The following is a 72089-nucleotide window of genomic DNA, read 5'->3' on the forward strand; positions in this document are numbered from 1 at the left end:
ACTGACTCCTGCCTGCATCTACTACTATTACTCCACACATCGACCGCTATGCAGCATGCATCTAGAGTATTAAGTTCATAAGAACAGAGTAACGCATTAGGTAAGATGACATGATGTAGAGGGATAAACTCAAGCAATATGATATAAACGCCATCTTTTTATCCTCGATGGCAACAATACAATACGTGTCGTTTCCCTTTCTTTCACTGGGATCGAGCACCACAAGATTGAACCCAAAGCTAAGCACTTCTCCCATTGCAAGAAAGATCAATCTAGTAGGCTGAACCAAACTGATAATTCGAAGAGACTTGCAAAGATAACCAATCATGCATAAAAGATTTCAAAGAAGAATCAGATATTGTTCATAGATAGACTTGATCATAAACCCACAATTCATTGGATCTCGACAAACACACCACAAAAAGAGTTACATCAAATAGATCTCCAAGAAGATCGAGGAGAACTTTGTATTGAGATTCAAAGAGAGAGAAGAAGCCATCTAGATAATAACTATGGACCCGAAGGTCTGAAGTAAAATACTCACACATCATCGGAGGGGCCATGGAGTTGATGTAGAGGCCCTCCATGATCGATGCCCCCTCCGGCGGAGCTCCGAAAAAGGCCCCAAGATGGGATCTCTTGGGTACAGAAGGTTGCGGCGGTGGAAATAGGGTTTCGTGGTGCTCCTGGATGTTTTCGGGGTATGTGAACATATATAGGAGGAAGAAGTAGGTCGGTTGAGCCACGAGGGACCCATGAGGGGGGAGGGCGCGCCCAGGGGGGTAGGCATGCCCCCTGCCATGTGGACACCTCATTCGTTTCTTGACGTCCACACCAAGTCCTCTGGATCACGTTTGTTCCAAAAATCACGCTCGTGAAGGTTTCATTCCGTTTGGACTTGGTTTGATATTCCTTTTCTGTGGAACACTAAAATAGGAAAAAAACAGCAATTTACACTGGGCCTTGGGTTAATAGGTTAGTCCCAAAAATAATATAAAAGTGTAAAATAAAGCCCATTAACATCCAAAACAGATAATATAATAGCATGGAATAATAAAAAATTATAGATATGTTGGAGACATATCAAGCATCCCCAAGCTTAATTCCTACTCGTCCTCGAGTAGGTAAATGATAAAAACAGAATTTTTGATGTGGAATGCTTTCTAGCATGTTCTTCAATGTATTTTTTCTCTACTGTGGCATGAATGTTCAGATCCATAAGAATCAAGATAAAAGTTTATTGTTGACATAAAAATAGTAATACTCCAAGTATGCTAATTAAGCAATTATGTCTTATCAAAATAACATAGCCAAAGAAAACTTATCCCTACAAAACCATATAGTTCTGCCATGCTTCATTTTCGTCACACAAAATGCTCCCATCATGCACAACCCCGATGACAAGCCAAGCAATTATTTTTCATACTTAGCCTTTTCAAACTCTTTCAACTTTTACGCAATATATGAGCGCGAGCCATGGACATAGCACTATGGGTGGAATATAATATGATGATTGAGGTTGTGTGAGAAGACAAAAAGGGAGAAAGTCTCACATTGACGTGGCTAATCAATGGGCTATGGAGATGCCCACCGATTGATGTCAATGCAAGGAGTAGGGATTGCCATGCAACGGATGCACTAGAGCTATAAATATATGAAAGCTCATCAAAGAAACTAAGTGGGTGTGCATCCAACTTGCTTGCTCACGAAGACCTAGGGCATTTGAGGAAGCCCACCATTGGAATATACAAGCCAAGTTCTATAATGAAAAATTCCCACTAGTATATGAAGGTGACAAAATAAGAGACTCTCTATCATGAAGATCATGGTGCTACTTTGAAGCACAAGTGTGGAAAAATGATAGTAACATTCCCTTCTCTCTTTTTCTCTCTTTTTTGGCCTTCTTTTCTCTTTTTTTATGGCCTCTTTTTTCTCGTCCGGAGTCTCATCCCGACTTGTGGGGGAATCATAGTCTCCATCATCCTTTCCTCACATGGGACAATGCTCTAATGATGATCATCACACTTTTATTTACTTACAACTCAAGAATTACAACTCGATACTTAGAACAAATTATGACTCTATGTGAATGCCTCCGGCGGTGTACCGGGATTGCGATGAATCAAGAGTGACATGTATGAAAAATTAAGCATGGTGGCTTTGACACAAATACGATGCCAATTACATGATCATGCAAAGCAATATGACAATGATGATGCGTGTCATAATAAATGGAACGGTGGAAAGTTGCATGGCAATATATCTCGGAATGGCTATGGAAATGCCATAATAGGTAGGTTTGGTGGCTGTTTTGAGGAAGATATAAGGAGGCTTATGTGTGATAGAGCGTATCATATCACGGGGTTTGGATGCACTGGCGAAGTTTGCACCAACTCTCAAGGTGAGAAAGGGCAGTGCACGATACCGAAGAGGTTAGCAATGATGGAAGGGTGAGAGTGTGTATAATCCATGGACTCAACATTAGTCATAAAGAACTCACATACTTATTGCAAAAATCTACAAGTCATCAAAACCAAGCACTACGCGCATGCTCCTAGGGGGATAGATTGGTAGGAAAAGACCATCGCTTGTCCCCGACCGCCACTCATAAGGAAAGCAATCAAAGAACACCCCATGCTTCAAATTTGTCACACAACGTTTACCATACATGCATGCTACGGGACTTGCCAACTTCAACACAAGTATTCATCAATTTCACAATTACTCAACTAGCACACCTCTAATATTACCACCTTTATATCTCAAAACAACTATCAAGCATCCAACTTCTCTTAGCATTTAAAATTTATAACCAAAGTAAATTACCATGCTGTTCTAAAGGACTCTCAAAATGATATAAGTGAAGCATGATAGATCAATTATTTCTATAAAATAGAACCACTGTCGTGCTCTAAAAGATATAAGCGAAGTACTCGAGCAAAAATTATCCAACTCAAAAGATATAAGTGAAGCACATAGAGTATTCTAATAAATTCCAATTCATGTGTGTCTCTCCCAAAAGGTGTGTACAGCAAGGATTATTTTGGTAAACTAAAAATCAAAGACTCAAATCATACAAGACGCTCCAAGCAAAACACATATCATGTGGCGAATAAAAATATAGCTCCAAGTAAAGTTACCGATGGACGAAGACGAAAGAGGGGATTCCTTCCGGGGCATCCCCAAGCATAGGCTTTTGGTTGTCCTTGGATTTTACCTTGGGGTGCCTTGGGCATCCCCAAGCTTAGGATCTTGCCACTCCTTGTTCCTTAATCCATCAAATCTTTACCCAAAACTTGAAAACTTCACAACACAAAACTTAAAAGAAAATTATGTGAGCTCCGTTAGTAAAAGAAAGCAAACCACCACTTCAAGGTACTTTAATGAACTCATTCTTTATTTATATTGGTGTTAAACCTACTGTATTCCAACTTTTCTATGGTTCATAAACTCTATTACTAGCCATAGATTCATCAAAATAAGCAAACAACACATGAAAAACAGAATCTGTCAAAAACAGAACAGTCTGTAGTAATCTGTAGGTTTCGAATACTTATGGAACCCCAAAAACTCTAAAATAAATTTCTGGACGTGAGGCATTTATCTATTAATCATCTTCAAAACGAATTAACTAAATATCACTTTCCAGTATAAAATGGCAGCAAATCTCGTGAGCGCTAAAGTTTCTGTTTTTACAGCAAGATCGCAAAGACTTTCCCCAAGTCTTCCCAAAGGTTCTACTTGGCACAAAAACTAATTAAAAGTATAAAACCACATATAAAAAGAGGCCAGATGAATTATTTATTACTAAACAGAATCAAAAAGCAAGAAACAAAAATAAAATTGGGTTGCCTCCCAACAAGCGCTATCGTTTAACGCCCCTAGCTAGCCATAAAAGCAAGGATAGATCTACTATCATCTTTAGTATTTAATTATTCAATAGAACACTTATAACCCTTAGGAGTTTCCTTCTCTCTATTAATGATTAAGCTCCTAGGCAAGAAATCAATAAAATCATTTGTAGCAAAAGGTTCCTTAATGATAGTGAGAAAGTTGGGGTGAACACTAATGGATTTGAGATCCGCATTTTCCTTACTAGATGTTTCATCCTTATTTTTAGGAACATACATTATTTTGGCAACTTTGGTAGGAGGATTTGAAGTGTTCCTTACGGCAGAAAAAGCGGACCCCAAGTTGGTAATAATACCCTCAAGTTTATCAATTCTAGTAGAATCTTGGTCTATTCTTTCATTAACCATGGGTTCTTTTTCTTTAAAACTTTTCAGAGTAACTCCTGCCCTAGATCCATATTGGGTAATTTGGTTGTGGATCTTTTTATCCAAATTCTCAGTCAATTCAACAGTGGCAACTTTATTTTCAATAATATCGAGCCTTTGCATAACATGTCCCAAAGTTAACATAGTTCCATTAACCAAAAGAGGTGGTGTGCCAAACAAATCTATCATAGCATTGTAAGAATCAAAAGTGTGGCTACCCAAGAAATTTCCTCCGATAATGGTGTCAAGAATATATCTATTCCAAGGAATGATGCCTACATAAAAATTGCGAAGAAGAACGGAAGTAGATTGCTTCCTAGTAGATCTATTTTGCGCATTGCAAATTCTGAACCAAGCATCTTTTAGATTTTGTCCCTCCCTTTGTTTAAAATTAAGGACCTCATTCTCGAGAGATAAAGGAGTAGATAAAGGACTAGCCATAATGATGAAGCAACCGAAAGAAAAGGCGAACAGAAAAAGAGGGCGAATAAAACGGCAGGGGTGAAGTGGGGGAGAAGAAAATGAGAGGCAAATGGCAAATAACGTAATGCGAGGGATAAGAGTTTGTGATGGGTACTTGGTATGTATTGACTTGCGCGTAGACTCCCCGGCAATGGTGCCAGAAATCCTTCGTGCTACCTCTTAAGCACTGCGTTGGTTTTCCCTTGAAGAGGAAAGGGTGATGCGACAAAGTAGCGTAAGTATTTCCCTCAGTTTTTGAGAACCAAGGTATCAATCCAGTAGGAGGCCACACGCAAGTCTCTCGTACCTACACAAACAAATAAGAACCTCGCAACCAACACGATAAAGGGGTTGTCAATCCCTTCACGGTCACTTACGAGAGTGATATCTGATAGAGATAATAATGATAAGATAAATATTTTTGGTATTTTTATGGTATAGATTGAAAGTAAAGATTGCAAAGTAAAATAGATTGGAAACTTATATGATGGAAAATAGACCCGGGGGCCATAGGTTTCACTAGTGGCTTCTCTCAAGATAGCATTAGTATTACGGTGGGTGAACGAATTACTGTTGAGCAATTGATAGAAAAGCGAATAATTATGAGAATATCTAGGCATGATCATGTATATAGGCATCACGCCCGTGAAAAGTAGACCGACTCCTCCTGCATCTACTACTATTACTCCACACATCGACCGCTATGCAGCATGCATCTAGAGTATTAAGTTCATAAGAACAGAGTAACGCATTAGGTAAGACGACATGATGTAGAGGGATAAACTCAAGCAATATGATATAAACCCCGTCTTTTTATCCTCAATGGCAACAATACAATACGTGTCGTTTCCCTTTTTGTCACTGGGATCGAGCACCACAAGATTGAACCCAAAGCTAAGCACTTCTCCCATTGCAAGAAAGATCAATCTAGTAGGCCAAACCAAACTGATAATTCGAAGAGACTTGCAAAGATAACCAATCATGCATAAAAGATTTCAGAGAAGAATCAAATATTGTTCATAGATAGACTTGATCATAAACCCACAATTCATCGGATCTCGACAAACACATCGCAAAAAGAGTTACATCGAATGGATTTCCAAGAAGATTGAGGAGAACTTTGTATTGAGATTCAAAGAGAGAGAAGAAGCCATGTAGCTAATAAATATGGACCCGAAGGTTTGAAGTAAACTACTCACACATCATCGGAGGGGCCATGGAGTTGATGTAGAGGCCCTCCGTGATCAATGCCCCCTCCGGCGGAGCTCCAGAAAAGGCCCCAAGATGGGATCTCTTGGGTACAAAAGGTTGCGGCGGTGGAAATAGGGTTTCGTGGTGCTCCTGGATGTTTTCGGGGTATGTGAACATATATAGGAGGAAGAAGTAGGTCGGTTGAGCCACGAGGAGGGAGGGCACGCCCAGGGGGGTAGGCGCGCCCCCCTACCTCGTGGACACCTCGTTCGTTTCTTGATGTTCACTCCTAGTCCTCTGGATCACGTTTGTTCCAAAAATCACGCTCCCGAAGGTTTCATTCCGTTTGGACTCCGATTGATATTCCTTTTCTGCGAAACACTGAAATAGGCAAAAAAACAACAATTTGCACTAGGCCTTGGGTTAATAGGTTAGTCCCAAAAGTAATATAAAAGTGTAAAATAAAGCCGGTTAACATCCAAAACAGATAATATAATGGCATGGAACAATCAACAATTATAGGTACATTGGAGACGTGTCAAAGGGGTGTTCTCTACTCCGTAATTATGAACTGAATTATGAAAGTTGTTCCGATGTAACCTGTGTAAGGGCCTCCTAGGGGGGAGCTTTTCTCGAACCTCTTGGCCTTCTTGATTGTTTGTAGCTTCTATTGCTTGATGGGGATTCAGAACAGTGGAGATGCCCGCCAAAGTACCCCTCTCCGAAGCTGGAGGTTGTTCCTCAAGCGAATCTCCTTCATACTCCTCCATCATGGCTCCTGCGGCATCCTCCCTTCTAAGTTCCATCTGCATCAACCAAGCATCACCATCCGCGTTGTTGGAGGGGGAGGACGACATAATGCCTGGCCTTGGAAACTCTGGCAGAAAACAGAAGCAGAGGATTGTGTCATGGTACGGTAGTCAAAACCTTCAGGAGATTATATAATGAATTTTTACCGACCAAAAGAAGTATCGTGCAAGAAAACGGAGTCTGGAGGGCACACGAGGTGCCCACGAGGCAGGGAGCGCGCCCTCCACCCTCGTGGATGCCTCGTGTCCTTTCTGGACTACTTCTTATTTTCCTATTTTCTTATTTATTCCAAAACAGAGAAAAATTGCTATTAGAACTGTTTTGGAGTCGGTTTACTTACCGTACCACATACATATTCCTTTTCGGAGTCTGAAACATTCTGGAAAGTGTCCCTTATGTACTCCTTCAGGGTTACGATGTCAATAACATTGGTTTCAACATTTACGGGATTACCTGAGATATAATGTTTGATTCTTTGACCATTCACCACCCTCGGATTGGTGCCTTCGAAGTTGTTGATTTTTATGGCACCAGAACGATAGACCTCCTCGATAACGTAAGGACCTTCCCATTTAGAGAGGAGTTTTCCTGCAAAAAATCTTAAACGAGAGTTGTATAACAGAACATAATCACCTACATTAAACTCATGCTTTTGTATCCTTTTGCCATGCCATCTTTTAACCTTTTCTTTAAACAGTTTGGCATTCTCATAGGCCTGGGTTCTCCACTCATCAAGTGAGCTAATGTCAAATAGTCTCTTCTCACCAGAAAGTTTGAAATCATAATTGAGATCTTTAATGGCCCAATATGACTTATGTTCTAGTTCGAGAGGTAAGTGACATGCTTTTCCATAAATCATTTTACACAGAGACATACCCATAGGATTTTTATATGTAGTTCTATAGGCCTATAATGCATCATCAAGTTTCTTGGATCAATTCTTTCTAGATCTATTAGCAGTCTTTTGCAAAATTAATTTAAGCTCTCTATTACTCAGTTGTACTTGACCACTAGACTGTGGGTGGTATGGAGATGCAATTCTATGATTAACATCATACTTAGCAAGCATTTTACGAAAAGCGCCATGAATAAAATGTGAACCACCATCAGTCATTAAGTATCTAGGGACTCCAAACCTCGGAAAAATAACTTCTTTAAGAATCTTAATAGAGGTGTTATGATCAGCACTACTAGTTGGAATAGCTTCTACCCACTTAGTAATGTAATCAACAACGACTAAAATATGTGTATACCCATTAGAGGAAGGAAACGGTCCCATATAATCAAAGCCCCAAACATCAAATGGTTCAATAACAAGTGAATAGTTCATAGGCATTTCTTGACGTCTACTAATATTACCAATTATTTGACATTCATCACAAAAAAGACAAACTTACAGGCATCTTTGAAAAGAGTAGGCCAATAAAACCCGGATTGCAATACCTTATGTGCAGTTCTATCTCCAGCGTGGTGTCCTCCATAAGCCTTGGAGTGACACTTGTATAGGATATGTTCTTGTTCATGCTCAGGTACACAACGTCTAATAACATCATCTACTCCTTCTTTATAAAGGTGTGGGTCATCCCAGAAGTAATGTCTTAAATCATAGAAAAACCTTTTCTTTTGCCGGTATGTGAAACTAGGTGGTATAAATTTAGCAACAATGTAATAATTAGCATAATCAACATACCATGGAGCAGTACGAGAAGCATTTATGATAGCTAATTGTTCATCAGGAAAACTATCATCAATAGGAAGTGGGTCATCAAGAACATTCTCTAACCTAGACAAGTTGGCTGTAACGGGGTTCTCAGCTCCCTTTCTATCAATAATATGCAAATCAAATTCTTGTAGCAAGAGAACCAATCTAATGAGTTTAGGTTTAGCATCTTTCTTTTCCATAAGATATTTAATAGCAGCATGATCAATGTGAACAGTTACTATAGAATCAACAATATAAGGTTTGAACTTATCACAAGCAAATACAACTGCTAAAAATTCTTTTTCAATAGTAGCATAATTTCTCTGGGCACTGTCTAGAGTTTTACTAGCATATTGGACAACATTTAATTTCTTATCAACTCTTTGTCCTAGAACAGTACCTACAACATAATCACCAGCATCACACATATTTTCAAAGGGTAAATTCCAATCAGGTGGCTGAACAATAGGTGCAGAATCAAGGCTTTCTTAAGTATTTCATATGCTTCTACGCAATCATCATCAAAGACAAAAGGAACATCTTTTTGTAAGAGATTAGTCAGAGGCCTAGAAATTTTTGAGAAGTCTTTAATGAACCTCCTATAAAAACCGGCATGACCAAGGAAACTTCTTATACCTTTGATGTCCTTAGGACACGACATCTTTTCAATAGCATCAACTTTAGCTTTATCAACTTAAATACCTCTTTCAAAAAATTTATGCCCCAAGACAATACCTTCATTAACCATAAAGTGGCACTTCTCCCAATTCAAGACAAGATTAGTTTCTTCACATCTCTGCAAAACTCGCTCAAGGTTGCTTAAGCAACCATCAAAAGAAGTTCCATACACGGAGAAATCATCCATGAAAACCTCAACAATCTTTTCACAAAAGTCAGAGAATATAGCAGTCATACATCTTTGAAAGGTAGCAGGTGCATTATATAAACCAAAAGGCACACGTCTATAAGCAAAGGTATCGAAAGGGCAAGTAAAAGTGGTCTTTTCCTGATCCTCTTTCAACACAGGTATTTGAGAGAAACCAGAATAACCGTCTAGAAAGCAAAAATGTGTATGTTTGGATAATCTTTCTAGAATTTGATCAATAAAAGGTAAAGGGTAATGATCCTTTCTAGTAGCTTTATTTAATTTGCAGAAATCAATTACCATTCTATAACCTGTAACAATTCTTTATGGGATCAATTCATCTTTATCATTAGGAACAACAGTAATACCTCCCTTCTTAGGGACACAATGGACAGGACTTACCCACTGACTATCAGCAACAGGATAAATTATACCTGCCTCCAGAAGCTTTAGTATTTCATTTCTTACCACTTCTTTCATCTTAGGATTTAACTGTCGTTGGTGATCAACAACCGGTTTAACGTCTTTCTCCAATTTTATTTTGTGCTGGCATAGAGTGGGACTAATGCCCTTAAGATCATCAAGAGTATATCCAATAGCAGCACGGGGCTTCTTCATGGTTTTCAATAATCTCTCTTCTTCCTGCTCTGAAAGGTTAGCACTAATAATAACAGGATATATGTCTTTCTCATCAAGATAAGGATATTTAAGAGTATCAGGTAATGGTTTAAGCTCAAACACGGGATCACCCTTGGATGGAGAAGGATCCCCTAGAATTTCAACAGGCAAGTTGTGTTTCAAAATAGGTCCCTGTTTAAAGAATACTTCATCTATTTCCCTTCTTCCATTCATAAACATATCATTTTCATGGTCTAGCAAATATTGTTCTAAAGGATCATTAGGAGGCACGACAATAGAAGCAAGACCAATAATTTCATATTCACTAGGCAATTCTTTATCATGGGGTTGTCTATGAAATTTAGCAAAATTAAAATCATGAGACATACCCCCTAAACCAATGGTAACAATATCCTTTTTGCAGTCTATCTTAGCATTTAGAGTATTCAAGAAGGGTCTACCAAATATAATGGGACAAAAGTCATCTTGTAGGGAACCAAGAACAAGAAAATCAGTAGGATATTTAACTTTCCCGCACAAGACTTCAACATCTCTAACAATACCAACTAGTGAAATAGTATCTCTATTGGCAAGCTTAATAGTAACTTCAATATCTTCTATCTCAGCAAGTGCAATATCATGCATAATTTCTTTGTATAAGGAATGAGGTGTTGCACTCACACTAGCACCCATGTCACATAAGCCATGGTAGCAATGATCTCCTATTTTAACAAAAACAACAGGCATGCCTACCATAGGTCTATGTTTATCTTTAGTATCGGGTCCAGCAATTCTAGCAGCTTCATCACAGAAGTAAATAACATGCCCATCAATATTATCGACCAAGAGATCTTTAACCATGGAAATACTAGGTTCAACTTTAATTTGCTCAGTGGGTGTAAGTGTTCTAGCATTACTCTTACGAACCACAGTTGAAGCTTTAGCATGATCCTTTATTCTAACAGTGAAAGGTGGTTTCTCAATATAAGCGGTAGGAACAATAGGATCAACATTATAAGTGATAGTCTTTTCTTCAACTTTAATATGTTCAACTACTTTTACTTCAATGGGGGAATGATATTTAAACCACTTATCCTTAGGGAGATCAACGTGAGTAGCAAATGATTCACAAAAAGAAGCTACTATCTCAGAGTCAAGTCCATATTTAGTGCTAAATTCACGAAAAGCATCGGTGTCCATAAAAGATTTAACACAATCAAACTTAGGTATTATACCTGACTCTTTACCTTCGTCGAGTTCCCAATCTTCAGAGTTGCATTTAATTATTTCCAATAAATCCCATTTGAATTCAATAGTCTTCATCATAAAAGAACCAGTAAAAGAAGTATCGGGCATGGAGCGATTATTGAGAGAAAGCCGAACATAAATTTTTTGAATAATAATTTCTCTTGAGAGCTCATGATTGGGGCATGAATATATCATTGACTTAAGCCTCCCCCAAGCTTGAGCGATACTTTCTCCTTCGCAAGGACAAAAATTATATATATAATTACGATCACGATGAACCAGATGCATAGGATAAAACTTCTGATGAAATTCCAATTTCAATCAGTTGTAGTTCCATGATCCAATATCATCACATAGCCTAAACCATGTCAATGCCTTTCCCTTCAAAGATAAAGGGAAGACCTTCTTCTTGATAACATCCTCGGGCATACCCGCAAGCTTAAATAATCCACAAACTTGATCCACATAGATTAGGAGCATATCGGGATGTAATGTTCCATCTCCTGTAAAAGGATTAGCCAGCAGCTTCTCTATCCAAAGGAATTTCAAAGTAAACATTTTCAGTAGGTTCAGTAGGTTGAGGTGCAACTCTTTGCTCTACTGGTCGGGGTGAAGATACCCCGAACAAGCCCCTCAAAGGATTATTTTCCATAGTAACAAGTGACAGTAAATTTTAGCACACTATATAAAATTTTCCTTACCAAATTCCACCTACCAAAGGCTCTTCACTCCCCGGCAACGGCGCCAAAAAAGAGTCTTGATGACCCACAAGTATAGGGGATCTATCATAGTCCTTTCGATAAGTAAGAGTGTCGAACCCAACAAGGAGTAGAAGGAAATGACAAGCGGTTTTTAGTAAGGTATTCTCTGCAAGCACTGAAATTATCGGTAATAGATAGTTTTGTGATAAGGTAATTTGTAACGAGTAACAAGTAAAAAAAGTAAACAAGTAGCAGAAAGGTGGCCCAATCCTTTTTGTAGCAAAGGACAAGCCTGGACAAACTCTTATATAAAGGAAAGCGCTCCCGAGGACACATCACTACAAAAAAAAATACACTTCCGTGATGATACATGTTTGTCATAGTAGGTCACTTTTTTTGTCATGCATGTACATCCATGAAAAATTTATGACAGAATCAACATAGTCATACCTGTGCTGTCGTAGAAGTGTTCCATGACATTACCAAAACTATCATCACGGAAGTGTCCACTTCCATGACAATAAATCACGCGTCATAGAAGTGCTTTCCTCAAGGGTGACCGACACATGGCATCCACCGTAACGGAACGTCGTTAAGCTTCGGGTCGGGATTTGGATCCGATAACCCGTTAACAGCCCCGACCAATGGGAAATTTCCACGTGCAAAATTCTTATTGGCCAGACGAAACACGTGTCAGCTCGTCAGTGGGTCAGATAGACGCCTATGATATGTCGACACGTGGCACGGCTCAACAAGTTTAAATGGGCCGGCCCAACTGAAGGCCCACAAGATTTTGCGGACCATAATGGGCCGGCCTAGCTAAAGGCCCACGAGATTTTGTGGATCATAATGGGCTGGCCCAGCTAAAGGCCCACAAGATTTTGCGGGCCATAATGGGCCGGCACAGGTAAAGGCCCACAAGATTTTTGTGTGCCATAATGGGCCGGCCCAGGTAAAGCCCACAAGATTCTTGCGGGTCATAATGGGCCGGCCCAGCTAAAGGCCCACGAGATTTCGTCGACATTAATGGGCCGGCCCAGCTGTAGGCCCACAAGATTTTGAGGACCCTAGTAGGCCAGCTGACGGTGTCCTGGACTAGGGGGTACTCAACACGTCATCTCCCGATCTGATAGATTGGGCCGAGGACCCCTGTAGTCGTATACTCATGGGCCAGTTCGGACAACTACCGCATACAAGGAAGATTCCACAAGACTTGGCGATCAAGACAAGGACTTCTCCCCACCGACGTATTCGGCTAGGACTCTTGTTAACCTAGGCCTCTGGTGCATTATATAAACTAGGGGCAGGCTAGTCGATAGATCAGATATACACATCAACAATCATACCATAGGCTAGCTTCTAGGGTTTAGCCTCCCTGATCTCGTGGTAGATCAACTCTTGTACTACCCATATCATCAATATTAATCAAGCAGGACGTAGGGTTTTACCTCCATCAAGAGGGCCCGAACCTGGGTAAAACTTTGTGTCCCCTGCCTCCTGTTACCATCGATCCTAGACGCACAGTTCGGGACCCCCTACCCGAGATCCGCCAGTTTTGACACCGACATTGGTGCTTTCATTGAGAGTTCCGCCGTGTGATCGACAAAAGGATCGATGGCTCGCCTACAGATCAACTGCGACTTCGGCATCTTCGTCACCAGCTCGACTGGTCACCTTGGTTCGACCAAGAAATGCGCCTCGTGTTCGGATCACCATGTTCGGACGAGGGCCTTCATCAACACCAACTCCGATCTCTATCAAGATCATGGAGGAATCGTCCATGGAGCTCGGGGGCTCAACGTCAACATTGCCCTCGGGCGACCGTGCTGTTTTTCCGGACAGCGAACACGTATCCGCCGCCACCGCCTCCTCGAGCGTCGCTTTAACGATCGCTTCGGTGGAATTGTGCGGAATCGAGTCTACAACAACCCTGGAAAATTTCGTCGAGTTCCGATGGAGGAATCTCCGGCAATCTATGATATACCGGAGCCCTGTCAAATCTGGACGGGAATCTGGACGAGTTTAGGGCGTGGTGTCCAGCTTCTAGCTCGGACGTCCTTTGAAAGATCCAACCGTTGATCGGTTGCGGAATTCCTATATCTACCACCTCTCAAAATTTCAGCTCGATCCGACCGTCCAAACTCCGGGAACCTTCCGATTTGTGCATCACTTTTTGGATCTATTTTCTGCGCGAAAACGAATCCAACCCGAGTTCGTCTTTTTATGAACAGGATTTCGGACATCCCTTTTGAAGGAAGTTTTGTATGGGGTATTGTGTTTTGTTTCCGAACACATCCCACTAACTTTAAGATCATTTGAACATGATCTTCAACATCATGCTGGTGTCAAACTAGTCTGGCAATATTGCTCCACGGCTGCCGACCTGCGCTAGACACGTTGTCACTTTGTTGAGCCGAGCTCAACTTCTTCGGATCATCATCTCGGCAAGCCGAACAAGAGTCCGGCATCGCGAAGGATAAATCATCACCAACATCGCCGCCCCACAGATTACACGGAGCGGGCATACCGGCATCACCGCACGGTCGCTTCATCAAGCCGGCATCGACCACGCCATGACCTGCATCGGCAGGGCCGCACTATTGCTTCTTCAAGCTGGTGTCCATCATGCCGACCTACTTCGACTCATCGGCTGACATCGAGGTTTCGACATCTCGGCTGGACCGGGGGCTTCGCCATCTCTTCATCAACCTACTCTGGACACTTCGGCGTCACTAGCCGATCATCTCCGTCACGTTAGCTGGGCCGAGGGCTTTGCCTCGGCGAGCCAACCTTTGCCAGCATTGCCATGCCGTCGTTTTATCGCCCATCAGGCAATGGGTGTGCGGATCGAGTCCCAATTTTGGGAATCACCTTCCTTCAGATTGCTACAACAAATAAACCAGGTCTATCAAATGGTGGCCGCATTAACGACAGTCGCATGGTGGTTTGGTCAGTTTCCGTACATAGTCCAGCGAACGCCGCATCCGGAGCTCGGACCGACCTGCGAATTCAGGCTTAGCCACGCCTTTACCGCATCACGCCGATGCCCTGCATCGACATTGACTTCGGCGCCAGGCCATATTTCTTTTATTACTCACTTTACATAAATTATTTATTATGAAACGATTTTTTTAATTATCATTATTATTATTATCTCCGGTTTGCACTATTTTTTGTGCACAGGAAAATGATCCGGGGACTTCGGCGTCACTCTGCCGGTCTGCATTGACCGTGCTATGTCACCACTTCATCGTGTCGAGCTCTCCGCTCCGCCACTCGGAACCGGCTTGGGGGATGGAACCTTGCCCCGCATCAAGCTCGGACCGCGTCATCAATACCGAACACATTAGCCAGCTAAGTCGCTTTCATGCTCAAAGCTTTAATTTCTAACTTGTGTTCGGTTCGACCAAGCATTATACTTTTTTGGAAAAAAGTTGCTTGTAAAAAATTTTCCTTGTCCAAACTTTGTTTGTGACACACAAATTCAAGGACCCAATTCACTTGGGGGCTTCCTTTATGAAGCTTTTTCCTCTTGCATATGATTATACTTGTACGGCTTTGTTCCTTGTTCGTGTATTATGCCACAATATGCACCATATTGACTTAAGCGATTTGCAAGCTGGGTTACCTCGCTCCTGTGTTTACCCCTACGTTCCCGATTGTTCGGCTAGGGAGTAAAGGGAGCACCTCTGCGATTGTCATGATCGGGTCACCCGAGCCGGACCTCAGACTGGGTGAAGCCGAAAGCTAGCGCTCTTATAGTTTTCAATGATGGTCGGCACACAACAGAACTCATGAGTACAAAAAATCTATTGCACAAGTCTCATAATAACAATGAGCACCGAAGAAAGGTATCGGTGGGGGTACTATTTTCTTTGAAGATGCTTCTTACACTTCACGGTAATATAGCATAAGTTCCCTGAGAGCGCTTTGTCTGTTACAGCCTTATGGCCTGATTGCCTGGTTATTGGAAACACCGTCGATATTCTCGACCGATGGAGTACATAACACTTTTCGGTCCTTGACCGAAGAGGGAGAAGCTGACAGTCGGTTAAGACACGTTTAAAGTTCGGTTGAACATAGATATGATATAAGTACTTCGGTACATGCAATCATTCTTCTACCCAAGTCACTTGGGGGCTCTTAAGTTTATTTGAGCCATTTTATAATAAGTGTTCTTCTTCTTAGTCGTTGCAAAGTTTTATTATTATTTATCACTCCTTTTTTCGACACGAGTGTGCGGTCACTAGCCGGGGAGCCTAATTTCTCTCTCAAAGCCGCTAGAGTTTAGTTTGCTAAACTGGCCTGATGAGAAGTACTCCGCCCTCGGGATAGGAGGTTGAAGCTGTAGGCTGACCCGCTCGAAGTCTTGAGATAGGATGTATCATGTTAAAGCACGACAGAAGCACTTTTTTTTCTTCTAAAACCAATTTTTGGATTGGCACCGAACACTTGATCTTGTTCGGACGTCAAGTTTTTACTGACGTTTTTTGGCTTTTCGAGCCTATGGCACTTTTAAACTATTTGTGCTTTTCCAGCATTAGTCTCGCAGTGCAACGTCGGACACCTTTAGGGATTCGGCAAAAACATTCTCAGATATTGCTATATATGCATCGGTTTTGAATTGTGTCTTCGGTCAATAGTTGGGTTGCCCGGCTCCTGCACTTGCTTCCTACGTTTCGTTTTGTTCGGCTAGGCGTGCAAAGGGAGAACCACTGCGATTGTGCTTCCAGCTCACATGGTTAAGCACCTCAGTGGAGAAAGCTGAAAACTGACTGTCACAATAAGCGTAAACTGGTCAGCGATCCGATGACTATGTTAAAAGACGGGCCGTTCATAACATTGGCCGAAGTGTTTACGGCTTGACCCCGACTGTCGCCGAACACTACCAGGGGCTATTAACTGGCCTCCCAAACTAAATCCTCGATATTTTGCTCTTACATTAGAGCTGAGGTTTAATGATCATGCTTAGCATGACAACCCAAAGAAAGGAACCGATAGCGGGACTATTTTCTTTGGAAGACATTTCTTCTGTTAAACAGTAATATAACATATCTCTCTGCGTACCTTTGTTTATAAAACCGTATGGCCAGATTGCCTTGTTTGTTGTAAATCTTTGCCCTCATAAAGGCTTTATAAAGTAGGACAAACACTCCTCGGCTACTGGCCGAGGAGGTGGAAGCCGATGGTCGGTCAACAAAGTTTTGTACAATGCGGATCCAAGCATTAATGACGTAAAGTACTTGGATACATAGAGTCATTACACATAATTTGTGATTTTACTATGGATATTGATCCTTAATTCGGCCACCCGTGCCCGCATTAAGGCTCGGGGGCTACTGGGCTTCGGGCTTATTATTTACAAATATTAAAGGGGCACATCGATCCCCTGATCCAGTGTCTCGGGGGCTAATGCATTGCTTGTCCAATGCAGAGAATTTTATGTGCAATATAGTTTCCGAGGAGATTTTGATCCTCAGGTTGGTCGGCCGCACCCAACCTGAGTCTCGAGGACTGAGCACGCCGCTTTTAGTGTCCCAAAGTATTCTGCCGAGCTAGGACTTGATCCTCAGGCCGATTTTGCAAATCAACCTGAGTCTCAGCGGCTACTGGGATCAGCGGTCTTACGTCATCCTTCATGTGCATCTCGGGTTTTACACCGATACACACCTTGAGGGCTACTGGCTATATATCTCGGCAGAGAATAAATTGCACCAACAAAAAATATTCACAAAAATCGGCCCACATTCAGGGTGGTGCACCACCTCGGAAGCAGTCCGGCATTAAGCTCGGGCGCTAGTGGCTGGCTCCATAGAGGTCATTTCCGGCATTAAGCTCGGCTAAACTCCTTCAACTTTTTTGAACCAAGGTGATATGACACCTCGGATATAGTTCGGCGTTGGAGCTGGGACACTATCCGGCGTTGAAGCTTGGACATAGTCCGGTGTTGGAGCTCGGATACATTCCAGCGTTGGAGCTCGGAAGCGGTCCGGCATTGGTGCTCGGCCGCAAAAGGTACCTCGAATGAAGTCCGGCGTTAGAGCTCGGATGCAAGAGGACACTGCCTCCCGGGAACAACTTCAAACCCGAGGTGTGGCATAAAAATAATAAGGCATTGGTAAAGGCCAGAAACTTAAAGGGGCTCCTCGGATACCCGATAAATAAACTTGTCGAATTCATTTCGGCGATCCTCAAGATCGAAGATGAGAAGATTTGTTGAACCAGTTTTCAAGACCGACGACCGAAGATGAAGAACATTTTGGAAGAATCGAGGAGCGTCCCTAACTTGAAGACCGGTTCAGGGGGCTACTGACGGTGTCCTGGACTAGGGGGTACTCAACACGTCATCTCCCAATCTGATAGATTGGGCCGAGGACCCCTGTGGCCGTATACTCATGGGCCAGTTCGGACAACTGCCGCATACAAGGAAGATTCCACAAGACTTGGCGATCAAGACAAGGACTTCTCCCCACCGGCGTATTCGGCTAGGACTCTTGTTAACCTAGGCCTCTGATGCATTATATAAACCAGGGGCGGGCTAGTCAGTAGATCAGATATACACATCAACAATCATACCATAGGCTAGCTTCTAGGGTTTAGCCTCTCTGATCTCGTGGTAGATCAACTCTTGTACTACCCATATCATCAATATTAATCAAGCAGGACGTAGGGTTTTACCTCCATCAAGAGGGCCCGAACCTGGGTAAAACTTTGTGTCCCCTACCTCCTGTTACCATCGATCCTAGACGCACAGTTCAGGACCCCCTACCCGAGATCCGTCGGTTTTGACACCGACACCAGCCCATTAACTGGCTGCCATGTTTTGGGCCAAATGTCGGCCCATATTTGATCCGGTCCATTAATGGCCTGCCACGCTCCGGGCCTAATAGTGGCCCATATGAGATCCGGCCTATTAAAAGCCTACCATGTTCTGGGCCAAATTACGGCCCAGATCAGGTCCGGCCCTTTAAGAGGCTTTGGGCTCAATTATAGCCCATATCAAATTCAGCCCGTCAACTAGACACTATGCTTTTGGGTCCACTTGCTAAAGGCCCACTTAGTAATTCGGCCTGATATTAGTTTTGGCCTATTAAGGGCCCGTTTAACATTTCGGCCCTATATTAATTTCGGCCTGTTAAAAGCCAGTCATATAGTTGGGCCTAACTACGGCCCTGTTTGCATCCGGCCTGCTCGCAGCCGATATCTGATTGGGGAAAACAAGGACCGAGACAATTTTGGCCTGTTAAAAGCCCGTGATTTGATTTGCACAATCATGGGCCGGGGTTCATTTCATGCTGCTGCATAACTAGTATGAATTAAGAACAAAGCTACTCTATACAATAAAGAAATTATGGCATAGTAACTTAGAATAAACCTACACTATACAATAAAGGGTTTAAGGTATATTACATCCACTGGGTATCGAAGTTCGCCACTAGTGATCATAAAGCGCAACGTAGAAGCAGATTGCAAAAACTGGGCACCATTGCAGCGTAACAAAATAATACTGAACCGAGACCACTTCCAAGACAGTTCAAGAAAGGTTAGCCTTGCGGGGGAACTCCTGCGCAAGCTGCTGAGCAAGGCTGTGAGACCGGCCTAGCATGTCGGTCATAGCTTCCAGGTGTAGCTATTTAGCGATGAGGTTCTCATTGGTATTCTCCACAATCTTTCTTAGAGATAGGACTTCAAGTCGAAGTTGAGTTGCAAAATGCCTTTCTGCTAGAACTTGGGACTGAAGAAGTCGAACTGATTCAGACAACGAATTTTGTGAGCTTGTCTGAGTGTTAGTGTCAAGTAACTTGAACACTGCATCAAGACAAGACTTTGGGGTTGTCTCGCTATCTTCAAGATGTTTTGCCTTCTTTGCTGCAATATATGTTGGGTTTGTCTCACAGCCTTCAGCAGACTTGTGCATGCCATCAGGCATATCACCCTGAAACAAAGCAGAGAGATCACAGGTTTTCCATGTGTATAAACAAAGATGATAACTGTTATGTCAATTCTATCCAATTTCAAATTAGAAAATAAAGAGTATGTTCAAAATATCAATAGCATAATTTGGCATTGTTCATAATGCGGGGAGCTTCACCACACTACTGGATTACCATGTCAACATAACAAGCATAGATGAAGGGCAAAGAAAATCATTGTATCTATTTTGGATAATGTGCATGGCATGTTGTTCATATCACCAGCCACATCAATAAGATAAAACAGGAGATGACAAGATGCAAACATGGGTTGCTTCACCACACACTGGATTATAGATCCACAAAAACAAGCATACATATAGGGAGTATTAAGTAATGTGCATGGTATGAATAAGGAATTTGGTTTTACAAGTAAAACTTAGAACTTACGGTTCTTACGAACATGCATTTTGGTAGAAACAGCAAACTAAACAGCAGTAAACGATAGGGAGTATGAGCAAATTAAACAGCAGTTGAGGATAAAGGCTTTAGAAGGACTGACTTACATTAACAATTAACACCGGCTTTATAATGCCCTTCTCCATGTCAAGGGAAGGATAACTCAAGAATTTCAGCACAGAATCTTCTTCATAAGCATTGCCTGTACTCTACATTTTGTAGAGAGTAATTATAGATATGATAATACTGGAAGGGGTAGAGGATAATGAAGATAAGATGCAGATTGATGCTACATAATCAACTACCAATCCCTGGAAGTACAAGCGTTACAGGATAAAATGTACTGACAAGAGAAATGGGCTACACTTCTGCACTGGCATTGTCTGTGTATTCTACTTGTTGGTAAGATTAAATATAGATCTGATCTTTTTAGTAAATGGTGGGCGAGGGAGATAAGATGCAAAATGCTACAAAATGAACCAATCCCTCTTCCCATAATACAAGAGTGTTTTGAACACTGGTGTACTATACAAAACGTTCTTATATTATGGGATGGAGGGAGTAGCTGTTAATGTAAGTACAGTGATAGACCACGTTCAGTCCTTACAAGAGGACTGCAGAGCTAAACCTCTTCAAAAGCATTGGGTTGATTCTTAATTTATGTAAGAGTCCATACGGGTCTTATAATGTCCACCAAATGGACGATTACGAGGCTAACATGTGCAGTGATGCTACATAATCAAACAGCTATGAAAGTAAATATGGTCATACAGGGCAAGAGGTACTCACAAGAGCAATGCAGTGTGCAGTATAGTTGCGAGATTTGTGGTCCCTTCAGAACGAATGTTCTTCTGCTAACAGTTTTCGTACAAGTGAGACATTAAGGCAAATGCAGAAATGTAGTTCAAATTGTGATGTGATATCATAGACAGTACCTTACGCTGCAGCCGAGACCAATGTGTAACAAGATTATTCCAGTCATCGTCGGATAAATATAGCACCGGAGACTTTACAGAAATTTCGTTCAGAGGCTTGGCATCGAAGTGCGCTTGCCTCAGGTAGGAACGATACTTCATCAACGAGTGCTTGAAAAGCGCAACCAACCCTTGCTCGTCATCACAATCTAGTTTGCACCTTGCCTATTTAAAAGAATGAAATCTTGTGTCTTCTGTCAGCAGAAACATATGCAGTAATGACCATGAATAACATTAGTACATTACTTACGCGTAAGTTGAGGAGGAAGACTGGAAATTGTTCTGTGTATGCGGTATAATCTTTCCATGAAGAAAAGATGCGCACAAAGTTCCTGACAACAACATAAGCTTCGTCTTCTAAACTGGGAAGAAATGGAACAGGGGTCCTATTTGCTGCAATTGGGGATCTCTCTGGTTTGAAAAGGGATTTGGCAACTGGATTTGGTGTACTCTTTGCTGGAATGGGGGTTTTGCGTCGTACAGCTGGTTCTATGTCAACTGGCATAATCATACTGTTTGCTGCAGTTTGGGTCTGCTGAGTTGGGGCATCAGAAATGACCAGTGTAGTAGGGCTAGAGTCTGCTAGAGTTGGGGTATTTTGTGGGTCAGGTGATATTGCAACTACACCTAATGGGCTATTTGATTTATCAGGTGCCACTACCTTTTCCAAATACTTTGCTTGTGCTCCTCCACGATCAGCAATTGCCCTCTTCCTTTTGAACGTTTGATACACAAGAACAGCATTTGAATGGATAAATATGGTATGATGACAGATGGAATATGTACTGAAAATGGATAGGCGGGGCGTATTCACATACACGATGCGTAAACTAAGCTAATGGCAGTTCAACAAAGTAGAAGCAATGCAAAGCATCAGTTGCAAGATATGTGCGAGCAATGTAACCTTGGAAAGTTAGAGCAAGTACCTTGATGGGTGAATAAGATAGGGCATCTTCCTCTGACTCCTCCACTAGGGAGCTACATTGACTTAGGTCTCCCTCTAGCTCAGAAAGACTGTTAGGATCATATTCTGAGCATGAATCTGTAGGTGGAGAGTGTTTGCATTGCATTGCATCCAGACTTGATTTCAGTCCCTTAATGCCAAGTTTGACAGCCATGGCATTGTTCTGCTTTATTCTTTTCATGCGCGCAAGCTCATAATCATTATGATGCTGTTCAGAATCTGAGATTCATGAAAACATAAAAAGTAGTCAGATTATCTATGGAATGCATTGCGGTTTCAACTCGGAGAGTGTCTCCCTATAAACCCCTGCATATGCAAAGTTCACCTCCCCAACTGTGCTGACCAGACCACACATAGAGATACACACCCGAGCGGCGAACATGCATTTTCGAAACTAATTTAGGAACATTTAGCTGACCAATTAAACAACTTTGTTTTAATAATATCAGATTCGTATTTGAACAACTAAGCTTGTTTAGCTTGATGGGTGGAGCAGTGTTATTATGAAATGAAGCACGTATTCTGATCGTATAGTGATCATAAAAGGGGGAACTCTAAGCATATATTTTTTTAGCAAAAGAGGGTTTCCCCTCTGATTTCTATTAAAGAAACCACCACGGAACCAACATGATCAATTAAACCCTAAACATGATCAATTAAACCGTATTATGGTTGTGCCATGGCAGATTTGAAGCTGCAAACCGGAGAAATGATATTTAGCATCCATTGTTTTCTTCGAACTAAGAACTAAATTCTAAGAGCTGAAAAGAAAGTAGAGTAACCAATTTAAGATCTATTTTCTGGTTGAGATCAAAAAGTTGAGGAGATATGAAGTACCACCTCTCTTGCGGCGCCATGTAGGCATCGGGGGTGCGATGGCTGTCGGTGGCATTGAAGCAGATCTGCGATGGTAGATGGGTGCATCGGGGGATAAGTCCCGTTGCGGTGGAAGAGAAGGTCGTGTGAGCGGCCCCGGCAAAGAGGACGACGGCGCCGATGAAGCGAGAGGATGCGATGCAAGGCTATTGGTCCGTCGTCGTGGATGAGAAACGTCCATCTCTAGCAATGGACGACGCGGTCTTGGTAGGCGCTCTGGCATGGTGGAGGACGGTGGCGATGGATGTGGTGGAGGACGGCGGCGATGGATGCGGTGGCGGACGGAGGCTGGTGTGGGAATGGGGTGTTCTAGCGCGGACGGTGTATGAATGGGAAAATGGAGGGAGAGGTACGGGGAACCATGTTTTTGGGACGCGCCTGTCTAAAATATGGGAAAGTTACGAACTAATCCCCCGTTTCAAATTTGTACGTCTCATCGATTGGGGATAGGACGGTAATCTCGCATCTCCCAAATATTTGTCGGTAACTATTTCGGGCGAGGAGACGGTGTTTTACCGCCCACGGTTGGCGCCCATGGTGTATGAACGGGGCTGACAGGTAGGGCGGTTGTAAGTGCATCTAGTGCCACCCCTAGTTGGTTTTGGATTATTGACGACAAACCTAGTTGAGGGACTAATGTGTTTGTGAGAATTGCAGGATAACACAGGTAGAAGTCCCTCATTGATTCGGTTTTCCTACCAGAGATGACCCCTAAAAATGTAAGAAGACATTGAAGTCAAAGGTGGTATGTGAAGACATTCACATTGAAGACTATGATAAGAGAAGACATCGCATGAAGACTATGGAGCACGAAGACTTAGTTCTTTCGTCGTTCTTTTTCTTCTTTGTTGAGTCATAGGAACCACCGTACTGTTAAGTGGGGTCCAAGTGAACCAGTCAGAATGACTGAAGTGATGCTTAACCAAAATCCTATGTCTTCGAGTGAAGACTACGAGAGCAAATCTTGTCCAGAGTTGGATAAGTTAGCTTTGCTTGTAGCTCAAGTAAAGTTGTTGCGTGTGTTTGAAATCTGACCGTTGGAACATGTGTCAGTTCCTTAGTGACCAAGGGTCATTTTGGACAAATCAGGTCGGGTTGCCTAGTGGCTATAAATAGCCCACCCCCTACAACCATAAACGGTTGGCTGCTCAAAGTTAGTGCACGGCTTTTGTCGTTTGAGAGCAACCCACCTTGAAGCCTTTGAGAGAGATTTCCTTGCGGGGATAAAGCCCTAAACACCCAGAGCCAAAGAGTGTTAGGCATCACTTAAGTCTTCCTATCTGTGTGATCTGAAGACTTATTACACTTGAGGACTGTGAATCCTCCAGCCGGTTAGGTGTCGCGTTCTGAGCATCCAAGAGTCATTGTGGATCGTCGGTGAACGAAGTCTGTGAAGGTTTGGAAGTCTACCTTGAAGACTTACCAGAGTGATTGGGCGACGACTGGGTGTCCTTAGCTCAAGGGGAATAAGGTGAAGACAAGGTCTTCTGAGTTGAATCTCAGCCTCCCTAACCAAACGTGCAGTTGTCACAGCAACTAGAACTGGTCCAAAAAATCATTGTCTTCAACGGGTCACAGGTTTCGTCCTTCCCTTCCCTTTACTTACTGTTGGTCCTTGTGAAGTCTTTGTATGATTGCTTTATCTTTTGTCTTCACTGAGTGACTGCTTGTTCTGATTGGCTTCACAATATCTTCCTACCTGATCTTTACTGCCTAGCTGCTATTAGTCATTGTGCTTTCACTCCATTGAATACTTGACTATGGTTTGCCTAGTGTAGTCTACCTTCCGCTGCATGATAATAGGTTTATTTCTATCGTTTGTCTTTGAAACTTCCATGTTTTGAAGACTTTCATAAAAATCGCCTATTCACCCCCCCCCCCTCTAGTCGATCACTAGCATTTTCAATTGGTATCAGAGCGAGGTACTCCCTTGTTCTTTGTGATTCGGTTTAACCACTTGGAGTTTTAGCTATGTCGACTACATGGATAATCAAAGTCTCCGCTGCGTGCCCAGTCTTCGATGGAACTGAATATCCCTCCTGGAAGAATAAGATGTGCATGCATCTTGAAGCCATTGATGTCGACCTATGGTATGTCGTCAAGAATGGCGTTCCCAAGGCTGGTGAAGGTGTCACCGCTGCTGATGTCAAGAAGTTCGTTCAACTGGACTCCACTGCCAAGAACATCATCTGTGGTCATCTGACCAAAGGACAGTATGGCCGTGTGAGTGCTTTGGAAACATCTAAGCTAGTCTGGGACTGGCTCTCCAAGGTCAACGAAGGCGTCTCAACCCAGAGAGATCAGAGAATCAGTGTCCTTCGCAACCTCTTCAACCACTTCAAGAGAAATGACAATGAGAATGTTTAGCTCACGTTTGATCGACTCACTGACATCACAAATGAGCTTCAAGCCCTCGGCGCCACTGAGATCACCAAGCATGAAGTTGTCAAGACACTCCTGAGATCACTTGACAGCTCGTTTGACACCCTAACCCTGATGATTCAAGAACGTCCTGACTTCAAAATACTCGATCCGTCTGACATACTTGAGAGGCTCAACACACACGAGTTTCAGCTTTCTAAGAAAAGAGACATCTACGGTCCCAACTATGGGCGAACTCGTGCCTTGAAGGCAAAAGTTGTCTCCTCATCTGAAGAAGAGTCTGACAGCAGTTCTGATGATCTTGAAGACATTGGAAAGGAGCTTGCTATGCTTGTGAAGAATTTCCAAAAATTCACCAAGAAGAAAGGCTTCAGAAAGTCCTCACGATCAAGCTCAAGGAATGATGAAGCTTCTGCTCATGACTACAAGAAGAGAACATGCCACAAGTGCAAGAAACCTGGCCACTACATCTCTGAGTGTCCGCAGTGGGACAATGAGAACAAGAAGAAAAAGAAGAGCAAGGAGTATGATTCTGACGACAAGAAGAAGAAGAAATACTCAAAGTCTTCTTCCAAGTCCTCCTCAAAGTCTTCATCACACAAGAAGAGCTCATCTGGCCAGGCACATGCGTTTGTTGGCAAGGAAATGGATTCAGAGGAGGAGTCCGCTTCTGAGGAGGCGGAGGTGGAGTCTAAGGAGGAGTCCGATTCTGGCGTTGCGAGTCTGGCTACAGCATACGTTGCCAAGTCCATCTTCAACACTGAAGACAATGACTCCATCACCGACACCAATGCAAATGACAAGGACTACTCCGCTCCTACCTACTGCTTCATGGCATGCGGTGCCAAGGTAAATACACGCACTACTCACTATCAAACTTCCAGTGAAGATGACTCTGATTGTGGTTCCAAACCCAGCTACAAAACACTTGCTAAAATTGCAACTGAACAACAGAAAGCTATGGAACATATTCAAAAACTGTTAGACAAAAGCGATGACCTATTAGACGCTGAAATGACTCAATCTCAGTCCTTAATTGAGGACATAAAAAATCTTCACGTTAAGTATGAGTAACTTGAAGTCGTCATGAAACGCTCTCAACAACTCATGAAAAGCTTTACTATGATTATCTTCAAAGGAAGCAAGATCTTGAGAAATTGAGAGCGGCTCATGAAGATCTTCAAAAGGAAAACGAGTCACTTCGTGCCAAACAGATCAGTTCAGCTCAGGAAGGATTTGAACCTCCATGTATTAAATGTATTGAGCATGACAATGCTACTTCTGTTGCTAGTTGTTCTACTGCTGCTACTATTGCAATATCTTCAACTGCTGATGTGCCAACTAACCCCTCTGCTGAGGATGCCACTGCTATTGCTGATGAGAATGCTAGGTTGAAGACATTGCTTGAAACAGGGATGTTCGAAAGCCTCAAAGGGCATCAGACACTATGTGATGTCCTCAAAAGGCAGATCCTGAACCGAAACCCTAGGAAAGAGGGTGTTGGGTTCGAAAGGAAAATGAATGCTGATGGCTCTTACTGGAAACCTGAGCAGTACCCCAAAACCACATGGGTTGCTGCAAAGGGACCTTCAGTGGATCCATCCACCCTATCTGGCTTCACTTGTGCTAATCCCATTGTTATTGATGAATCCTTTGATGCAAACTATAAACTGTTTAAGAATCAGAAGGGTGAAGTGTTTGCCAGGTATATTGGTACTAACTGCAGGAATGGACCGCCTATGAAGAAGGCCTGTGAATATGAGCGCGTTTCATCAAACCGCCATGTTCATAAGACCAAGAACTATTCTGCTTATTCTTATGAGTACTATTGTCCACCTGCAAGACTTTTTGCTAGGGCTCCAAATCCAAAGTTCTCAGATGCTGCACTTAGATGCATTGCTTCGAAGCCAAGATGTGGGTGGCTAAGAAAGCTTAACTCTCTTTTGCAGGGAAAGGTCTCCAGCCGAAAACCAAAATCGTTTGAAGCTATTGTTGGGGACCTTAAACATCTTGTAGGGCGCAAGATCAAATGCCCAAATGGTCTTATTATGTACTTTGTTCCTGAGTCGCTTGCTACTTGCCCTATCTGTCCTAATCTCGATCTAAGCTTTCATAATCCACTGGCTCGTCAAATGTTTTTGCTTCACAATTCTCTTCGTGAAGCCTATCCCCCTGACTGCACTGTAGGGTACGACACCAGCTGCTTCAGAATGGATTATTGATAGTGGGTGTACCAATCACATGACTGGCAAGCGAAGCCTTCTTATGGACTCAACCTTACGTCCATCTGACAAAAGTCACATCACATTTGCTGACACTGGTAAAAGTAAGGTATTGGGTCTAGGTAGAGTTGCAATCTCAAAGGATCAACACATGGATAAAGTCATGCTTGTTGAATCCCTTGGTTTCAACTTAATGTTTGTCTCAATGCTTTGCGATTTAAACATGATTGTGATGTTTGGAAAATATCGTTGCCTTGTTCAAATGGAATCTGACAAGTCTCTAGTGTTTGAAGGGTATCGGAAAGATGATTTATACGTGGTAGATTTCTCAGCAGGACCACAGCTTGCCGTATGTCTTCTAGCAAAAGCTTCAGAATGCTGGCTCTGACATCGGAGGCTAGGGCATGCTGGCATGAGGAACTTGCACACTCTTGCAAGAAATAAGCATGTCATAGGCATCGAGCGCATCAAGTTCAAGAAGGATCACTTATGCGGTGCCTGTGAAGCAGGAAAGATGACGAGGGCCAAGCATCTCTCAAAGACAATCATGACAACGACTCAACCCTTCGAACTGCTCCACATGGATCTTTTAGGTCCCACTCATTACTCAACTCTTACTACTACTGCTTGTCTCTATGGCTTTGTCATTGTTGATGATTATTCAAGATATACTTGGGTGCATATAATCATCTACAAGACTAAAGTGCAGGATGTCTTCAGACGCTTCGCCAATCAAGCAATGAACAACTATGGTGTCAATATAAAGCACATCAGAAGTGATAATGGCACTGAATTCAAGAACACTGGCCTAGATACATATCTTGATACTTTGGGCATCACACATGAATTCTCATCTCTGTACACGCCACAGCAGAATGGCATCATCTAACGCAAGAACAGAACACTTATTGAGATGGCTCGGACGATGCTTGATGAATACAAGACTCCAAGAAAATTCTGGCCTGAAGCCATTGATACTGCATGCCATATCATCAACCGTGTTTATCTTCACAAGCTTCTGAACAAGACATCCTATGAGCTCCTTACTGGCAAGAAGCCAAATGTCAGTTACTTCAGAGTATTTGGTGCCAGGTGCTGGATCAAGGATCCACATCACACTTCAAAATTTGCACCAAAAGCACATGAAGGTTTTATGCTTGGATATGGAAAGGATTCGCACTCCTACAGAGTCTTCAACCTCTTTCACTATAAAGTGGTTGAAACTGTGGATGTGCAGTTCGACGAGACTAACGGCTCGCAAAGAGAGCACCTGCCAAATGTGCTAGATGAAGTTCCATCCAGTGAATCAATCAAACTTATGGGAACTGGAGAAATCATACCTTCTGAAGCTCAACCTAAAGAGGAACTTATCATCTCCGCATCTGATCAACCTGAAGACAATGATCAACCTGAAGACAATGCTCAGCCTGAAGGCAATCCTTCTAACGATGATAATGATCAGCAAGAGAAAAATCTTCGTCTTGTACATCCTCATGATGCAAATGAAGTACAGATTCGGAGAATAATTGATAGCATCAATGCACCAGGTCCACTCACTCGTTCAAGGGCAACACAGCTAGCAACTTTCTGTGGGCACTTCGCATTTGTCTCAATATCTAAACCAAAGAAAGTTGATGAAGCCTTCATGGAACCTGAATGGATTCAAGCTATGCAAGAAGAGCTTCAATAGTTTGAGCTGAATAATGTATGGGAACTGGTTAAGCGTCCTGATCCTCGCAAGCACAATATAATAGGCACCAAATGGATATATCGCAACAAGCAAGATGAGCATGGTCAAGTTGTCAGAAACAAAGCTCGTCTCGTTGCTAAAAAATATACTCAAGTTGAAGGGATTGACTTCGATGAGACATTTGCTCCTGTGGCTAGACTTGAAGCCATACGCATACTACTGGCCTATGCAAATCATCGTAACATCCTTCTACATCAAATGGATGTGAAGAGCACTTTTCTCAATGGCAAGATTGATGAAGAAGTGTATGTTGCACAACCGCCTGGCTTTGAAGATCCAAAACATCTTGATATGGTGTACAAGCTCAACAAGGCATTGTATGGCCTCAAACAAGCCCCTAGGGCTTGGTATGACACACTCAAAGACTTCATGAAAAGCAAAGGCTTCAAACCTAGTTCCCTCGACCCCACTCTCTTCACGAAGACATATGATGGTGAACTATTTGTGTGCCAAATATATGTGGATGACATTATCTTCAGTTGCACCAATCAAAAATACACTGACGAGTTTGGATATATGATGCAAGAGCAATATCAGATGTCTATGATGGGTGAGCTGAAGTTCTTCCTTGGTCTTCAAATACGTCGGCAACACAATGACATCTTTATATCTCAAGAGAAATACATCAAAGATTGCCTGAAGAAATTTGGAATGCAAGATTGCAAAGGCTACACGACGCCAATGCCAGCCAAACATCATCTGGGTCCCGTCGACAATGGTAAAGAGTTAGATCAAAAGGTATACCGCTCCATGATTGGTTCCTTACTTTATTTATGTGCATCTAGGCCAGATATCATGCTTAGTGTTTGCATGTGTGCCCGGTTCCAAGCGGCACCAAAGGAATCGCATCACTTAGTTGTGAAGAGAATTCTCAGATATTTGGCTCACACCCCAACACTAGGATTATGGTATCCAAAGGGCTCAGAGTTTGATCTAGTTGGATTCTTGGATGCTGATTATGCTGGTGACAAGGTGGATCGCAAGTCTACACCAGGCACATGTCATTTTCTGGGACGATCACTTGTATGTTGGTCTTCAAAGAAGTAGAACTATGTATCTCTCTCCACTGGTGAATCTGAATACATTGCTGCTGGATCTTGCTGCGCTCAGCTTCGATGGATGAAGCAAACACTCAAAGACTATGGCATTCACCTGAAGCAAGTACCACTCTACTGCGACAACGAAAGCGCCATCAAGATTGCCAACAACCCAGTTCAGCACTCGAAGACAAAGCACATTGAAATTCGTCATCACTTTCTCAGAGATCATGTTGTGAAGGAAGATATTGATATCATACACGTCAACACTGAAGAGCAATTGGCACATATCTTCACCAAGCCCTTGGATGAGAATAGGTTTTGCAAGTTACGGTGTGAGCTAAATATCTTGGAATCCTCAAATGTCCTGTGATCAGGCACACATCCTAACACTTATGCATGTTGATGACTTAGATGTGGAACACACGAAGTAAAGTATATCTTCAATCAATGAAGACTTACATTCTGAGTGTTAATACATTAACGTGGAATTTGACTTCGGAGTGCCATGATAATTGTGTGCCGTGTCTGGGTCTAATACTTCCTATACGGTAGGTAACGCCACCACCAAATTCTTCTGTTTGAAGTGTTTTACCCATTGCGTTACATGTGCTATGTCTTCACATTTTGTTTGTCTTCATTTTCAACTTGTCTTCATGATTATCTTCACTATGTTGACTTGATTCTCTTCTGATATATACATACTAGTGTTCTGTCCTCTACAGCATTCACTTATAGCTATGTCTTCCTTGTTGAATCTTTTGAACCAAGTGAATATGATCGGACCCTGATCTCTCTATGCTATCTATCTCAAACTCTATCTGTCCAAATCATATGCATTCTATTGAAACTGTCGAATGCCTTCTCTGCATCCTATTCAGCAGAAGATACAGAGACAAACATTAAGTCCATTTTCAATACTAATTCCTTCACCGGAAACCCGGAGAAGTGGGAACGAGCACTCGACAATCCAGGCGTGCGTGGGAACGTGGAACAACCTCCGATATGTTGCATGATGGCCACATGTCCTTCAGATGTGAATCGCCAGGGGCACCTCTGTAATAACACTGTGTCGTCCCTGTCCCTATAAATACACGCCTCACCACGGTCATTATCCTTTCTTCCACTCTCGCACAAACCCTAGCGCCACCGCTAGCCCTCGATGACGCCGGCGATGAAGCGCTTAGCTGCAGCGACCTCACCGATGTCGTCTTCACACCGGCCGCGGACATCGTCTTCTCCGCCGTCGCAGTAGGTGTCCTCCGTCGCCAAGTTAGGGCACGGACGATCGAACTGCTCGACCTCCTCTCCCACTCCGTCTAGCAGTTCTTCATGTGGTAAATAAAACCTCCTTTTTACGGCCCCTTTGATCCTATAGATTCATCACTTTCTACCACAAGCAGTTTCTGTTCACACAAGTTGGATCTATTTCATAATGTATCTCATAATATGCCTAGTATGTTCACTTATGCTTCACAAAGTAGTTATATTCCTCACTTGTACTTATTCGTGGATTCGTACAAATCTGGAACCAACTCTCTATCTATGAGTGAATGTCTTCGCACTATGAGGTCAATGTCTTCTAAACTGATATATCTTCAAAATCTTCTGAGAATGCATATGACCTCTTCCCCTTCCCTTGCACCTTAATGTTGTCACAGGTACATGTCCGTGGGAGAATCCCTTGGTTCTCATAGTCTGCATTCGTTTGCAGAATTCTTACAGCATCACATTAACTCTCCCGAAGCTAGTTCATGTTTGACCAGAAAGCGGAAGCCTTTGAAGCCTTTAAACGTGTTGAAGCCCTTTAGTTTAAGCTTCATGGCACCAGAGAAACCTACAAGAAAGGGTGGCAGACAACATTGTGGCAACACCTCAAGAGATTTGCCTCCTGACCTCTATGAGTTGTACAAGACAGATCCAGAGGAGGACTACAATCAGCGAAAAACTCGAATCCAATGGATTCGAAGATATTGGGCAGAACAGTGGTTCAAGTACAGGTTCGTGACCCAGGAGTATGCTGAGAAGAATGCCATCAAACGACCATGGGGAGACATTCTATACAGAAATCTTCAACCCAACTCCAGAGATGAAGCCATTGAACAAGGCTTCTATCCTTGCATGGTTCGTGGACCGCAGCCTGCGGATGCAGACCCATCTTCATTACTGTGGTGCCGTGACGATAATTTGTTCAAGCGTAACCTTCAGTTTGCCAGGAACTCGGCCAAAGAGAACAAGAAGTCACAAGGCTTAGACTTCAATCCAGGCCCCTCTGCTCCTCGTGCTGATGGCACACGCGAAGCTGAACCCAATCTTGTTGGGCCCTTCTACAACTTGGAAGGTCTCATCACTCATATCATGGTTCAAGGGACAGCCGTGGATGAGCCTGCAGATGACGTTGAATCTGATGAAGCGCCTGCACCGCCGAAGCCAAAGAAACTGAAGAAGCCTAAAGCTTCAAGGCCTGCTCCTGCACCAAAGGTCATACAGGCAAAGCCTCTGGCCACTGCACCTCCTGAACACAGTGTGCAGTCTGAAGATTTGTCACGCATCTCCAAGCCCTCGAGAGTAAAGATGCCCTTGCAACCCACCAGCCAAGAACTGACTGCTGCTGCTATTCTGTGCAACGACGCCATTGATCTGTCTAGCGATGAAGATCTTGCAGATGACGCTCTTGAGCAACTGATCAAGAGCAAAGAAGAAGCAAAAATCTTCAATGAGTTGCCTCTCTTTGACGTAGCAATCCTTCACAACTTCATTGATGAGTGGTTTGAAACCCCCAATCTCAGCTTTGATGATCTGCAACTTCCAATTGGCCTCAGTGTCGCTTTCACTGGCGCCATTGCTTCTGAGCTAGCTCTAGCTCAGCGCATCGTTGAACTGAAGCAAAAGATCGACTATGAGAAAGCTCGGTTCAAGCAGCACATGGCAAAGCTCAGCGTGCAAGATGTCAAGAACTTCAAGACTATGCTGCACGAGCTCAAGGAAGCCTTTCTCAAGAAACACGAAGAAGCTAAAGGTTCTCGTGAGCGCATGAAGAGTCTGGCTGACAAGTGCGTGCAAGCCTACAATGAAGCTGAAAAGCGCAAGGCTCTTGGGCGTCCTGGCATCGATCCCAGGATGGCTGCAAAGAAGAAGAAGAAGCCAGCTGTGGCCAAACCCAAAGCAACAAGGCAGGAAGCACATCCCATTGTCTTCCCAGCCAGTATGACAGGCTCAAAGCCTAAGGTCCCCATACTGGCTTCAGAATTAAAGAAGACAAGGGTTGCCAAGGCTGAAGCTAGAAAGAGGAAACATCCTAAAGCTTCTGATGTCGCTCCCTCCAAGAAGAAGCGCAAAACCAAGAAAGATCGGGCTGCTCCCACAGAGCCCCTTATTGTTGAGCCCATCTCGGTTGCTCGTCCTACCTCTTTGCATCAAGAACGAGGGATGGTAATTCATGAGCCTGCTTCCACAGAGGCTCCTGAAGCTGAAGACATTCCAGCAGTTGACCCCACCGCTGTTGAAGACATTGGTCACCATGACAATGTTGAAGATGATGAAGTCCTTCCTCAGATCGAGCACCAATTGGTATCATCGCCTGTGCTTACGCACAGCGAACTCATCAGCATTGATCGTCCTCTGACGCCAACTGCTCAGGATGCATCGTGGGCTGATCACCCACAGAGACAAGACACTCCAAGCTCTCCCCAACCGCAAGCTACCCCAAAAGTGCAAGATGATGATGACTTTGTGGCCCAGCACACTCCATCTCCACAAGCGTCGCCCGCATTATGCAGGCTTAGCAAAGGACCAAGGCCCCAAGTCACTCCCACAATGCACGTGTCAGAACCCGAAGCCAAAATGGCTGAAGACATTCCGGCCGCATCAGCCGATGAAGAAGAAGATGAAGAAGAAGCCCCAAGAGACACAAGAGTTGCTACACCCCGTCTCACCAAGATGTTGTTCTCGAGAAGAACGTGACCGACCCTCCAGCTTCTGAAGTGGAGGTTAACAACCCTGAAGTAACCACCAACATCACTGCTGACGCCAATGACGTTGTCATGGTTGACGCCAATATGGCGTCGGAAGCCAATGAGGCGCCAGAAGACAATGAGGCACCAAAAGTCAATGCTGCAGCACCTGAGGTCCAAGTACCTGAAGCACATGTGGCCCCTAAAGCCCATGAAGACAATGCCAATGCCCCTGTTCCCCCTCCAAGACCTCACACAATGGAGCTGGCATTTGATCGTGGTCAGCCAGTTATGGTTCGATGGCCCATTCTGACTCCTCCGCCTGCTGCCGGTCCACAATTTGAGTACCATGTCGAGCACAGGCCTCAAGTACAAAATCCCAAGCCAAGACTTCCACATTTCCCAGGCACTGCCACTTCACCTGGGGTCTTCAATGCGAATGGCTTCGTGGCACATAATACCTTCTTCAACAGCTCCAAGAACCCTTATACCAGACCGCGCATTTCCTCAGATCGGTTCTGGAGCTATCAGCAGCACAGCTACTATTCCTGTGTCCTATACAATCAAGGGCGCATATTTCCACATATGCGCCTCAACTCTGAAGCTATAGCTGGTCTGTACTACCTCGAAGAAGAATTGGACTGTTTCAGAGATGCTGGTCTGTTGCAGTTCATCACTGACAAGGAGCACTGGAATGAAGAATTGCTGCTTCAATTCTATGCCACTCTTCATATTCGAGGCCACAACAGGGATCCGAAGACTTGGGTCCTTGAGTGGATGCCAGGTAATGTCCATCATGAAGCTAAAGCTCTTGATATCATTGAGCTCACAGGCCTACACACTCCTGGTGAATACTATGAACCAGGTTGTCAACAACATCAAAATGCCTTGGAAAGCATCTTTCAGAAGCCAGAACCCAACATGAGTCAAATGCTGAGCATGATGAAGCCTCTGCCTCACGACCCTGAATACCCATCTGAGTTCTTTGTTGAAGACCTAGAGTACTTGCCTCGCACCATTTACCACATCATTAGGAAGACTCTATGGCCTATCAAAGGACACTTATCTGCAGCGAAGCTTGAAGGAGCAATGAAGACTTTGGTTTTCTATATCTTCAATGGCATCAGCTTCAATGCTGAAGACTTCTTCATCAGGCAGTTGGCTGCGTCTGGCTCCGACATCTTTGGGTTGAAATTCTATGCTCCATGGGTCATGCGTCTGATCAAGCATCACTCAGCCTTCAAAATCAGCCATCTGCGCGCAATCATCTTATATTCTTGCCTGAGGTTGATCTGTCAGTTGAAGCCATTTACCCAGAGCCTGCTAAGGATCCCATTTATCTTCACAATGCTGATCACCAAAGCTTCACCCAGCCCATTGAAGGAATTCTAGCAGTGTCTCGTCTTTATCCCCTTGCTGGAAACACACGTGCCCCTCGTGCTCAAACTGATGTCACTGGTAGCACCATTGCGCAAAGGCCTCAAAGATGATCTCGTGTCCTCAATGACCGAGAGCTTCTCGTCGCGCTGCATCAGAAACAGGACAAACATCATGACTGGCTTAAGCGTCAGATGCAAAGCCTCTTGGTGGATGTCAACCGCATTCGCAATCTTGCCACCAAGAATGCTTTTATCACTCATGAAACCTGTCGGAGGTTGTGGAAGAGTTTGACCCTACTGAGTGCTGAAGCTGATCTGCACGACGATGGCTTCACCGAATGCTTCAAGTTTGACTCAACTCCTCCCAAAAATGCTCACTTACGTCGGACTCCCTCACTTGAAGACTCTGAATACTCGTCCTCAGCTGCGACCGTAAATGCTAGAGTCATCGATGACCAAGATGATGCAACTTCACCTCCTCCAACTTCAGCGCGTGACGACACTGCTCCAAGTTCCTCTGCACCACCGGATCTCACCGACGACCCTGCTGCCTCGCCTGCACCTCATGGGAATGAGTAGGCGCTCTATGTCTTCAAACCTTTTTGGTCCTCACTGACAAAAGGGGGAGAAGCATATGAGTTGATAGTCTTCAAGCGGGTCCATATGGGTGGTTGCTTTACTTTTTTCTACTTTTTCCAAGTGCTTACAACTCTCGTTTTTGATACATTTGGTTCTTTGAGTTGTAACACTTAAACTCGATGGTCGTCTGCTACTTATTTGCTATTTTGTGATCGATGATAAATTATGCATGTGCGACGATAAATTCTGCACTTAGATCATTTTGTAGACGTCCATTTTTCATTATGCATGTCATTATCTTCACATACTTTTCTTGCATGATGAATTGTCATCATAAGTTGAAGAGGATCTCCACAAGTACAACCTGCCATGTGCATTTGCATACCAAAAGCAAATTACTTATATGCACATCTTTAGGGGGAGCCTTTGCTACTTATGATGACAATCCCCTATCCTTTACAATTTCACATATTTTATTCCCCGTTGAAAACTTCAACTAGTTTGTCATCAATCACCAAAAAGGCAGAGATTGTAAGTGCATCTAGTGCCACCCCTAGTTGGTTTTGGAGTATTGACGACAAACCTAGTTGAGGGACTAATGTGTTTGTGAGAATTGCAGGATAACACAGGTAGAAGTCCCTCATTGATTCGGTTTTCCTACCAGAGATGACCCCTAAAAATGTAAGAAGAAATTGAAGTCAAAGGTGGCATGTGAAGACATTCACATTGAAGACTATGACAAGAGAAGACATCGCATGAAGACTATGGAGCGCGAAGACTTAGTTCTTTCATCGTTCTTTTTCTTCTTTGTTGAGTCATAGGAACCACCGTACTGTTAAGTGGGGTCCAAGTGAACCAGTCAGAATGACTGAAGTGATGCTTAACCAAAATCCTATGTCTTCGAGTGAAGACTACGAGAGCAAATCTTGTCCAGAGTTGGATAAGTCAGCTTTGCTTGTAGCTCAAGTAAAGTTGCTGTGTGTGTTTGAAATCTGACCGTTGGAACATGTGTCAGTTCCTTAGTGACCAAGGGTCATTTTGGACAAATCAGGTCGGGTTGCCTAGTGGCTATAAATAGCCCACCCCCTACAACCATAAATGGTTGGCTGCTCAGAGTTAGTGCACGGTGTCGGTGTCAAAACCGGCGGATCTCGGGTAGGGGGTCCCGAACTGTGCGTCTAGGCCGGATGGTAACAGGAGGCAAGGGACACGAAGTTTTACCCAGGTTCGGGCCCTCTTCATGGAGGTAAAACCCTACGTCCTGCTTGATTAATATTGATGATATGGGTAGTACAAGAGTAGATCTACCACGAGATCGGAGAGGCTAAACCCTAGAAGCTAGCATATGGTATGATTGTTGTTCTGTCTGTTGTCCTACGGACTAAAACCCTCTGGTTTATATAGACACCGGAGAGGGTTAGGGTTACACAAAGTCGGTTACAATGGTAGGAGATCTACATATCCGTATCGCCAAGCTTGCCTTCCACGCCAAGGAAAGTCCCTTCCGGACACGGGACGAAGTCTTCAATCTTGTATCTTCATAGTCCAGGAGTCTGGCTGAAGGTATAGTCCGGCCATCCGGACACCCCCTAATCCAGGACTCCCTCAGTAGCCCCCGAACCAGGCTTGAATGATGATGAGTCCGGCGCGCAGATTGTCTTCGGCATTGCAAGGCGGGTTCTCCTCCAAATTCTGTGTACCTGTTGAATAAAGTCCGGTTTCTTGTAAATGTTGCGCTCCTCGGCTTCTATGCCCAATAATGGCCGTCTACCACGTGTCAAACGAATATGAAAAGTCTGAGTGTTTTTACATCCACACCCCTAGCCGCATAAATGAGCCGCCCATTTAAGGGGACGAGGATTTAGATCCAAACCACGCCTTGTCCCCTTCACGAGTGTTCATCAGAGCGCATCCGACAAAGGTCCATACCACCATGGCCAGCCGTCGCAACTCCTCCTCTCGCCCTTCCAGCCCTCAGCCTGGATATTGGGAGAGATGCTCCATCTTGCATAGCGAGCTAGTGATGCTCCAGACCAAGGGATTTCTCCCCCCGGCCTATATGGTCCCGGTTCGAGCCGGTCTTGCCATCTATAATGGCGGAGAGCAAGCGGAGAGTGCCCCTAATCCCTCCAAAGGAGAGCGGGTGTGCCTCGTCCCTTATTTAATAAGGGGGCTCAGATTTCCAACCCATCCATTTCTCCGGGGGCTCCTGGAGTTCTATGGCCTCTAGCTACACAATCTCACGCCTGCCTTCGTATTGCATATCGCGGGCTTCGTAGCCCTCTGCGAGCTGTTCTTGGGTGTTGATGCTCATTTTAGGCTGTGGAAAGAGCTATTCTGCCTTGTGCCCCGTTCTCAGAAGGGGTCGATATTTCAAGTGGGTGGAGCCGAAGTGTGGCGCATCGCCGGGACCGGATATCTATCCGGAACCCCAAAGAAGGCATCCGAGGACTGGCCTTCGGAATGGTTTTACATAGAGGATGTCCCACTACCGGATCCTGTCCGGATCGGCCTCCCTGAGTTCGACAGTGCTCCACTAAAGAAGCGCCTAAGTTGGCGTCCACGGAGCCCACAGAGGGAAAGTGACAAGGACGTTCGTTACCTGATGGGCCGGATAAGATTGTTAGCTCATTCCGGACTGATCATGATCGAGGTCATGGCCGCATGCATCATGCGAGGGGTGCAGCCGCTACAGTATAGAGGCCACCCCATGTGGGACTTCAACGGGGAGGACGACGCCACTTGATACGGCCGTAAGGGGTCGGATCCGGCTGCGGCTCTAACAAAGACCTTGTCCGCTTTGTATAAGGGAGAAGAGGAGGATTTTCTCCGCGTCGACCCAAAGGGTGGATTTTCTATGTACAATCCCCCAAGCTGGGTAAGTGGTCATATTCACCTGCCCATTCGTTTTATATTCCCATTGTCAAACATTCAGTCTAACGACTTCAACGCAGGAGCTGCGCGAGGCTGTTAAAGAAATGAACAACCCTTCTCCACAACCCGAGGACCCAGGACGGTCCCTCGGCCCGACCTCTCAAGAGGATCCGGACTTATCTGTGGAGCTAATTGATGGAGTGTTTCATCAATTGAGCAAGGACAACGCCTTGGTGGCCATTATGGCCGATTACCCAGGGCTAATCCCAGCCTCCTAGGTAACTAAGATCGAAGTCCCAGTACCCCGAATAGGGGTCCGCCCTCTCGTGTTTTTAGTTTCCTGATTACCACCGAACTTTGCAGGGGAGTTTTTTGAGACGGGAGGCCAAACCTGCGGCGACAAGCCAACGAGGGGCCACAGGGCCCCGTGGGCAGAAAAGAGGTGTAGTCCGGACTGAGGCGTCAGCGCAAAGGTATGGCGCACCCCCTTATCCAGGTGTTATACCTTCAAGGCATATTAACACTCATGCTCTCTTCAGGACAAAGAGACCTCGCCGGACTATATCCAGAGAGGCTGCCAATCGCGCCTCCACTAGCCAGGCTCCAAAGCCTGGTCCGGAGGCGGGGGCGAACACAAGGCGTGCACCGGATGCTCCTCCGATGGAGGATGTGGACAGGTTGTCTGCCACCCACTCTGAGGTGGAGAGTGCCATGAACCACTGGCGTTGCCGGACATTCTTCGCGACACTTGTTTCTCCCAAGAGGCATTAGATGCCTTTAATTCGGGAGATGCGTACCTCTGTGCCGCTCAAAATGGTCTAGCCAGAGCCACGGAGCAATATGTAAAAGACATACGGGTAAGAAAATTTTGGTAATTATATATATATGCCAGTAGCCCCCGAGACTTGAAATAGTTAGAATAACTGATTTAAGGATCATTTGTTATGCAGGTTCTTACAGAAAACAATTCCCTACTGTCCAAGGAGCTGGAAGAGTGCAAAGCCCAACTTGAGGCTGCACTAGCCGCGGCAGGGGAGCCCAAGGAGACCCCCTCTGGTAATATACACTTTGAAATATAAGTATTTTGCGAAGCACGGCATGGGTGCGAATATGACAAATGAAATTACTGATGGCGCCGGATTGAATCCGGAAAGGCAACACCTCCTACGCCAGCTGAAGGCTGGTGAGAAGGTGCTGACAAAGGTGAGGCGGGAGAAGAACGATCTCCAAGATGCCAACACCAAGCTGGGCGTCGACCTGAAAGATGTTTGTGCCCAGCTGTCAGACTCCGTTAAGGAGAATCAGCGGCTTCGGCACGGCATATTTAGTAAGTGCTTGAACGAACCTTTGAAAAAAAAATTGGCGGGGAAGTCGACTAACAGAGTAATGTCTGTAGGTGTGCTAACAGGTTGTCCTGCAGAGGAGATGCCCGGTTCTACGGGTGACCTTCTTCCCGAGCTCTCGCAACTGCTCAAGCGAGTTCGGAAGGCGATGCAAGGCGTCGCCCAGGCCCTGTGGCCATCCATCTCCATGCCCGAAGGTCTTGGAGAGCTTGCAGAGAAGCTAAAGGGAGCACGGCAGCGCTTCCGATTGTGGAAGATATCGGCCTACCGTCAAGGTGCTAGACAGGCCTGGGCCATGGTGAAGACGCGGTACACCAAGGCTGACCCCAACCACATGGCCGAGGTCGGTCCTGTGGGGCTCGATGGGAAGGAGATCCCTGTAAGCTTAGTATACGGCCAAGTAGAATTGGCCGCAAAGTATTCCCAGCGGGACTGTAAATTAGACAGTCTGTTAGATGGTATTGAAGAGGAATACAATCAGTCAGAATGATTATGTAATTTAATTGACATTTATAATGCCTTCTAGCCGGATTGTAGATCGTTTGTCATGGCCGACCTTTTCGCTTCAGCCTCGGGACCTGACGGTCCGGAGTGTGTCCGAATTCTCATGCGGTTATATAAGAACCGGGGAATGCATGGAGACCAGGCGTAGGGGTCATTAGTGTGTGAACGGACAAGTGCCCGACTAGTTATGTTATATTACATGGTTAGTAAGAAACATCTTCCAGGGAGAATAGTTCCGTTAGGGGTTCCTTTCCCTGGGAGGCATGCCCTAAAGTGCATGCCCATTCTATGAAAAAGACGCAGGAAAAAGCATCTGGGGGCGCATAAATAAATAAGTGAAAAGATCATCTTTTAGGTCACCGACCGAATATTCCCTTAAGAACGCTAGCTTTCGGCTTCACCCAGTCTGAGGTACACATCCGGCTGATCCGGCAGTAACAATCGCAGAGGTGCTCCCTTTACCGCCTAGCCGAATAATCGGGAACATAGGGGTAAGCACAGGAGCCAGGCAACCCAGCTTGGCCAAAACTTAAGCCATATCGATGCATATAATGGTGAAATAAAAGGTACATGCGGAAGTGTAACACATGTGTTGGGCATGAAGCCCGTATAAATAAGCTTCTGTTAAAAGAAGCCCCCGGGTTTAATGAGTGCGAATAGCACGTCATTTGATGAGCCTTTAAAGGCCATAAGAGAAAGGAAGGGGAGAAGGAGAGAAATGTAAGACAGATAGTATATAAAAAATGGACAGAGGAAGGAGATGAACACAGAGTCCGGCGCTAGGCATAGAATCTTCGGAGACGGGCTGTGTTCCATGGGTTCGGCTTGAGTCGGTTATCCGATGCATCTCGCAGGCGGTACGCTCCACTAGTCAGGACTTGGTCAATTATGAAGGGACCTTCCCACTTGGGCTTGAGTTTGTCCTTTTTCTTGTCTGGCAGGTGTAGAACTATTTCGCCAACATTGTAATTTTTGGCCCGTACTTCTCTGCTTTGGTATCTTCGAGCCTGCTGTTGATAGAATGCGAAACGGGCTTTTGCCATGTCACGCTCCTCCTCCAATGCGTCCAAATTGTCCTGCCGATCGAGTTCAGCTTCTCTTTCTTCATACATGTGCACTCGAGGTGAGTCATGAATTATGTCACAAGGCAGAACTGCCTCTGCGCCGTACACCATAAAGAATGGTGTGTATCCGGTGGTGCGATTCGGCGTGGTCCGCAGCCCCCAGAGTACGGAGTCGAGCTCCTCTACCCAGTGCGTGTTAGATTCCTTGAGGGAGCACACTAATCTGGGTTTGATGCCGCTCATGATAAGACCATTTGCACGTTCGACCTGACCGTTAGTTTGTGGGTGATAGACGAAAGCATAATCGAGCTTGATGCCCATGTTTTTGCACTAGAGTTTTACCTCGTCGGCCATAAAGTTTGTGCCGTCATCAGTGATGATGTTGTGGGGGATGTTGTAGGGGTGTACAACCCCGGATATAAAGTCTATCACTGGTCCGGATTTGGCCGTCTTAATAGGCTTGGCTTCTATCCATTTGGTGAACTTATCCACCATGACCAGTAAGTATTTTTGCTTGTGGGTTCCGCCTTTAAGGGGTCCCACCATGTCAAGCCCCCAGACCGCAAAGGGCCAAGTGATGGGGATAGTTTGGAGGGCGGTGGGTGGCATATGGCTTTGGTTTGCAAAGAGCTGGCAACCGGCGCATCGTTGGACTAAGTCCTGGGCATCTGCCCGGGCCGTCGGCCAATAAAAGCCTGTACGGAAGTCCTTGCCTACAAGGGACCGAGCTGCAGCGTGATGACCGCCGAGTCTGGCATGAATTTCAGCCAGGAGGTTCCGCCCTTCCTCTTCGGAGATGCACCTTTGAAGTACTCCGGTAGTGCTTTTCTTATAAAGCTCTCCCTCGTGGACTTTGTAGGCTTTGGATCGCCTCACTATGCAGCGTGCATCATTTTGGTCCTCGGGGAGTTCCTGCCTACTAAGGTAGGCGAGGAATGGTTCTGTCCACGGGGCGATGACGGTCATTATTACGTGGGCTGAAGGTGTTATTTCATTGGCAGAGCCTCCGATTGTGTCAGAATGTTCGGTGTCGGGCAGTGCGGTTGGGTCTGGGCTGTTATTGTTTGGCTCACCTTCCCATACTACGGATGGCTTGAACATCCTTTCCAAGAAGATGTTGGGGGGACTACATCGCGTTTTGCGCCGATGCGTGCCAGGACATCTGCCGCCTGATTATTTTCCCGGGCTATATGGTGAAATTCAAGCCCTTCGAACCGATCTGACATTTTTAGGACGGTGTTGTGATAAGCTGCCATTTTTGGATCCTTGGCATCAAAGTCTCCATTTATTTGGGATATTGCGAGGTTCGAGTCCCCGCGCACCTCTAGGCGTTGAATGCCCATGGATACTGCCATCCGGAGACCGTGTAAAAGGGCCTCATATTCGGCTGCATTGTTGGAGTCTGTGTACACAATCTGGAGTACGTATTGAACTGTGTCTCCTGTGGGGGACATCAAAACGACGCCAGCCCCTAGTCCGGCCAACATCTTGGAGCCATCGAAATGCATGATCCAATTTGAATATGTGTCGTACTCTTTAGGGAGTTCGGCCTCCGTCCATTCTGTGACGAAGTCGGCCAAAACTTGCGACTTGATGGCTCGCCGTGGCTTATAAGTTATGTCGAACGGGAGGAGCTCAATGGCCCATTTTGCAATCCGGCCCGTTGCGTCACGGTTGTTTGTAATATCGTTAAGTGGTACTTCCGATGCTATTGTTATTGAACACTCTTGAAAGTAGTGTCATAGCTTTAGGGATGCCATGAATACCGCGTAAGCAATCTTTTGATAATGCGGGTACCGTGATTTGCATGGAGTCAGGACAGTGGACACATAATAGACCGGCTTTTGAAGGGGGGATTTGTGTCCGTCCGTTTCTCGTTCGACGACTAGCACTGCGCTTACAACCTGATGTGTTGCTGCGATGTACAATAGCATTGGTTCGCCAATGTTTGGCGCGGCCATGACTGGATTTGTTGCCAATATGGCTTTTATTATGTCGAGTCCGGCCGTGGCTGCATCCGTCCATTCGAAGTGTTCGGTGCGCCGAAGGAGGCGGTAAAGGGGTAGGGCCTTTTCTCCCAAGCGGGAGATAAAGCGGCTTAGAGCCGCCACGCATCCGGTTAACTTCTATATGTTTTTGAGGTCTTTTGGGATATCCAATTGTGACAGAGCTCGGATCTTGGCTGGATTTGCTTCAATTCCTCTACTAAATACAATGAAGCCCAAGAGCTTTCCGGCTGGAACGCCGAAAACGCATTTTTCTGGGTTGAGCTTGATGTCGTATGTTTGGAGGTTATCAAATGTGAGCCTCAAGTCGTCTACTAGAGATTCGACATGTCTTGTTTTGACGACCACATCATCTACATATGCCTCCATTGTTTTGCCGATCTGGTTTGCCAGACATGTCTGAATCATGCGCTGATATGTTGCGCCAGCGTTTTTGAGCCCGAAGGGCATTGTGTTGCAGCAGAATGGGCCATATGGTGTGATAAATGCCGTTGCGGCTTGGTCTGATTCTGCCATCTTGATTTGATGGTAGCCGGAATATGCGTCGAGGAAACACAACGAATCGTGTCCTGCGGTGGCGTTGATAATTTGATCGATGTGAGGGAGGGGGAAGGGATCCTTTGGGCAAGCCTTGTTAAGGTCTTTAAAATCAACGCACAGGCGCCAGGATTTGTCCTTCTTTGGTACCATCACCAGGTTTGCTAGCCAGTCCGAATGTTTTATATCTGATGAATCCGGCCTCCAATAGCTTTGCTAGATCCTCTCCCATGGCCTGTCTCTTAGGTTCGGAAAAACGCCGAAGAGCTTGTTTGACAGGTTTGAATCCTTTTAGGATATTTAAGCTGTGCTCGGCCAGCCTACGTGGGATTCCTGGCATGTCTGAAGGGTGGTAGGCGAAAATGTCCCAGTTCTCTCGTAGGAACTCTCGCAGTGTGGCGTCTACATCAGGGTTTAACTGTGCCCCAATGGAAGCTGTTTTATTGGGGTCCGTTGGATGGACCTGGAATTTGACTATTTCATCCGCCGGTTTAAAGGAGGTGGACTTGGATCTTTTGTCGAGTACCACATCATCCCTATTCACCGTGGAGCGCAGCGCAGTCAGTTCCTCAGCCGCTAGGGCTTCTGTCGGGGATATACCCCGCGGTGTAAACCGGCCGAAAGTTAACCCGGCCAGACTTGGCGGTTTATCTGAAGACCCCGCTGACACTTGGCGAGTTACTGGCGACCCGCCCTGACCTGGCGGTTTACAAGCAACCTGCCTGGTCATTATGACTCACTAGTAACCCGGCATGCGGGACAGACGGATGACAAGGCCCAAGGCCCAGAAGGCCGGTTCACGTTTAATGATGGGCCGGTTTAAGAGGAAAGGCATAAGGAATATTTGTCTTACAAGGAGTTAAGACCTGGACTTATATCCGGTTTGTATTAGAGATAGACTAGTCCTAATCCTAATAGGACTCCACATGTAAACCGCCCCTTCAACATATATATAAGGAGGGGCAGGGCTCCCCAAAAGGGGACAAGATTCACAAGTTCCACAAGTTGGACAAGTTAGGTTTAGACAATAGCTCTCGAGATAGAGCACTCTTGTAACTGTGATCACCATCATTAATATCAATGAAGAAGGATGTAGGCCTTTACCTCCACCGTGAGGGACCGAACCTGGGTAGAACATCGCGTCTCTCGTCCCGCTCAACCCCTCTCAAGCTACCAGATAGATGCGTTGGCCTCGCGACTAAGTCCTGACACTAAGGACATCTGCCGTGACAATTCCACGACAGTTGGCGCCCACCATGGGGCCTGCGCACGATGGTGTTGAGTTCTTGGAGGGACCTCTCCTAAGGATCGAGGAATTTGCAATTTTTTTGGATAAAAAGCTGGTTTGAAAGGATTTACATCAGTATCAAGTTCATCAATCCAGATTGAAGATTTGGGAGATTTAAGGCGCATCAAGGTCCAATCAGTTTAAGTACTGGTTCAGATTTATTTTGTCGGTGGTTCAAGATGTTTTCGCCAAAGTCAAAAACGATCCGGAGGAAGCAATGCTACCTTGCAGCAACTCCACTTCCGCCACGGCCCTCCTTCGGCCTCTGCTACTGTTGTCGGTCCGTCACCTACGGGTCAATGGATCTTGTTTTCCTAATTAGTGACGTGATGCATAGGGTGATCCGAATATGAGTTGGACTTGGTCTGTACGTACACTAGCAAATTGGTTGGTCAGTCTAATACTAGTACTCCGGGTCAAATACGAAAACAAGTCAAAAAATCTTCCCCGAGTTACTTCCGAGCCGCCGGTCGCCTCAACTTGTTTCTGCCGGGCTGCGCCGATGTACTTTCTCGCTTTGAGCAGTTCACGGCCTCGACATCTACCTCTGCTGCGGTGCTGCCTTGCCGGGTCGCGGCCGTGATTATTGTCTGTCAACTTTGAACCGGCTGTTTGCTGAACCGTCGACCTCCACCTCCGTCGAGCAACTTGAACCGCCCCCGCGGACTCCACTACTGACTCGCTGCGGTCGCAGGGGAACTCAGTCGCGTGTCTGCCACGGGTGCGTTGAGTAATTTTGGGAGGAGCACGAATCAGAGACCAGCCAAATCTGCAGCCAGATCCCTGTCGTTTCTTCATGATACATCAGTCAAACGGTGTTTTCAGGCTAACTTATACATGAGTACATGGAGGAAATATTTATCGGAGACAAGTGTGTTAGATGACTTTGGTTTATTATACAGAAACGCCCAAGATTAATGGGCCGCCTCCACAGCTGCTGTCACTCGTCGATACGGCATCTCCGGTCACCCTGAGTCGCCTCCACCTCTGCCATGTCTCTAGCCGTGCAGCGAGTCAACACTACTTCAAGCCCCGCCTCTAATGCTGGGTTCATTAGTGCTCGCAGTTCCGACCCGCCAAAGCAGCCGCGAATCACCCGCTTCCGCTGTCCCGGCCTCATCCTGCCTTGGTGGCCGGCCTTGATCTTCATCTCTTCGGTGTCCCCAGTCTGGCTCTGACGCGCAGCGCCGCCCGGGTTGACCTCGTTGCCACATAGTGCAGTTCGCCGCCACAGGTGCATGTACCAGTCTCCAGGTTATACAAACTACGGCAAACTCTGGCAAGGCCCTTGAAAGGATCAACACAGAAGTTTTTTGGTTATCTACGGACACCATATAATGATCATCCGTCGTCCGAACAAATCAGGTGACATCTATCTAAGTCTATTTTTGACATATATTGTTTTTATAAAAAGAACAATTACGTTGGTTTTGCATATTTTTATATGCAGGACAATTATTCGCCACAACATTGGTGTTACACCATGCATATGGAGCACGCACTGGCGTCATTATACTGGCTTTTAACCATTCCGCACTGCTCAACGGACGCGCGCAAGCCGCCTGTGGTCCGGTTTACATCAACAGGCGGCCGTTTCTCCATCTACGCCGGCTTACAATGCCCGCAGACGACTCCCCGTCCGCGCCGGTTCACAATACCCGCAGGCGGTTCTCCGTCCGCGCCGGTTTACAACTCCCGCGGCCAACTCTCCCGTCCGCGCCGACTTACTACACCACAACCGACTCATCTGGTTGTGCCGTATCTGATGTTGCGGTCATTTTTATCGTCCGTCTCTCGCGGCCTGGTCTACATCAACATACCGGGCCGCACCTGTCTGCATGAGCTATTTATTGGGCGCACAAGTCGTCGCCACTACAGTTTTGATTAACTTCAAATCGCCAGTTGGAAGGAACAATTGGCCGAGTTGCTGACACGGCTCATATGGGATCATTTACAACCTGCCGCAGTCACCTCAACCTTCTATGGATTCACATCATGCTATCAACGCCAATGATATACAAGTTATGCTGGTTTATATCACGGTCAAATATGGAGAGTATCAAGCCAACTCCTCGAGTCACCTTTGAAACGGGGGCTACGATGACATGACTCAGCGAATCTTGCCAGTTTTAGCAAATTTAAGAACCCCAGGACGATGGAGGGAAGGATAACCCGGTCCCGGAGGCTACTGTTATATTGATGAAAGTTTAAAGGCCGTCAGCAAATTTCTGGCTTAGAAAGTATATGACAGTTATAAAATCCCGGCTCGATGAAGAAGTTCCAGGTCATCAGAAATGACTCCGGTTTAGAATCCGGCTCAAGAGACATCGTTCTCCCACAAAGCTCTGAAGCGCTCAAATCCGGTTTAACAATGTCCGGTTCAAAAAGGAATTAACTTCTCGCAAGTTTGAGTTTAAAGGCCGTCAGAAAATTTCCGGCTGAAAATGAAGATTCCGGTTTGAAATCTGGTTCAAGGGAAAGATATCTCCCACAAAGCTTTGAAGCTCTCAATATCCGGTTCAAGATCCCGGTTCAAGAAGAATTTATCTCTTGCAAAAAGTTAAAAATTGCCAAAGAGGACCTGCTGCCATGATGCGCGGTTCAAACATGGGTATCCCGCCTTACTGGCCTGACATATTATTGATCACATGGGGGCTTCTGCTTCATAAAGCGGGGTCTCTGTTCTTTTACATCATGTGTGGTTACACGGAGTTGTTCTAAAGCGACCTCCAGTTTACCCCTTGAGTTCGTTTTTAAAAGCATCATGTTATGTCACTTGGAGGTTTGGTCGTGTCCGAACCAATACCATACCTCTTGATAGGCGAGAGCCACCAGATCACTTGGGGACTTGGTCACATCTAAACCAGTCATGCCTCTTGATCGGCCTAAAGCCACAGAATCACTTGGGGGCTTGGTCAAACCCAAACCATTGCCATGCCACTTGGTCGGCATAAATGCCACGGTTTCATTTGGGGACCTAGCTGACTAGAACCATAGTTACACCTAACGGGAGCTTGGTCGTGTTCGGCCATGGTAACGCCATTTGATCAGCTCAAATAAACTTTTTCTGCAAACAGTTTTGTCATTGCTTTTGCTTCACACTTTTCTTTGCAAGATACTTTTTTTCTTTTTTATTGCGTTTTTTTCAAACCGACAAAGTTTTCAACCAATCAATTGACGGAACACAGTTCACGTCAATCCGGAGACTATTTTCCCGGTTTGATCCTTGTTGTTAACATCCTCTTGTGGAGTAACACGGTGTTTATTACAACCCGGCACGGTTTTATCATAAACCGGCACAATATGGAAGGAGTTATCAGTACTCAAGATTTGGGTTATCACCCTTACTACAAAAAGTTGGTAAAACCAACAATGTGATTCAATGTCACGGGTATGATATATTTCATATTTGATTATTCTTAAGTGCAGCCTTGGTTATAAACCCGGGTTATATGTTGGGCGTTATGACCCATCCGGCGATAAACCGCCAGGACACTTTAAACTTGTTGTGTGTAGAAACAGGTTGAATAAAGCACAATTACAAATCACCGGTGTTTATTGAACCGGCCTGGCTTTGGACTATAAGTCGCCAGTATATATTTGGATTGCGCCATTGGAATTATGCGCTTATAAATCATTGGGTATATTATTCAAATAGCCAACATGGCTGGATTTTTATTATGGTTATCAATAACCAGTATTATGATTAAGGTTTTCAAAAGTCGCTTTAGCGCAATGGCTATCATATTATCAATAGATATGATTTATTCTACAATTGAAGGAATAGTCCCGAGTTGCTGCAGGCTTACGACCCAGAACTTGAGGGCTATATTATTTCAGTTGAAGTTACATCAAATACACAAGTCTCATGTCGCTGCAAGCATGCACCATGACACTTGGGGGCTAATGCGAAGACATTTTTTGCTCACCTTATTGAAGACCCGACTCATCATATTATAATGAGCCGGCCCTTGGGGGCTACCAATTGCTCCTGTCAACAATTCAAGATACACACGTTTTCATCTATTATTGAAGGATCCACTGCTCAGTTGGAAAAGCACAAAGCTCTCAACCTTGTGGATATGGGTTCAAGCCCCATGATGGGAGTTACATAATATAATGTTATTCTCAATGAAGTATATATAAAGTCCTAGCTCAATATTATCTTACTGAGCCGGCCCTTGGGGGCTACACGTTGCTGTTAAAGTCTACATGATCATATTTTCAAAGTCCCTGCTCATTATTTACATAATGACCCGGCCCTTGGGGGCTACACTGGTTGAAGTTTTTTTATGAGCATCAAGAAATTACAAGTCCCAGGTTGCTGCAAGCATGACAACCCGGCACTTGGGGGCTACATATATGGAGTATTCAGTTTATATGATTGAGATGAACTAATCGGATTTCTTCAAGGTTGAAACACTTATTGGAGCAAGTCTTAAGTTATCACTATGTTCTCCTCTTAAGACTTGGGGGCTACAGGTATTATGCATATAAAGGAGGAACATCTTCATTTTATCAGTTTTGAGCAAATCAGGAAGATCAATTACATGACCCGGTGTCGACAACAATTATGACCCGGCGCCATCAATATTTATAAACCGGCCATTTTGGTAATATTAAACCGGCTGAATATCAGATAAGTATTTTCAGACCCATATTTCTTAAACCGACGCTTTGGGAGATGGGTCAAAGGAGTTATTCTTCACAATATTTCTCGGTGCCAAACCAATATCGGCAAATTGATTATGAAGCTGGTCTGTTGACCCGGATTTCTCAGAAGGAGGAAATAACAAGGACTTAAGGATGATCAGGTACCGGTTTACAAAAATTCTTAACCCGGAACATAACCTGTCAAATTTGTTCTTGTGGTTATTTTGCAGCATAAGTTTACCATGAATAAATCCAAGCTAAACTTGGGGGCTAATGTCGGGGATATACCCCGCGGTGTAAACCGGCCGGAAGTTAACCCGGCCGGACTTGGCGGTTTATCTGAAGACCCCGCTGACACTTGGCGAGTTACTGGCGACCCGCCCTGACCTGGCGGTTTACAAGCAACATGCCTGGTCATTATGACTCACTAGTAACCCGGCATGCGGGACAGACGGATGACAAGGCCCAAGGCCCAGAAGGCCGGTTCACGTTTAATGATGGGCCGGTTTAAGAGGAAAGGCATAAGGAATATTTGTCTTACAAGGAGTTAAGACCTGGACTTATATCCGGTTTGTATTAGAGATAGACTAGTCCTAATCCTAATAGGACTCCACATGTAAACCACCCCTTCAACATATATAAGGAGGGGCAGGGCTCCCCAAAAGGGGACAAGATTCACAAGTTCCACAAGTTGGACAAGTTACGTTTAGACAATAGATCTCGAGATAGAGCACTCTTGTAACCGTGATCATCATCATCAATATCAATGAAGCAGGATGTAGGCTTTTACCTCCACCGTGAGGGGCCGAACCTGGGTAAAACATTGCGTCTCTCGTCCCGCTCAAACCCTCTCAAGCTACCACATAGACGTGTTGGCCTCGCGACTAAGTCCTGACACTAAGGACATCTGCCGTGACAATTCCACGACAGCTTCGGATAGTTCCTCGAGGGCCAGTGCGGCTGTCTTGTTTTCGGCGCGGAGTGCTATGTCCGGATCACTAGCGAGAGTGATGATCCCGTTAGGCCCGGGCATCTTGAGCTTCATGTACCCGTAATGGGGTATTGCTTGGAAGATTGTAAACGTTTCCCGCCCTAGCAGAGCGTGATAACCGCTGCTGAACGGAGCCACATGGAACGTGACCTCTTCGGACCTGTAACTATCCGACGTACCGAACACCACATCTAGTGTGATTTTTCCTGTACAGCACGCTTCCCGACTGGGGATTATTCCTCTAAAGGTTGTGCTGCTTCGCTCAATGCGTTTCTAGTCTATTTCCATTTTTTGAAGGGTTTCCTCGTAAATGAGGTTCAATCCGCTGCCGCCATCCATGAGTACCTTGGTAAGACGAAAGTCGTCCACTATTTGACTGATGACCAATGCGGCTGGTGCTCGGGCTATTCGGAAGTTAGGTTCATCACTGGCGTTAAAGGTAATAGCCGTGTCACTCCATGGGTTTATTGTTGCTACTTGGTAGACTTCGGCAAGGCTGTGGAGTGTCCTTTTTCACATATTATTTGATGCGAAAGTCTCGAAGACTGTTAATACCGTATTGGTGTCTCTGGGGTGGCTTTCTGTAGCCTCCGGAATTAGGAGATCTTCGCCAATTTTGGCCACCTGCCGGAGTATCCAACATGCTCTAACGCTGTGAGTTGGTGTGGCGTCCAATGTACTGTGAATTTTACAGGGTCCATTGATCCATCCTTCCAGTACGGTTCCATGCCCTGTAGAGGGTTTTTGCTTTTTGGTGTTTGACCCGGGTGTCTGGCGATGATGCACCCTTTTATTTCGGACTGGGTTTGTATTCAGGGCCGGATCGTCCCAAAATTTTATTTCGGTTTTCTAGGCGCTTTCCATCGCACAGTACTTTCGTACGATGGACGCCAAGTCAGGGAAGCGTGTAATATCACGGCGACTTATGGCGTTGAGGATTCCCTTGTCCGTGCATTTATTGCAGAAGATTGAGATTGCGTCCTCCTCGCGGCAGTCCCTTATCATGTTCCTAACCAGGAGGAATCTGGCCCAGTAATGATGTACTGTTTCTTCGGGCTCTTGCCTGATTTGGGATAGATCGCTTGTGTTTGGGTGGGTGGGTGGAATTAAATCCGAAGCCTCACCCAATCTGATGCTCAGAGGCCGAGGAGTTTCCGAACTCGAAAATTTGGATACCTGGATGTTGTCCAATGAATCCAGCCCGTCGCCTGACTCTAAGTTCAGGTCTTGAGTGATATCCTCCCCTCCGCGGGTATCCGTCTTGGAGGGATCGGGAATCCGGACATAGCTAGTCCTTAAGATAGATGAAGGGTCGCCGCACTGTCCCTCTACCACGGCAACATGATGGGTGACTTGGGGAGAGTTAATCTCTCTCAGATCGGCTTTAGGCCCAATCTGGTCATAATCCATAGCGACTCCCAGGGCGGCGATGCGATCCAAGAGCTCGTTTATGGAGGAGAGCTCCATTAGATCTAACTGCTCGGCAAGTTCTGAGCTGACATGAAGATTGTTTTCGATGGCTCGAGAGGTCATCGTCGGCGTAGAAGCCGAACAGGCGGTCATAAGAAAACCACCTAGCCAGAGGGTTTGGCCGACAGCCAAAGCTCCCTTAGCAACGGTGCCGTCTTTAAAGACGGGGCGAGGCATCCTTCCTGATGGCGACGACACAGAGGAACTCCCAATGAAAGCACCAATGTCGGTGTCAAAACCGGCAGATCTCGGGTAGGGGGTCCCAAACTGTGCGTCTAGGCCGGATGGTAACAGGAGGCAAGGGACACGAAGTTTTCCCAGGTTCGGGCCCTCTTCATGGAGGTAAAACCCTACGTCCTGCTTGATTAATATTGATGATATGGGTAGTACAAGAGTAGATCTACCACGAGATCGGAGAGGCTAAACCCTAGAAGCTAGCCTATGGTATGATTGTTGTTCTGTCTGTTGTCCTACGGACTAAAACCCTCCGGTTTATATAGACACGGGAGAGAGTTAGGGTTACACAAAGTCGGTTACAATGGTAGGAGATCTACATATCCGTATTGCCAAGCTTTCCTTCCACACCAAGGGAAGTCCCCTCTGGACACGGGACGAAGTCTTCAATCTTGTATCTTCATAGTCCAGGAGTCCGGCTGAAGGTATAGTCCGGCCATCCAGACACCCCCTAATCCAGGACTCCCTCACACGGCTTTTGTCGTTTGAGAGCAACCCACCTCGAAGCCTTTGAGAGAGAATTCCTTGCGAGGATAAAGCCCTAAACACCCATAGCCAAAGAGTGTTAGGCATCACTTAAGTCTTCCTGTCTGTGTGATCTGAAGACTTATTACACTTTAGGACTATGAATCCTCCAGCCAGTTAGGCATCGCGTTCTGAGCATCCAAGAGTCATTGTGGATCACCGGTGAACGAAGTCTGTGAAGGTTTGGAAGTCTACCTTGAAGACTTACCAGAGTGATTGGGCGAGGACTGGGTGTCCTTAGCTCAAGGGGAATAAGGTGAAGACGAGGTCTTCTGAGTTGAATCTCAGCCTCCCTAACCAGACGTGTAGTTGTCACATCAACTGGAACTTGTCCAACAAATCATTGTCTTCAACGAGTCACTGGTTTCATCCTTCCCTTCCCTTTACTTACTGTTGGTCCTTGTGAAGTCATTGTATGATTGCTTTATCTTTTGTCTTCACTGATGACTGCTTGTTCTGATTGGCTTCATAATATCTTCCTACCTGATCTTTACTGCCTAGCTGCTATTAGTCATTGTGCTTTCACTCCATTGAATACTTGACTATGGTTTGCCTAGTGTAGTCTACCTTCCGCTGCATGGTAATAGGTTTATTTCTATCGTTTGTCTTTCAAACTTCCATGTTTTGAAGACTTTCATAAAAATCGCCTATTCACCCCCCCCCTCCAGTCGATCACTAGCACTTTCAATTGGTATCAGAGCGAGGTACTCCCTTGTTCTGTGTGATTCGGTTTAACCACCTGGAGTTTTAGCTATGTCGACTGCATGGATAATCAAAGTCTCCGCTGTGTGCCCAGTCTTCGATGGAACTGAATATCCCTACTGGAAGAATAAGATGCGCATGCATCTTGAAGCCATTGATGTCGACCTATGGTATGTCGTCAAGAATGGCGTTCCCAAGGTTGGTGAAGGTGTCACCGCTGCTGATGTTAAGAAGTTCGTTCAACTGGACTCCACTGCCAAGAACATCATCTGTGGTCATCTGACCAAAGGACAGTATGGCCGTGTGAGTGCTTTGGAAACATCTAAGCTAGTCTGGGACTAGCTCTGCAAGGTCAACGAAGGCGTCTCAACCTAGAGAGATCAGAGAATCAGTGTCCTTCGCAAGCTCTTCAACCGCTTCAAGAGAAATGACAATGAGAATGTTCATCTCACGTTTGATCGACTCACTGACATCACAAATGAGCTTCAAGCCCTCGGCGCCACTGAGATCACCAAGCATGAAGTTGTCAAGACACCCCTGAGATCGGTTGATAGCTCGTTTGACACCCTAGCCTTGATGATTCAAGAACGTCTTGACTTCAAAACACTCGTTCCGTCTGACATACTTGAGAGGCTCAACACACACGAGTTTCAGCTTTCTGAGAAAAGAGACATCTACGATCCCAACTATGGGCGAACTCGTGCCTTGAAGGCAAAAGCTGACTCCTCATCTGAAGAAGAGTCTGACAGCAGTTCTGATGATCCTGAAGACATTGGAAAGGAGCTTGCCATGCTTGTGAAGAATTTCCAAAATTTCACCAAGAAGAAAGGCTTCAGAAAGTCCTCACGATCAAGCTCAAGGAATGATGAAGCTTCTTCTCATGACTACAAGAAGAGAACATGCCACAAGTGCAAGAAACCTGGCCACTACATCTCTGAGTGTCTGCAGTGGGACAATGAGAACAAGAAGAAAAAGAAGAGCAAGGAGTATGATTCTGACGACAAGAAGAAGAAGAAATACTCAAAGTCTTCTTCCAAGTCCTCCTCAAAGTCTTCATCACACAAGAAGAGCTCATCTGGCAAGGCACGTGCGTTTGTTGGCAAGGAAATGGATTCAGAGGAGGAGTCCGCTTCTGAGGAGGCGGAGGTGGAGTCTGAGGAGGAGTCCGATTCTGGCATTGCGAGTCTGGCTACAGCATACGTTGCCAAGTCCATCTTCAACACTGAAGACAATGACTCCGTCACCGACACTGATGCAAATGAAAGGACTACTCCGCTCCTACCTACTGCTTCATGGCACACGGTGCCAAGGTAAACACACGCACTACTCACTATCAAACTTCCAGTGAAGATGACTCTGATTGTGGTTCCAAACCCAGCTACAAAACACTTGCTAAAATTGCAACTGAACAAAAGAAAGCTATGGAACATATTCAAAAACTGTTAGACAAAAGCGATGACCTGTTAGACGCTGAAATGACTCGATCTCAGTCCTTAATTGAAGACATAAAAAATCTTCACGTTAAGTATGAGGAACTTGAAAGTCGTCATGAAACGCTCTCAACAACTCATGAAAAGCTTTCCTATGATTATCTTAAAAGGAAGCAAGATCTTGAGAAATTGAGAGTGGCTCATGAAGATCTTCAAAAGGAAAACGAGTCACTTCGCGCCAAACAGATCAGTTTAGCTCAGGAAGGATTTGAACCTCCATGTATTAAATGTATTGAGCACGACAACGCTACTTCTGTTGCTGGTTGTTCTATTGCTGCTACTATTGCAATATCTTCAACTGCTGATGTGCCAACTAACCCCTCTGCTGAGGATGCCACTACTATTGCTGATGAGAATGCTAGGTTGAAGACATTGCTTGAAACAGGGATGTTCAAAAGCCTCAAAGGGCATCAAACACTATGTGATGTCCTCAAAAGGCAGATCCTGAACCGAAACCCTAGGAAAGAGGGTGTTGGGTTCGAAAGGAAAATGAATGTTGATGGCTCTTACTGGAAATCTGAGCAGTACCCCAAAACCACATGGGTTGCTGCAAAGGGACCTTCAGTGGATCCATCCACCCTCTCTGGCTTCACTTGTGCTAACCCCATTGTTATTGATGAATCCTTTGATGCAAACTATAAATTGTTTAAGAATCAGAAGGGTGAAGTGTTTGCCAGGTATATTGGTACTAACTGCAGGAATGGACCGCCTATGAAGAAGGTCTGGGTGCCGAAAAGGTGTTTGGAGAATCTTCCTGTGAATGTCATCATGACACCACAGGTGAAGAAGACAAACCCCAGACCACAGGCTTCATACGGTGCAAAGGCTTCATATAGATAGAGTACTTACCTGAGTCGCACTAACGCAAATGTTTTGCAGGGAAGCCATACTCAGGCCTGTGAATATGAGCGTGTTTCATCAAACCGCCATGTTCATAAGACCAAGAACTATTCTGCTTATTCGTATGAGTACTATTGTCCACCTGCAAGACTTTTTGCTAGGGCTCCAAAGCCAAAGTTCTCAGATGCTGCACTTAGACTCATTGCTTTGAAGCCACCCTTGAAGATGGGGGTGGCTAAGAAAGCTTAACTCTCTTTTGCAGGGAAAGGTCTCCAGCCGAAAACCAAAATCGTCTGAAGCTATTGCTGGGGACCTTAAACATCTTGTAGGGCGCAAGATCAAATGCCCAAATGGTCTTATTATGTACTTTGTTCCTGAGTCGCTTGCTACTTGCCCTATCTGTCCTAATCTCGATCTAAGCTTTCATAATCCACTGGCTCGTCAAATGTTTTTGCTTCACAATTCTCTTCGTGAAGCCTATCCCCCTAACTGCACTGTAGGGTACGACACCAGCTGCTTCAGAATGGATTATTGATAGTGGGTGTACCAATCACATGACTGGCAAGCGAAGCCTTCTTATGGACTCAACCTTACGTCCATCTGACAAAAGTCACATCACATTTGCTGACACTGGTAAAAGTAAGGTATTGGGTCTAGGTAGAGTTGCAATCTCAAAGGATCAACACATGGATAAAGTCATGCTTGTTGAATCCCTTGGTTTCAACTTAATGTTTGTCTCAATGCTTTGCGATTTAAACATGATTGTGATGTTTGGAAAATATCGTTGCCTTGTTCTAATGGAATCTGACAAGTCTCTAGTGTTTGAAGGGTATCGGAAAGATGATTTATACGTGGTAGATTTCTCAGCAGGACCACAGCTTGCCGTATGTCTTCTAGCAAAAGCTTCAGAATGCTAGCTCTGGCATCGGAGGCTAGGGCATGCTGGCATGAGGAACTTGCACACTCTTGCAAGAAAGAAGCATGTCATAGGCATCAAGCGCGTCAAGTTCAAGAAGGATCACTTATGCGGTGCCTGTGAAGCAGGAAAGATGACGAGGGCCAAGCATCTCTCGAAGACAATAATGACAACGACTCAACCCTTCGAACTGCTCCACATGGATCTTTTCGGTCCCACTCATTACTCAACTCTTACTACTACTGCTTGTCTCTATGGCTTTGTCATTGTTGATGATTATTCAAGATATACTTGGGTGCATATAATCCTCTACAAGACTGAAATGCAGGATGTCTTCAGACGCTTCGCCAATCGAGCAGTGAACAACTATGGCGTCAAGATAAAGCACATCAGAAGTGACAATGGCACTGAATTCAAGAGCACTGGCCTAGATACATATCTTGATACTTTGGGCATCACACATGAATTCTCAGCTCTGTACACGCCACAGCAGAATGGCGTCGTCGAACGCAAGAACAGAACACTTATTGAGATGGCTCGGACGATGCTTGATGAATACAAGACTCCAAGAAAATTCTGGCCTGAAGCCATTGATACTGCATGCCATATCATCAACCGTGTTTATCCTCACAAGCTTCTGAACAAGACATCCTATGAGCTCCTTACTGGAAAGAAGCCAAATGTCAATTACTTCAGAGTATTTGGTGCCAGGTGCTGGATCAAGGATCCACATCACACTTCAAAATTTGCACCAAAAGCACATGAAGGTTTTATGCTTGGATATGGAAAGGATTCGCACTCCTATAGTGTCTTCAACCACTTTCACTATAAAGTGGTTGAAAATGTGGATGTGTGGTTCGATGAGACTAACGGCTCGCAAAGAGAGCACCTGCCAAATGTGCTAGATGAAGTTCCATCCAGTGAATCAATCAAACTTATGGGAACTGGAGAAATCATACCTTCTGAAGCTCAGCCTGAAGAGGAACTTATCATCTCTGCATATAATCAACCTAAAGAGAATGATCAACGTGAAGACAATGCTCAACCTGAAGACAATCCTTCTAACGATGATAATGATCAGCAAGAGCAAAATCTTCGTCCTGTACATCCTCGTGTTGCAAATGAAGTACAGATTGAGAGAATAATTGATAACATCAATGCACCAGGTCCACTCACTCGTTCAAGGGCAACACAGCTAGCAAATTTCTGTGGGCACTTCGCATTTGTCTCAATATCTGAACCAAAGAAAGTTGATGAAGCCTTCATGGAACCTGAATGGATTCAAGCTATGCAAGAAGAGCTTCAACAGTTTGAGCTGAATAATGTATGGGAACTGGTTAAGTGTCCTGATCCTCGCAAGCACAATATAATAGGCACCAAATGGATATATCACAACAAGCAAGATGAGCATGGTCAAGTTGTCAGAAACAAAGCTTGTCTCGTTGCTCAAGGATATACTCAAGTTGAAGGGATTGACTTTGATGAGACATTTGCTCCTGTGGCTAGACTTGAAGCCATATGCATACTGCTGGCCTATGCAGATCATCATAACATCCTTCTGCATCAAATGGATGTGAAGAGCACTTTTCTCAATGGCAAGATTGACGAATAAGTGTATGTTGCACAACCGCCTGGCTTTGAAGATCCAAAACATCCTGATATGGTGTACAAGCTCAACAAGGCACTGTATGGCCTCAAACAAGCCCCTAGGGCTTGGTATGACACACTCAAAGACTTCCTGAAGAGCAAAGGCTTCAAACCTGGTTCCCTCGACCCCACTCTCCTCACGAAGACATATGATGGTGAACTGTTGGTGTGCCAAATATATGTGGATGACATTATCTTCGGTTGCACTAATCAAAAATACACTGACGAGTTTGGATATATGATGCAAGAGCAATATCAGATGTCCATGATGGGTGAGCTGAAGTACTTCCTTGGTCTTCAAATATGTCAGCAACGCAACGACATCTTTATATCTCAAGAGAAATACCTCAAAGACTGCCTGAAGAAATTTGGAATGCAAGATTGCAAAGGCTACACGACGCCAATGCCAGCAAAACATCATCTGGGTCCCGACGACAATGGTAAAGAGTTCGATCAAAAGGTATACCGCTCCATGATTGGTTCCTTACTTTATTTATGTGCATCTAGGCCAGATATCATGCTTAGTGTTTGCATGTGTGCCTGGTTCCAAGCGGCACCAAAGGAATCGCATCACTTAGTTGTGAAGCGAATTCTTAGATATTTGGCTCACACCCCAACACTAGGATTATGGTATCCAAAGGGCTCAGAGTTTGATCTAGTTGGATTCTCGGATGCTGATTATGCTAGTGACAAGGTGGATCGCAAGTCTACACCAGGCACATGTCATTTTCTGGGACAATCACTTGTATGTTGGTCTCCAAAGAAGCAGAACTGTGTATCTCTCTCCACTGGTGAATCTGAATACATTGCTGCTGGATCTTGCTGCGCTCAGCTTCTATGGATGAAGCAAACACTCAAAGACTATGGCATTCACCTGAAGCAAGTACCACTCTACTGCGACAACGAAAGCGTCATCAAGATTGCCAACAACCCAGTTCAGCACTCGAAGACAAAGCACATTGAAATTCGTCATCACTTTCTCAGAGATCATGTTGTGAAGGAAGATATTGATATCATACACGTCAACACTAAAGAGCAATTGGCACATATCTTCACCAAGCCCTTGGATGAGAAGAGGTTTTGCAAGTTACGGTGTGAGCTAAATATCTTGGAATCCTCAAATGTCCTGTGATCAGGGCACACATCCTAACACTTATGCATGTTGATGACTTAGATGTGGAACACACGAAGTAAAGTATATCTTCAATCAATGAAGACTTACATTCTGAGTGTGAATACATTAACGTGGAATTTGACTTCGAAGCGCCACGATAATTGTGTGCCGTGTCTGGGTCTAATACTTCCTATACGGTAGGTAACGCCACCACCAAATTCTTCTGTTTGAAGTGTTTTACCCATTGCGTTACATGTGCTATGTCTTCACATTTTGTTTGTCTTCATTTTCAACTTGTCTTCATGATTATCTTCACTATGTTGACTTGATTGTCTTCTGATATATACATACTAGTGTTCTGTCCTCTACAGCATTCACTTATAGCTATGTCTTCCTTGTTGAATCTTTTGAACCAAGTGAATATGATCGGACCCTGATCTCTCTATGCTATCTATCTCAAACTCTATCTGTCCAAATCATATGCATTCTATTGAAACTGTCGAATGCCTTCTCTGCATCCTATTCAGCAGAAGATACAGAGACAAACATTAAGTCCATTTTCAATACTAATTCCTTCACCTGAAACCCAGAGAAGTGGGAACGACCACCCGACAATCCAGGCGTGCGTGGGAACGTGGAACAACCTCCGATATGTTGCATGATGGCCACGTGTCCTTCAGATGTGAATCGCCAGGGGCACCTATGTAATAACACTGTGCCGTCCCTGTCCCTATAAATACACACCTCACCATGGTCATTATCCTTTCTTCCACTCTCGCACAAACCCTAGCGCCACCACTAGCCCTCGACGATGCCGGCGATGAATCCTTAGCTGCCGCGACCTCACCGACGTCGTCTTCACGCCGGCCGTGGACATCGTCTTCTCCGCCGTCGCCGTAGGTGTCCTCCGTCGCCAAGTTAGGGCACGGACGATCGAACTGCTCGGCCTCCTCTCCCACTCCGTCTAGCAGTTCTTCATGTGGTAAATAAAACCTCCTTTTTACGGCCCCTTTGATCCTATAGATTCATCACTTTCTACCACAAGCAGTTTCTGTTCACACAAGTTGGATCTATTTCATACTGCATCTCATAATATGCCTAGTATGTTCACTTATGCTTCACAAAGTAGTTAGATTCCTCACTTGTACTTATTTGTGGATTCGTACAAATCTGGAACCAACTCTCTATCTATGAGTGAATGTCTTCGCACTATGAGGTCAATGTATTCTAAACTGATATATCTTCAAAATCTTCTGAGAATGCATATGACCTCTTCCCCTTCCCTCGCACCTTAATGCTGTCACAGGTACATGTCCGTGGGAGAATCCCTTGGTTCTCATAGTCTGCATTCGTTTGCAGAATTCTTATAGCATCACATTAACTCTCCCGAAGCCAGTTCCTGTTTGACCAGAAAGCGGAAGCCTTTGAAGCCTTTAAACATGTTGAAGCCCTTCAGTTTAAGCTTCATGGCACCAGAGAAACCTACAAGAAAGGGTGGCAGACAGCGTTGTGGCAACACCTCAAGAGATTTGCCTCCTGACCTCTATGAGTTGTACAAGATAGATCTAGAGGAGGACTACAATCAGCGAAAAACTCGAATCCAATGGATTCGAAGATATTGGGCATAATAGTGGTTCAAGTACAGGTTCGTGACCCAGGAGTATGCTGAGAAGAATGCCATCAAACGACCATGGGGAGACATTCTATACAGAAATCTTCAACCCAAGTCCAGAGCTAAAGTCATTGAACAAGGCTTCTATCCTTGCATGGTCCGTGAACCACAGCCTACGGATGCAGACCCATCTTCATTACTGTGGTGCCGCGATGATAATCTGTTCAAGCGCAACCTTCAGTTTGCCAGGAACTCGGCCAAAGAGAACAAGAAGTCACGAGGCTTAGACTTCAATCCAGGCCCCTCTGCTCCTCGTGCTGATGGCACACGCAAAGCTGAACCCAATCTTGTTGGGCCCTTCTACAACCTGGAAGGTCTCATCACTCATATCATGGTTCAAGGGACAGCCGTGGATGAGCCTGCAGATGACGCTGAATCTGATGAAGCGCCTGCACTGCCGAAGCCAAAGAAACTGAAGAAGCCTAAAGCTTCAAGGCCTGCTCCTGCACCAAAGGTCTTACAGGCGAAGCCTCTGGCCACTGCACCTCCTGAACACAGTGTGCAGTCTGAAGATTTGTCACGCATCTCCAAGCCCACGAGAGTAAAGATGCCCTTGCAACCCACCAGCCAAGAACTGACTGTTGCTGCTATTCTGCGCAACGACTCCATTGATCTGTCCAGCGATGAAGATCTTGCAGATGACGCTCTTGAGCAACTGATCAAGAGCAAAGAAGAAGTAGAAATCTTCAATGAGTTGCCTCTCTTTGACGTAGCAATCCTTCACAACTTCATTGATGAGTGGTTTGAAACCCCCAATCTCAGCTTTGATGATCTGCAACTTCCAATTGGCCTCAGTGTCACTTTCACTGGCACCATTGCTTCTGAGCTAGCTCTAGCTCAGCGCATCATTGAACTGAAGAAAAAGATCAACTATGAGAAAGCTCAGTTCAAGAAGCACATGGCAAAGCTCAGCGTGCAAGATGTCAAGAACTTCAAGACTATGCTGCACGAGCTCAAGGAAGCCTTTCTCAAGAAACGCAAAGAAGCTAAAGGTTCTCGTGAGCGCATGAAGAGTCTGGCTGACAAGTGCGTGCAAGCCTACAATGAAGCTGAAAAGCGCAAGGCTCTTGGGCGTCCTGGCATCGATCCTAGGATGGCTGCAAAGAAGAAGAAGAAGAAGCCAGTTGTGGCCGAACCCGAAGCAACAAGGCAGGAAGCACATCCCATTGTCTTCCTAGCCAGTAAGACAGGCTCGAAGCCTAAGGTCCCCATAGTGGCTTCAGAATTAAAGAAGACAAGGGTTGCCGAGGCTGAAGCCAGACAGAGGAAACATCCTGAAGCTTCTGATGTCGCTCCCTCCAAGAAGAAGCGCAAAACCAAGAAAGATCGGACTGCTCCCACAGAGCCCCTTATTGTTGAGCCCATCTCGGTTGCTCGTCCTGCCTCTTCGCATCAATAACGACGGATGGTAATTCATGAGCCTGCTTCCACAGAGGCTCCTGAAGCTGAAGACATTCCAGCAGTTGACCCCACCGCTGCTGAAGACATTGGTCACCATGACAATGTTGAAGATGATGAAGTCCTTCCTCAGATCAAGCACCAATTGGTATCATCGCCTGTGCTTACGCAAAGTGTACTCATCAGCATTGGTTGTCCTCTGACGCCAACTGTTCAAGATGCATCGTGGGCTGATCACCAACATAGACAAGACACTCCAAGCTCTCCCCAACCGCAAGCTACCCCATCAATGCAAGATGATGATGACTTTGTGGCCTAGCACACTCCATCTCCACAAGCGTCGCCCGCATTATGCAGGCTTCGCAAAGGACCAAGGCCCCAAGTCACTCCCACAATGCACGTGTCTGAACCCGAAGCCAAAATGGCTGAAGACATTCCGGTTGCATCAGCCGATGAAGAAGAAGATGAAGAAGAAGCCCCAAGAGACACAAGACTTGCTACACCCACGTCTCACCAAGATGTTGTTCTCGAGGAGAACGTGACCGACCCTCCAGCTTCTGAAGTGGAGGTTAACAACCCTGAAGTAACCACCAACATCACTGCTGATGCCAATGACGTTGTCATGGTTGACGCCAATATGGCGCCGGAAGCCAATGAGGCGCTAGAAGCCAATGAGGCACCAGAAGTCAATGCTGCAACACCTGAAGTCAATGCTGCAGCACCTGAGGTCCAAGTACCTGAAGCACATGTGGCCCCTGAAGCCCATGAAGACAATGCCAATGCCCCTCTTTCGCCTCCAAGACCTCACACAATGGAGCTGGCATTTGATCATGGTCAGCTAGTTATGGTTCGATGGCCCATTCTGACTCCTCCGCCTGCTGCTGGTCCATAATTTGAGTACCATGTTGAGCACAGGCCTCAAGTCCAAAAGCCCAAGCCAAGACTTCCACATTTCCCAGGCACTGCCACTTCACCTGGGGTCTTCAATGCGAATGGCTTTGTGGCACATAATACCTTCTTCAAAAGCTCCAAGAACCCTTATACCAGACCACGCATTTCCTCAGATCGATTCTGGAGCTATCAGCAGCACAACTACTATTCCTGTGTCCTATACAATCAAGGGCGCATATTTCCACATATGCGCCTCAACTCTGAAGCTATAGCTGGTCTGCCCTGCCTCGAAGAAGCATTGGACTGTTTCAGAGATGCTGGTCTGTTGCAGTTCATCACTGACAAGGAGCACTGGAATGAAGAATTGCTGCTTCAATTCTATGCCACTCTTCATATTCGAGTCTACAACAGGGATCCGAAGACTTGGGTCCTTGAGTGGATGACAGGTAATGTCCATCATGAAGCTAAAGCTCTTGGTATCATTGAGCTCACAGGCCTACACACTCCTGGTGAATACTATGAACCAGGTTGTCAACAACATCAAAATGCCTTGGAAAGCATCTTTTAGAAGCCAGAACCCAACATGAGTCAAATGCTGAGCATGATGAAGCCTCTGCCTCACGACGCTTAATACACATCTCAGTTCTTTGTTGAAGACCTAGAGTACTTGCCTCGCACCATTTACCACATCATCTGGAAGACTCTATGGCCTGTCAAAGGACACTCATCTGCAGTGAAGCTTGAAGGAGCAATGAAGACTTTGGTTTTCTATATCTTCAATGGCATCAGCTTCAATGCTCAAGACTTCTTCATCAGGCAGCTGGCTGCGTCTGGCTCCGACATCTTTGGGTTGAAATTCTATGCTCCATGGGTCATGTGTCTGATCAAGCGTCACTCAGCCTTCAACTATCAGCCGTCTGCGCGCAATCATCTTATATTCTTGCCCGAGGTTGATCTGTTAGTTGAAGCCATTTACCCAGAGCCTGCTAAGGATCCCATTTATCTTCACAATGTTGATCACCAAAGCTTCACCCAGCCCAATGAAGGAATTCCAGCAGTGTCTCGTGTTTATCCCCTTGCTGGAAACACACGTGCCCCTCGTGCTGAAACTGATGCCACTGGTAGCACCATTGCGCAAAGGCCTCAAAGACGATCTCGTGTCCTCAATGACCGAGATCTTCTCGTCGCGCTGCATCAGAAATAGGACAAACATCACGACTGGCTTAAGTGTCAGATGCAAAGCCTCTTGGTGGATGTCAACCGCATTCGCAATCTTGCCACCAAGAATGCCTTTGTCACTCATGAAACCTGTCGGAGGTCGTGGAAGAGTTTGACCCTACTGAGTGCTGAAGCTGATCTGCACAATGATGGCTTCACCGAATGCTTCAAGTTTGACTCAACTCCTCCTAGAAATGCTCACTTACGTCGGACTCCCTCACTTGAAGACTCTGAATACTTGTCCTCAGCTGCGACCGTAAATGCTAGAGTCATCGATGACCAAGATGATGCAACTTCACCTCCTCCAACTTCAGCGCGAGACGACACTGCACCAAGTTCCTCTGCACCACCGGATCTCACCGACGACCCTGCTGCCTCGCCTGCACCTCATGGGAACGAGTAGGCGCTCTATGTCTTCAAACCTTTTTGGTCCTCACTGACAAAAGGGGGAGAAGCATATGAGTTGATAGTCTTCAAGAGGGTCCATATGGGTGGTTGCTTTACTTTTTTCTACTTTTTCCAAGTGCTTACAACTCTTGTTTTCGATACATTTGGTTCTCTGAGTTGTAACACTTAAACTCGATGGTCGTCTGCTACTTATTTGCTATTTTGTGATGCGATGATAAATTCCGCATGTGCGACGATAAATTCTGCACTTAGATCATTTTGCAGGCGTCCATTTTTCATTATGCATGTCATTATCTTCACATACTTTTCTTGCATGATGAATTGTCATCATAAGTTGAAGAGGATCTCCACAAGTACAACCTGCCATGTGCATTTGCATACCAAAAGCAAATTACTTATATGCACATCTTCAGGGGGAGCCTTTGCCACTTATGATGACAATCCCCTATCCTTTACAATTTCACATATTTTATTCCCCGTTGAAAACTTCAACTAGTTTGTCATCAATCACCAAAAAGGGGGAGATTGTAAGTGCATCTAGTGCCACCCCTAGTTAGTTTTGGAGTATTGACGACAAACCTAGTTAAGGGACTAATGTGTTTGTGAGAATTGCAGGATAACACAGGTAGAAGTCCCTCATTGATTCGGTTTTCCTACTAGAGATGACCCCTAAAAATGTAAGAAGACATTGAAGTCAAAGGTGGTATGTGAAGACATTCACATTGAAGACTATGACAAGAGAAGACATCGCATGAAGACTATGGAGCGCGAAGACTTAGTTCTTTCGTTGTTATTTTTCTTCTTTGTTGAGTCATAGGAACCACCGTATTGTTAAGTGGGGTCCAAGTGAACCAGTCAGAATGACTGAAGTGATGCTTAACCAAAATCCTATGTCTTCGAGTGAAGACTATGAGAGCAAATCTTGTCCAGAGTTGGATAAGTCAGCTTTGCTTGTAGCTCAAGTAAAGTTGTCGTGTGTGTTTGAAATCTGACCGTTGGAACACGTGTCAGTTCCTTATTGACCAAGGGTCATTTCGGACAAATCAGGTCGGGTTGCCTAGTGGCTGTAAATAGCCCACCCCCTACAACCATAAACGGTTGGCTGCTCAGAGTTAGTGCACGGCTTTTGTCGTTTGAGAGCAACCCACCTCGAAGCCTTTGAGAGAGAATTCCTTGCGAGTATAAAGCCCTAAACACCCAGAGCCAAAGAGTTTTAGGCATCACTTAAGTCTTCCTATCTGTGTGATCTGAAGACTTATTACACTTCAGGACTGTGAATCCTCCAGCTGGTTAGGCGTCGCGTTCTGAACATCCAAGAGTCATTGTGGATCGCCGGTGAACGAAGTTTGTGAAGGTTTGGAAGTCTACCTTGAAGACTTACCAGAGTGATTGGGCAAGGACTGGGTGTCCTTAGCTCAAGGGGAATAAGGTGAAGACGAGGTCTTCTGAGTTGAATCTCAGCCTCCCTAACCAGACGTACAGTTGTCACAGCAACTAGAACTGGTCCAACAAATCATTGTCTTCAACGAGTCACTGGTTTCATCCTTCCCTTCCCTTTACTTACTATTGGTCCTTGTGAAGTCATTGTATGATTGCTTTCTCTTTTGTCTTCACTGAGTGATTGCTTGTTCTGATTGGCTTCACAATATCTTCCTACCTGATCTTTACTGCCTAGCTGCTATTAGTCATTGTGCTTTCACTCCATTGAATACTTGACTATGGTTTTCCTAGTGTAGTCTACCTTCCGCTGCATGGTAATAGGTTTATTTCTATCGTTTGTCTTCGAAACTTCCATGTTTTGAAGACTTTCATAAAAATCGCCTATTCACCCCCCCCCTCTAGTCGATCACTAGCACTTTCAGCGGTTGTGTCATGTCTGATGGAAGTTACACATCTGCCCCTATTTAAAATATTAGCCTACATCTATTTCGGACGAGGAGAGTTTGTTTTGCCGCCGATCGTGTATGAATGGGGAATGGAGGGAGAAACAGAGGTCTTTCAGACGAGCTTGAATCAAATGAGTTTTGCTGCCCATGTTTGACGCCCACCGTGTCGGAATGGGCTCAGAGGCGGTCGTGTCACGTCTAATTGAAGTTACTAACCTACCCCTATTTAGAGCTATGGAAATCGGGCCGATGGATTGTCCGTGTAATGGGTAGACAGTAATTTCCATCTCCCAAACACTTGGCTTCGGGCAACCGATGTGGGAGTGGACATTTTGCTGTTTCTTTCGAATTTTGGGACAATAAGCATCCACGTTACCCTGGCAACTAAATTCAAATCCATTTTGTATTCCTATATGAATCTTTATAAATCATTCTATGTGTTTTTATATATCTTCAAAAGGACGACAAAGATGTATTCCAGTGTCATATACGAATATAGTTTACAAATGCCGATACTCAAATTCAGAAACTAGAATCCAGTTTAAGGCGAATTCAAATATTTGGAACACTTCATGTCCAACTCAAATGTCACACGCAGCATAATGTGTACTCCCATTTAGATATGTACACAAGCGATGTATCAAGATTCAAATACCGAGTCAATCAACCAAGAATGTACGGAACTAACAGACATATAAACACTTATAGAGTATATGGATCAATAATATCAACTAACATACATAAGCCAGGCCGCTGTACTTTTTTTTGCTACAACAGCATCCTTTTTTAGCCAGCATCTTGGCCCTTTCCGATGCGTGCCACTTATGGTCCATCTATACTAGTATTGTTGAATGCACATTCAGCCCGATTGGCATATTTGTAGGTCTGGCACAGCAATCCAAATGAAATGTCTCCGAGTCTTATCAATTAATACAGACTTGTGCTCAAATAAAATTACAAACAAAAAAACAATTATTACATGATCTCTAAAACAAATGGTTTGATTGATTACATGAACAGACAACACAAAGGTTATTCAACTATGGAAAGAACATTTCACCTATGATTTACCAAGTAGGAATTTAATTTCCTTTTTTCATTCAGGACCTTAACAATCTGGTCAGTCTCAGCTTTCTTCATTTTGAAATCCACCAAATATTTAATGGTTGTCTTGAGTACTGCTTGTGATTGTGTTGTTTGCTTCCTCAACATGTCAACTTCATCTCTAAGTGCAGAAGCAGAATCTCTTTCTACCACTAGTTTAGCCTCTAGAGCATCAGCAGTTGGCAATTCATAATGCACGATTGGGCCGGTGCCACTGTTGTGGGATGATGCAACGTCCATGGGGACCTTGCTCTTTGATCTTGGGCTAACCTGTTTTGCCATTAAAGTTCTGATTGGATTCAGAAAAGTTGAAGTTAGAAAAACATCTCAACTGGGAGTTATAACAGCAAACCAGTTAAACAAACAAGGAATTAAAGAGTTTCAATTGGATGCTGAAAAGTAGTTATTAACATCATTGTAACCCGCTATTGCAGCAGCAAAACAGTTAAATAAACAAGTAGATATTTAAGTTAAGGCAAATAGGTAATTCTTAACAGTAAGTATCAAACACATAGATAGGCGCAGTCTACAATATGATTAACAGGCTGTGCCACTATGTAATCAGTAGCAAACTAAATTAAGCCAAGCAACGTAATTGAACAATTTTGCAATAAGTGGCTAACTAAAATTCCGAGAAGCAGGTAACTGAACTTACGCTAGTTCTTTGTACAGGCACACTACAACTTCTTTTTCGCTTACATGGTTGTACGAAGGAGTCCATGGCATCAATTGCTTGGATACGCAGTCCCAATACTTCTTTCTTCCCACACTGCATGGGTAAGTCGAATAGTTAATCTGGTAAGATGGTGCGTCCTTGATATGTTATATGAGGACGTGTAGTCATACTAGTTGTAGCCAAACACATCACATTGGCTTTTACTGTATATTTCATGCGATTACTTTTGGCATATCGAGATCTAAGCAATCCACAATAGGATGAAAAGACTGGCATCCTTCACATTATTGGCGAACTCAGTTCATAGAAACAAGCAATTCAACCATTCTGTGGGTAAATCAAAAGCGCCACTGGAATATTTTTCACTATCTAATCATACACGCAAAAAGGGGTGACGCCACCATAGGGGCTGGTATGGGCGGCCGCCTCAGGTGGCTGGAAAGTGTGCACCTAGTTTGAGTCGTCCAGGTTGGCCCATGCTAGTTTTGTTCGTCCCAACGCACGAGCAGGCAATGTAAAAAATGAAGAAAAATGTTTCAATTTGGATGGGCCAATAACATAAGTGCAAGGCAGGCCCTATAGCAGGCTCGCGGCCCAAACGAGCGCCTCCCATATCGATCAACAGCGGGAAAATCCCAATTCATTCGCTCCAGCCTCCAGTCTAGTTCGCTCCTAACCTAGCCGCCGCTGGACAGACCGACACAGCACTTCCTCGCGCCCTCGTTGGAGGGCGGTCGCTGGGCTTCAAGCGAACAGAAGGACAAGAAGTTGGGAGGCAGCGGCGGCAGCACGGGCATGGCATCGAGCTTGCGCAAACGGACAGTCGCTAATTGCAAGAGTAGCATGCGCAATGAGCAGGTACATCACATCCCTGATTATATCTAATTCAACTCTTCAATTTCTGGCCAATAGTTAAACCTGACGGTGTTGTAAAACTGCTTGTATGTAGGGAATCTATGAGAAAATGAAACCAATTTCTACTTATTTTATAACTCCCCCAATCCTTACTGAACTGACTGAATCTGATGTATCTAATCAAGTTTCCGGTGCAAACATACAAGCTCATGTTGTTCTTGGGCCTGAAGTGTCTAATGAACAGACTGCTAATGAAGGATTTGACGCAAACATTTTACATGCTCCTGGTGATGAACATATAGTGTCTAATGAGGGATCTAATGCAAGCATTTTGCAAGATCATTGAAGGATTTGGTGTCTAATGATGATCTACTATGTTGAGAGAGACAGAGATTTGGAGGCATTGATGACAAGCAAATTATAGTGCATTTTCATAGCTTGAGGAAACGTCGAGGTCATCTACCAGAAAGTCCCCGTATCATGACAACATAGCATAAATACTTTTCTAATCTGTTGTTTGAAACTATTGGCATACTTGTGCAGGATAGATATATTGATATGCAGTTTATGCACTGGTTATATGTGCAATTACACTTCGATATTTTCAGCTAGAGAACGAATAATTCAAGCAGGTATAGACCATGTTTGTAGTCCTTGTACACCATGTTGCATTTTGTGTTTTTTGGTGCTTGCATCATTTAGTGTTTATAATCTGAACTACTTTGGATCATTAGCTGGTTTTCAAAGTGCATGTAGCTTCACATTTCTCAAGTTATGTTGATTTCCGGAGTGCAAGTGCCTTCATATTTTTTAAGTTAAATGTTAGCCCCTGGTAACTTGAATTCTTGGATCAGCCACTGCACACAAATCATACACGAATGCCAGTATGAATTAAATGAAATGTAGGGACTTACGCTAGCTCGTTGTACAGGCTCACTGCAGCTCTGCTTGCGCTTGGGATGTTCCATGTACAAGTCCATGTTACCACTTGCTTGGATGTGCAGGCCTTGTGCTCCTTGCATCCCCCTCTGCATTTTTGACACGGCGAATGGTTGATCAAATAAGAGGAATCGACCTTGATGTTATACCGGAGGACAGATACTTACAACGTTATACAGGTGTGCAAGATGTGTACCAAATCCCGTAGCGCCGTCATGCTTCGCTAAAATATGGATTTGCTTGTTTCAGATGATATCTCCAGAAGAAATAAGAGTTAAGGTCAGAGTTGCATAGGCGTGTAAGCTAAGAGAGCAGTGAAAGGATATCCAAACATCGTCGGAACAGTGCAGAAGGGAGTGATGTGTGGATACCTAGTTCGGGCCGGCGTTTGGGCATGCTCGCCTGGCAAGAGTGCGGGTCACTTCAGAGCCGTTGAGGGTGATGCGCTGGTGTTGGCTGGCCGTGCACGGATGCAGATCTTG

The sequence above is a fragment of the Triticum dicoccoides genome, chromosome 6A, assembly GCF_002162155.2.
Source record: "Triticum dicoccoides isolate Atlit2015 ecotype Zavitan chromosome 6A, WEW_v2.0, whole genome shotgun sequence".
Taxonomy (NCBI): domain Eukaryota; kingdom Viridiplantae; phylum Streptophyta; class Magnoliopsida; order Poales; family Poaceae; genus Triticum; species Triticum dicoccoides.